General features: G+C 41.1%; 2 protein-coding genes and 2 pseudogenes across 3 annotated transcripts; 1 reads left to right on the forward strand and 3 right to left on the reverse strand.

The window, feature by feature from the left end:
* The window catches only part of LOC103721365 (transcription termination factor MTERF4, chloroplastic-like), a 1,688-nt pseudogene extending 464 nt beyond the window's left edge, over nt 1–1,224 (reverse strand).
* Nucleotides 1,225–4,697: 3,473 nt separating this feature from the next.
* PDR2 (phosphate deficiency response 2) lies at nt 4,698–33,039 on the forward strand. Of its 2 annotated transcripts, none has more exons than XM_039132725.3 (22): nt 4,698–4,927; nt 5,112–5,377; nt 5,835–5,927; nt 12,294–12,502; nt 15,684–15,756; nt 15,862–16,034; nt 16,120–16,291; nt 16,562–16,666; nt 16,792–16,902; nt 16,989–17,075; nt 17,212–17,394; nt 17,473–17,523; nt 17,600–17,725; nt 17,828–17,907; nt 18,920–19,028; nt 19,619–19,747; nt 28,159–28,224; nt 28,362–28,433; nt 29,620–29,771; nt 30,514–30,625; nt 30,709–30,825; nt 31,602–33,039. In XM_039132725.3, the coding sequence occupies exons 2-22, from the start codon at nt 5,129–5,131 to the stop codon at nt 32,670–32,672; spliced, it is 3,540 nt and encodes a 1,179-aa protein (XP_038988653.2). In that variant the 5' UTR covers nt 4,698–4,927; nt 5,112–5,128; the 3' UTR covers nt 32,673–33,039. The 2 variants fall into 2 exon arrangements, with proteins under 2 accessions (XP_038988653.2, XP_038988652.2); XM_039132724.3 differs by having other exon boundaries at nt 4,712–4,927; nt 5,041–5,377.
* Nucleotides 33,040–35,403: 2,364 nt separating this feature from the next.
* Nucleotides 35,404–37,052, reverse strand: LOC103710106 (major pollen allergen Ole e 10-like). Its single transcript, XM_008795722.4, has 4 exons — nt 36,840–37,052; nt 36,127–36,155; nt 35,769–36,003; nt 35,404–35,639 (listed from the first exon to the last, which is right to left on the reverse strand). The coding sequence occupies exons 1-4, from the start codon at nt 36,913–36,915 to the stop codon at nt 35,608–35,610; spliced, it is 372 nt and encodes a 123-aa protein (XP_008793944.3). The 5' UTR covers nt 36,916–37,052; the 3' UTR covers nt 35,404–35,607.
* Nucleotides 37,053–41,586: 4,534 nt separating this feature from the next.
* Nucleotides 41,587–46,651, reverse strand: LOC103710105 (putative disease resistance protein RGA3; annotated as a pseudogene).
* Nucleotides 46,652–72,089: the final 25,438 nt, after the last annotated feature.

Here is a 72,089-nt window from a genome sequence, read left to right on the forward strand (position 1 = left end):
GCAAGCAACTAGGGGCAGCCAACAACCATTCAGCTCACTTGCTTCTACAAAAAGCAGCAGCCTTTGAGGAAATCAACATGCTTCAACACAGTAGAGCGGCTAAGACTAGCAGCTTGAGGCATTTTCTCAATGATTTTTCCAAATTCATCACGACCCACCAAAATGCTCGATTCAAACAAGCATTGCTGCAAGAGAAGCTTAACCTTCAGTTCAATCACCAAGATGTCTGGATACTGAACTATCATAGAAGCTAATGCCTCCTTCCGAACACCAAACTCCAGCAGAGCCTCAACATTGGGTTTCATCTGGTCCCCCAACTCAAAACCAAGAATTTGAGGCCTTTTCTCAATCAGTCTCGCCACAGCCAGCCTCGGTAAGCCCAGACTCTCAAGATATTCGACGAAAGGCTCGATCACTCTCTCAACTCGCTCCCGAGTATCTCCGGATACCGAGCGAGAACCCCTCCTAGTTCTCTTCTTGCAGCACCAATTCCAATCAGATAGGCCACTGATGTGCTCATAGTCCTCTCCATTCGAAGCCGAGTAACTCCGGGCACCGCTCGAGGACACGAGGGACGTCGCCAGGCTTGATGTCCAATCCCTGCAAGTACTTCACCACGGGTGCGAGATCGACCACCACGCTCGCATGGAGGACCTGCGGGTACCACCGCAAAAACTCCGTGATGGTCGCCTTTGCAGACACCCAACTTCCCCAGATAATCGAGAACGGGGATCATGTGCTTCTTGACACCACAACCAAGTACAGGGGGGTAAATGTTGATGTCCTCTAAGGTGAGGCCAAGGGAATGGAGGAAGTCGACGCGCTCCCGCATGACATCCTCGGTGACGGGGAGCTCGAGGCCGTCGAGCTCGTCGGGGACGGTGCCGAGACCACGGAGGAACTCGTAGATGGAGGATAAAAAAAGAAAGAATTCTTACCCAGAAACCAAAAAAAAAACGATTTCATGTTTTAAAAAGTATGGAACTTCAGCTATCTCAGTAGCGACTGAGTCCAACGGATTGAAAGAGTATAAAAAAGAGAAAAAAATTTAACAAAAAGAAGGGTTTTCGTTAGTAGCATGTTTAGTACAACACCAATAATGAAATTATCTTGTAAAGAAAAGGCTAGTAAGAAATACAGAAGAATAAAATGGAAGAGGGAAGTCTTACCGATATCTTTGGCCAGAAAATAACCTTGTATACCTGGTTTGCTTGGTTCTCCCATGTTTGATCGAGTATTGACCATTTTAAAATATCCTTTAAATTGTACTGGATAGATGACTGGTTCTCGATAAGACTAGTCCAACCAGCCGGTTCAATTTAATTTTAATAATATTATCTGTTACTAAAAACACTTTCATATTTAGTTAATAAATAGATGTTACAGTTCCATAATATTTTAGAAATATAATTATCGAATAATAAATTACTTTTTATTAAAAGCTTTACCAGTAAAAGCTTCATTGCTCAAATCTCTATAGACAAAACTATACTCCAAACAAAAATATCAAATTAGGCCTAAATATTAGGCTCAAAATCATTCTAGATAGAATTTGGGTCAAGTTAGAGAAGGATATAAGGTATGATATAAAAATCAACATAAATATAAAGAATCCACATATAAAGAAATTTTTGACTTTTTCAAAAATGTATCTTTTTGAACCAAATTTAAATTTTTATCAAAAGCTTCCAATGAATCTTAATCACTATTTAGTTTATATTTCAATAGCCTCTAACCAACCCAACCCGTTTATAACCTATGTTTCCAAAGTTTAAAACTCAACTTGTTCACATGTTTTCATATATAAAATACGGACTTTTTTTACAACTTAAACTTTTGCTAAGACGGTCTTAACTAGACCTAATTTAACTGAATTTATATTTGGATCTAAAATTTTGGACAAAATTGGCTTCCTCACCTTTATAAAGTATGGATTATTTTTTACTGCAGGAATTAATAAAAGATGTTATTTAAGTTATTAAATAATATCCCTTAAATATTTAGTCGCATGGCACAAATGTGGTTCCACAAACTCACTCTCCAATTCTTAAGCAAGTGGCACTTATTATCTCATCTTTTCATCGTATATTTAATCCCACTCCATACAACCCTATTTGTTATAAATCCAAACATTAGAATCAACTACTAAAATGGCACAATAAGAGAAGTGTGCAACTAGGAGTAATATGGAGCAGATAAGGGTCAACAACATGTACTCCCATCCAAAACTCTACTCTGTATTATCCTCCTTTCTTGAAGTTGGATCGCCATATAATTTTCTTATGTTTATAAATAATTGCATCTCCATATAGCTAAAGAGTGATGGATTTTTTTCATGTATGCCATTATAAAATATTTTTTATTTCATGTCTACCTCGATATCATGATTCACTTGATGATATTAGTTTAACTAGCATGTAGCTAAAAAGACTTTTGGGATATATATCTTGTAAATATCTAAAATTATGAGTATACCCTCAAAAACTTATTATCTACATATATATTTTTATAAATCTTTTTTTTTTAAATTTTGCATGTCTTCCCACATTAAGGGTTTTTAGCTTTTAAAAGATCATTTTTTCACAGCATGAGATGTCATATTGATCGAAGGGCAGTGATAGAGCACCATCCAACAAGAAATCTAGGCATACTTCTGTTAGACGTAAATAAAAAAATAGAAAATTTATTTTATTTGAAAATTAGAGAGTTTTATTGTGGATTATAGGATTATAATTTTGTAAGACTCTAAAATTAGAATTTTATAGGGATTCCAGTGTTTTGTTTTTATGCAGACTCTTATAGAATTTTGGGGTAACTATATAAACCTATTAATATAATATAATTTGTGTTATTCAGATTTGAGAATACATGATATTGATTTGCCCTCTCCCTACCTTCTTCTCCTCCTTGTTATTCTCTTCTCTTCTCTTCTTCTTCATCTTTTTCTCTCTCTTTCTCCCTTCTATCTTGCATTAAGTAGATATACAAAAATAAATAATTTATAAAGATATATATGCAAAAAAAACCCTAAAGTAATATTAGAGGCATAAACATTGATGCTATTGCAATAGCTCCTTTCACTATTAGTGATATTTTTTATTTAACTGTACAAGCTATAACTACTTTTTGTCTTACATCTCCTGACCACTTAAGTAGCAATAGATACTTTCAATCATCATTAGGTATGGTCAATCCCATAATTTATAGCAATTGAAAATGGATTTTTTATTTTCTGGGAACTTTATTAGTATTTTTCTTTTTACTTATCGTAAATTTTTTGTTAACAAAGCCTAAACTTATCTAGTGCACCCCCATGCATCTCAAAACAAGCCAACCACAAAGGTGAGTAGGTCATAACTTGCATGTTATAGAGAGAAGAATGACAAAGAACAAGAATAGGAAAAGTGGAAGAAGAAAACTCCACAATTTTTTTTAATCAATTAAAATAAGTATCCTACAAATTAAACCCTAGGCTGTCTTATACAGACAAGCCATACAAAGTTTAAAGTTCTACTAAAAATATGAAACTCGATCTAAAATAAAAAAGAAAACATATATGCTAAAATATTCAAGTAAAAGATATGAAAATTTAGCAAAAATCTAATACTGCCTTCAACAGAAAATCTATGGGATCTTTACCAAAAACCCTCTCCTAGTTTTATGGTCAAATTAATCACAATACCTTTCAATTGTATCTTGCACTTATAGAAAATATAAAAAGGAGAAAAATATAAAAGAAAACGTCTGCAAACTTCAACAACAAGCAACTGTTGATGAAGTTGGAGATAAAATTTTGCCCTAGAAGAAACAACTGAACAATTAAAAACATAAGGAAAGCTAAAAAGGGAAACCTCTTTAAAATTTTGTTAATCCTAAGAGACCATTGATAGTCTTTTGGACTAGGCATTTGGAGGAGTAGAACTAAGGACTTCTACTGAAATACTATATAATATAGAGGAAGCATACTTCACTGCTACCAATAATTTCTTTTTTAAATAGAACAGAAAGGCAATGAAAAGCATCAGCTCCAAAACTCCCCATCCTCATGGGAAGAAGATGGTTGCATACATACTTTCATTGTCAACTCCACTTTCTCTTTCCCAAGTACTAGTTAAAAGAGAGGCAATTGGACATCCAAGATCTATGAACACAAAATTAACCAAGCTGCAGGTTGTCTTGGCAAGATCTTGATTTATGGTGCTGTTCTATTTTGTAACATTGTTGATTCAGCTATTTTTTACAAGATCGATTTTATTAAAATATGACAGAACTCAATCTTTGTTCGAAATTGTAAATGGTAGTTAAGCTTTTCAGTAGAATTCGAGGACAAGAAGAGATTGAAACAAATATCACTTTAGATTTTTATTGAACATAGCTCGACTAAATTAACTAGATGTCACTTCGTATGCTTTAAGTATATGCATACATTCTAGTTGGAAAATAAAATAAAACTATATCATAATAAAATTTTTCAATTTAATCATTAAAGTTTGGGATCAAATAATCACTTAATTTGATCACTACCAACCCAAAACTAGGATTATTTTTTGGACCAAAATTACGCAGAGACAATTTGAAGATTTATGCAAAAAATCGTATTTACCGCTGGGGTAACTTATGAGGAATACTTGGAAAATTTCACCTCAGAGGCGTGGTTGCCAGAGAATAAAGCCTATATATAAGCGGTGTGGGAAACCGGGGAAACCAGAGAGACGGAGGAAAAGAAAGCATCACCCGCCGTCTCGCATCTTCTCCAGCAGCGGTAAAAGAAACAAAAATAAAAAAGACCCTTTTCTCTGTCGCGAAGACGAGCTCTTCCTCTTAGCCATCCACTCGAAGACTCCGGCGGGACTCAGACCGGCGCCGTTCCCCCGATCCCCTCGCCCCATCGAAGAGATTTCCGCGCGATCCGGCGGCCGATCTACAGGTACTCTCTTTCCCCTCTTCCTCGATTCCTTCGTCTCAAAAACCCTATCTTTCCCTTTTTTTCGATCCGTTACATGATAGATCTCGCTTGATGTTATGGAATCTGGTTTGAAGGTTCTCGGTGGAGGAGGAAATTGGGGACGAACGGTTTCGGTTGTGAGTCTTCTTATGTGATCTTTTTATAGATTAAGGGAAACAGAAGATGGCGAGATTCGATGTGGATGGGAAGGTGGTGCAAGGGGTGGACTTGCTGAAGCGGCGGCACTGGACCTGGCGCTTGGACGTGTGGCCTTTCGCGATTCTTTATTCCATCTGGCTTTTTGTTGCCGTGCCTAGCCTTGATTTCACTGACGCGTTGATAGTTCTTGGGGCGCTCGCCGTCGCTCACATTCTGGTGCTGCTTTTCACTGCCTGGTCGGTTGATTTCAGATGCTTTGTCCAGTTCGGCAAGGTATGCGAGTTCTTGGTTTATAGTACTGTTGTCTAAAGGAGTAGAGTTAAGATATCAAAGTGTAGTTTGGAACTGATAAAAAATCACAAAGTGTAGTTTGGAATTGATTTCTTGCCTGTGACTTGTGAATTGGACTTTACTCTAGTTTTATGAGTCAGTTTGATTAATTTATTATGTGGTTAGAACTGATAAAATATTCAGGCAGCAGTCATCTCTGCGCTATGAGTTGCATGCTAGCAAAAAGAAAAAAAAAGCATATTCAATGTTTTTGTATTGTAAAATTTAACAAATTTGTAAATAGATATCTTTATTTCATAGTAGAAGCATGTGGATATCAAGTATATGTTGGTATACCTGTTTTGTTGCTTTTTTGACTTCTGACTGATTAATCTTTGATTGGTCAAAAACTATGATGTCTTTGCTGTTCCTTTATGCTTTTTTTACTATGATTTGGCAGGCAAAAGACATCTATTCTGCAGATGCATGTAAAGTAACTCCTGCTAAGTTTTCTGGTTCAAAAGAAATTGTGCCACTTCATATTCGGAGACCTGTAAGTTTATTAAATCCATGAATGCTGCTTTCGTTTATCTGACAACTTTTATATTCATGTCACTTTACTTGTGTGGCATGATGAAGCCTTACTAATGCAATGGGCAAGTTATCACCAAAATGAAAGAGGATGATTGTATTTATAGATTGTAGAGAGTTAATTTGTTGTTTTATATTTGGCAAGAAGGAAAACGTTATAGCATTCTTAGAGCACTTTCATGATCATAAATTATGAAATCATAGCCAGAGTTACAGAAACCTGTCAAAGTTGCAATGATATAACAAACCTATATGAAATCTGGACATCGTATGAAAACCATTGTCTAGACTAATATCTTACTTCAGGATAGCGTTCATATGGACCTGGTTGTGGGGGTTGCATGTTGTTGCTGTGTACACATACATAATTTTCACAGTGCATGTGTTTATCTTAAAATCATGTACGAACCCTGTTGAAGGAGTTTCATTCTGTAACATGATACTAAGACTATTTCCTCTCCTTGTTAAAGATTGTATGGTCAGTGAGATTAATATTGCCAGGGGAAAGGGAATTTTCTAGTTGTGTCTATATGGCCATTGCTGTTTTTTAAGTAGATATTTTTGTTACATCTATAAGCCATGCCTTTGATGTTGGTACTACCTAAATAGTGCTTTTGTTTTGCCTTTTCCTATAGGGCTCCCCTACATTCATGTAATCAGTTTTTATACTTGTAGCTACTACTTGGATGTTTATTGGAAATAGTGTAATACCTTAATATGAAGATTATTGTACATTGTCTTGTTTCACTTTTTTTTTGTTTGCCATCTTTATTGCTTTTGTAATTGCCAAAATATCCATACTAGATTGAGGATTTCTTTCAATCATTTTTTTTTTAATCCTGAATGGAAGGATTTTAGGTTAGAAAACATCGTTTCATAAGTTAAGAATGCAATGTAAACTGGCTTATAGGATTTCCAGGAGAGCATTATTGGTAGATATAGTTAAGAAGTTATGATTTCGTTAGTAGTTCTTAGCATGTGATTGTTGATAAGAATGATAATGGTTTTCTTATTAAATATGAGAAATATTTGTAGAAGTTGTAGACCAGGTGTTACTTTTTTCCTGTATTCACAAACAATATAATCAAATTAAAAGTAAGGAAAGCTACAACAGAGTGAGAAAATACAAATTTATTAAGGATTCAAGTATCAAGCCATTGCAATCCATGCTGGCAAGGTATAAGTAGGATACAAGGATATATGCTCTTGTATCTTGCTTATTGGTCACTGCTAGTCCTCGTTTTGGTTGAAATGGATGAACATGAACCTATTTTCATTTGTATGAATCTTGGTACTTGGCAAGATATGTGATCAGCACAACACGGCATGGCACGACCGTGTTTTTTACTATCAATTGGCATGTTTGCATCATGTTGTAACTTGATCCTTGATTTTTACTATCAAAAAGATAATAGGTTTCTTCAATGAAAATAAAAAAAGAACAACTAATTACTTAGAAATGTCAAAAATCAAAACTATGGAGAACAAGATGACACTTCTGTAGCTTCACCTAACCAATATCTGCATAAATTTGTGACATCCACCTTCAATCACAATTCCTTGTGGTTGTAGGAAAGATATTCGATTTGCATAACTTATAATTAGGGAAAATTAGCCCTAAAAGATCTGTAATTTTTTGACTTCTGTCATTGCATCATTGGTGCCATATAACATGTGGAGAAAGGCACCAATGAACCTATACACCACAGCACTAGACATGATATGCAGAAACAGAGTGAATAGTTTCATCTTCCTTTTGAAAATAAAAAATATAATCCACATCGGAAAAAATAGAAATATAATATTGAAGTCTTTTTTGAGTCTGTTATATGTAACTATTCAATGCTTTCCTGCAAAGCTTAATGGGTCCCTCCATTTCCCATGGTGTCCTATTGTCCTTGCTATTTATCATCACTTTTCCAGGTTGAAAAACAGAGATATTTTTTCTAATCATACCTTATTATTTTCTTTTTTTAAAGAATGAGACGTAAAACACATTGTTCTCTGTACAATTAATGTTCCCTATTAGTATCCAGGTTAGAGGGTAGCCAAATTATTGTAAAATCATTCAAAATGACTTAACATAGCTTACCAACCTACAACCTATGCTGATATGCACTCAACAATATATCCGTATATATCGACGAAATTGGAGATCATTCTCATTCCTCTATACCATTTCATGATTTTATAACAATATCTGTTACAAAACCTTTCTCTCCACCTTTCGGCCTAGATGGTTATACTACATAATACTTTAACATGACATCTATACTTCCTATTCTATTATTTATTGCTAATTTTTTTATGCATGTTCCTGTTCCTTAGCTGCCTTTTGCAAGAACTTATACTGGATAATGTTAAAGTATGTCAATGTCATCTCAAGATCTTGAAAGTCAAGTGTACAGCATGGAGATAATTGATTGGAGTAAGTCTTACCATAATGTTCCTACTACAAGCTTGCTTTTATGGTCATAGGTTGCTGGTCAATTTTCTCCAACAATAGACTTGACCATGTCTTCTTGTTATATTAAAACGAAATTGAAGTTCTAAGTGTATAACTTCGAGGCCTGTTTTGCTTTTAAAATATATGAGATTAACCGTTTGTTCATGTCTGGTAGCCTATTCCTTAGTGAGGTTTAAACCCTGATGATCTGTGATTAGGTGTGTAATGGCTGGGCTAACCAGCTTCTGACTAGTTTTTATATATTATTTCATAAGCAGTATAGAAGTATTACCTATCGTTGCGGAAAAGGTGATTACATTGATGTTTAGAGAGATAGTAAATCATTTTTTTCCCTTCTCAACCTTGTAGAACACCCAATTGGTTAGGTAGCTTTAGTCACTAAGCATTGATGGGATCTAACTGCTGGTTGGCATGAGATGGCATGCATGATAGGCACTAAGCTCGTGCTTTACTGGCCATTGTGGCATGGATATGGACACATGAATCAGTTTCACACATGTATATAAGTATCTAACTTGGCAAGAGGAGAAAAAGGAGATACATGGATATGTAGAAAAGGATTATTTTAATTAAACATATATTTGATTAAAAGATATTATATGTCTAGGTTTTCTGCATGTTTGTCATCCAAACTTTCTAATTAGCTTAATGATTTTTGAAAGTTGACATTTTGTAAAGTTATTTTTAAAACTTACATGCTTGACCAATCTCAAAAGAATAAAGGCTGAAATTCAAAATTTTTCCCAAGTATCCAAGCATTTGACACATATCTTATTCCAATACATATCGGACATGAGTTTTAGGTGCTGGATGCAAGTGTCCAGGTAATACAGTTACTGGCATGCTGCAGCATTTGCATGGTACCAATTTCATGCCAGTACTTGGCCTTGCTATGCTAGTGCATGTGAAATGTTCGAAGTATGAGCATGCCTTGGTGGAATATAACATGCTAGCGCATGCATTCAGCACCTGGTATTTGAACTCTTTCTTAAGACACATCTTAAAATTTCGTATTTACTCGTTTGGTATCAGAATTGGTCTTAGGAAATTGTTTTATGCCTTTTATTGTGGTATGCTTTATTGGTTTGGGCAAGCAATCATTTGATCAAAATGTAAGATTTTGCATAACTCAGCAAAATATTAGATAAATTATGCTTTATAAGATTACCGTTTGCAATGCATGAACTCTCTTAGCCAGGTTTTTAAGTCTTGGTAGGAGAGAGGGGGGGGGGTATTCCCTCTGTTATGTCTTGTTCTTGTGAGGTAACGACACCGACACAGGGGGGACTTCAAAACCCATCCACGTAGGGAAAGAAGAAGAAAGAGGAAAGAAAGAAGGGAAGCAAAGAAGAAGAAAAGGAAATAAAAGAAAGGAAGGAAAGAAGAATAAAAAGGAAAGAAAGAAAGGAAGGGAGAAGACCAAGAAAGAAAAGAGAGGAAAGAAGGAAGAAGGGAAAGAAGAAGAAAAAGGAAAGAAAGAAAGAAGGGAAGAAAGAAGGAAGAAGGGAAAGAGAAAAAAATAAAATGGAAAGAAAGAATGGGAAGAAGTAAGAAAAGAGAAAGAAATGAAGGAAAGAAAAAAAAAAGAAGAAAAAAGAAGAAAAAAGAATTAGAAAGAAAGAATGAAGAAAAAAGAAAGAAAGGAAGGAAAGAATAAAGAAAAGGAACAAACAAACAAAGAAAGAAATAAAGGAAAGAAGAAAAGGAGAGAGATAGAGAGTACCACTGGGATGCTTCACCAGGATGGGATTGGATAGCGGGGCATCCCATTTCATAGGGAAACCGGGACCCCCTATCTCTCGGGATTTAAACCTTGCTCTTAGCATCTTTCAGTGATTCTATTATTTTATCCAGGACATGGAATAGTAGTCTATTGTCATACTCTGAATCAATATAAATTTGTCACTAATTTGACAAGCAATGTGGTTAAGCTTAGTATAATATTGTAAATCATATAGGGGGTCAGATTTGTTTGGATCATGGAGAAGGTTACAAAGTGTTGATCTTTTCTGATTTATTTCGAACATTAAAAGAATGTAAAACGATATACAAAGTAAGAAGCATGATTAAATTGTGATTTGAATGAATAATCAGTAAGAAACCTTCATATGACATAATAAGCTCACTTTCCAACAATTGTGAGCTCATATGTTATCTCCAAGAAATAAACACCATGTTTTATTTTTCACCATAGATATATGCCACTATGTAAGTCCATGGGGTACTGTAATTTGACCCATGATATATGTAGATATGGGTCTGCAGAATAAAGAAATAGATACATGGAATGTATTGTCATAATAATTGTAATCATTATCAGATTTAATGTATGAAATAAAATATTTTCTTTTTGCCTTTTGATGAAAAAACAATGTTTACTTCACCATCCTGCTAGTCGAACCTTGTGCAACATCTTGACTAATTCACCTTTAGAAACAAACTTCTAATTTTTAACATACCAAGAAAGGATGTTCTTCTCCTCCAAATGTATCAGCAAAATTCTCCTTTGCGTTAAGTTATTCGAGGAAAGGCAAAATATTAGTGTCAGTCTTAGCACTTCCAATCAACTAATTAGGATCCTTAATGATCTACTAGTTATCACAAAAGTTGAAGAAAATTGTTGGATTTTAAAGAATGGATGTTCTATTTGCTTTGATACATAGTAACATGTTCCATATTTGGATTTTATGTTCTAAAGGATCATATGATCCAAAATTTGGATGCACAATCCATGTCTAGATCTTACAGTTCAAACTGATCTAGATCTGAAGGCCATGGATTTTACAATCCTAACTACATGCTGACAACTAAAATCTTGAGAAATTATTGTCCAGTGTTGTTATAGTTATCTTGTACATGATGTTGGTCTATGAACACTTCAATCTGGTTTCTGGCCTGCTTTTTCACATATGCTTAAGGTTTCCGCACACACTTAGTCACTGAAGAGCCAATCTGTTAATTATTTAAATTCCCATGTTTATATGTTTACACTGTTATGCTGAACGAGTGGTGAAGGACCTATGTACCCAATTTAGCCATAGAAGAGCCAATTTATTAATTATTTAATATTTCTATTTTTATATGTTTATACCAAGAAATGCTGAACCGGCCCGTACTGGCCGGTTCAGCTCGTACCGAACTGGTCCCGTTCGGCGTTAAAAAAGGGTACCGGCCAGTATCGGCTAGGAATCGGTGCGAATCGGTCGGTATCGTTAAAAAATGGTACCGGCTCGTACCGGCTTGAATCGACCCGTACTGGCCGGTACCGGTTAGGAACCGGTCGGTTCGTACCGTGTCCAATTTTTTTTGGGCTTTTGGATGCGTGAACTAGGCCGAACCAGCGGTATCGGTTCGGTACCGGTTCGGTTTGGTTCGAATCGGTACCAAACCAGTCCGGTGGCCGACCGGTACGCCTACCGATACCGGTTTAACGATCCTTGGTTTACACTTTTATGTGGAATGAGTGGTGAAGGACCTAGATATCCAATTTAGCCGCAAAAGAGCCAATCTGTTAATTATTTAATATTCCTATTTTCTTATGTCTACACTCTTATGTTGAATGATTGGTAAAGGACATGGATTGTATTCTCACCAAGGGTAATTTTTTTATGCCACTTCTTGATCTTAAGGAACTGGAATATAAACTCATGTGTGATCCACCGAATTCACCCATTTACAAAGTTTTTTATGCTTATGTGTGTAGCTATAACTAATCTGCAGATTGCATTTAAATAAAAGAATTTTATATCTTTTCTGCTTGAAATGTTCGAGTATTTTCCAGGACACTGATTTTATTATTTTCTAATTTCAGTTATAAAAATTCTTGACAATGCCTGATGGAATCGTTTCTGAGTTACGCAGGTGGAGGGATCATCAGCATCTTCAACTGGGAATAGTGATGAAATATATTTTGATTTCAGAAAGCAACGCTTCATCTTTTCAACTGAAAAGGAAACATTTTGCAAACTCACTTACCCTACAAAAGAATCATTTGGTTATTATCTCAGGAATACTGGCCATGGATCGGAAGCTAAAGTTGCTGCCGCCACTAACAAGTGGGGGCGAAATGTGTATGTTTCTCTATGTATCATCCTATCACCTGAATATGTGGCAAACACAAAAAGGGGAAAATATGCTTTTAGTCAACAAAATGCAACCACCTTCCATTCTTCATCCAGGGAAATGTCAATTACATAACTAGCTGATATCAAATAGGAGCAATCACTATATTTTTGATAACTATTATATTAGTTTTGTTAGAGGCTTTTCTACGGGCTGGCGTCATTTTTTACTCATAACTTACATTGTGTCTTCTGATGCAATTAACCTCCATTACTATTTTCTTAATTTTTTTGGTTGGACTTGTTGTACATGTTGAAATCCACATGCAAAAATGAATAGAACATCTAAAAAATGACCTATAACTTATCTTGCTAGCAGTTTTTTCTGTTGAGCAATGGCTTCCTTTTTTCTCTCCAAACATCTTGTCTAATCAAGAACTAAAACCACCATAGCCGGTTCTGGTCCTACTAACAGCAAGCCCTGCTAGGTGGCTAGAGTCTCGTTAGGCAAATTAAGCTTTTGACATAAGAAGTTGGTATGAATTAAGGATTGAGGGCTGATACCTTCCTAACCTACTTGTGCCTACTAATGAAACAAATGGACTTAGTTGTGATATAGCCATTTTGTTTTGTGCAATGACAGTGACGGAATAAGCAGCTTTCATCTGAGAGTTACTTTTTTCAAGAAAAAGGAGTTGATAAACCAATATTTAAGTACCCACGGAATAATGGGGCATGTCACCATCCCTAGTGTTAGGACAGGATAAGTTGAGAAATTAATTGGGAGGGGATGGAACATCCACCGTCTTGAGTGTCGGGATGCATGTTGTCACTTTACACAGGAAAACTGGGACAACTCTATCCCACGGTATTTAAAACCTTGCATGAAACTAATTCACTATTTTATCGTACCACAGCTTAGAGGAGGGAATGATTTATCACAACATAGGTTGACTTCTACCAGCTAATGCCACATTTGAATCAGGCAACAACTACAACCCACCGCATGTGCACTATTAATTTGCTATATTATATGGAAGGCTTGATTTTAAGCTTCTTGGCCACTTTTTCCAACTTTCAAGTATAACATTCTTGTATCAAACTGCTTAGATATATTAGAAGTCTTATTTTGGTGCATGTGACATGATTAGATGATTCGAATCAGCGTATGCCGAGCCGGCCTGTACCGGCCGGTACAAACCGGTCCGGCCAGCTACCGGTACGCCGGAGCCGTGGAAACCGGTACAGGCCGGTTCCGTGCCAGAGACGAAGAAGACGAGGAGAAAAAGAGAGAGCGCGTGGAAGAGAGGGAGGGAGACCACCTTCGGCCGCTATCGGAGAGCCGCGGAGGGGCGTCCGAGGCCGGTGGGAGGCGGCGGAGCCCGGCGGTTTGCCGACTTCACTTAAAAATTCCCAAATTAAAAACCGCGGCCGCGTTCCCTGTTTCTTTCGAAACAGTGGACGCGGCCTCGGTCTCCGCCGCGCCCCTGCGGGTTCCCCCACCCCCCGCCGGGCTCCGCCACCCCCCACCGGCCTCCGACGCCCCTCCGATGGCGGCCGAAGGTGGGCTCCCTCCCTCTCTTCCCCGCGCTTTCTCTGGTTCTCTTCTTCTTCCCCGGCTCCGGCGGGGAAGAGCTTCCCGGTTCGTACCGCCCGGGGCACGGTACGAACCGGCTCGTACCGGTCCGGTAGGCAACCAGTACGCCTACCGGATCCGGTACGGCGGACCTTGATTCCAATTTTTAGGCTGCTTCAACCTGCTGGTAGCTAAAGGCAGCAATAGATGGCTATCCAGAACCCTCTTGTTGGTACATGATGCTTACATGGCACTCTGCTTTGGATACCTGTGCCCCTTTTCTTTGATACGTGCTGGATCTAATAGTGTCTTAATGTTACCCAATCAAAACTTGCCACAAGCTGGTGCTGTAAAATTTTACTTCATCTAGAGTTTTAGATGAATCAAACACTGTTTTTACTGTCAGATCTTTGCAGGTGTGTTATATGAAAGATGGTAGTTCTCATCCATAATTGAAATTCAGTGAGAACTAAAATGAATTTTTGGTACATAAATAATTTAAGGGCTCATAATAGCTTTATTATCGCTTTGCACAGCATAAATTATATACCTGACATGTAATAATATCTAAGTACAAGTGAAATTCTCAATCATTTAAGAGTCGTCACACTGCTTTTGGCACAAAAATAGTTCAGGTTCAGATAACCCTGCTATGTGCAAGATCATTATGAACATATTTGGACATCGTCGATGGCTTAAATGTCTTGAAAAACTGTTTCTCAATCTATAAGCTTAACTACAATTATCCACAGCATTAATTTGTCTTTCAGTTTCTCAAAAAATCTTAAATTAAATTGATATCTGTGCCACCAATCATGACAAAAATGCTTAACTTCTACCTTCTGCCCACCACCTTTTTCAAGAAATTCTTGTAAACTGATATCCAGAGTTCTGATTATATGTTAGTCTTGAAGGCTCATGGTAATATTATCCGCATATGTAGTGACACCTGGAGATTCGAGTCAATTAATTTCTGAGACTTTGCTGGTACCAATAGTGTTGCAGAGACCTGTAGGGTGCTGAGGAACTAGGCCTTAGGAAATTCTCCTTCTTCTTTTTCTTCTTTGTTTTGTTTTTTGTTTTTTCCCCTTTTTTTGCTGTTAAGTACACTTATCCATGTAGCTCTGGTTTATTTGCATGCGAAAATTTTCTATTATCCTTTTTGTGGTAAATAAGCTCATGAAAAGTAATAGCTAATATTAGTGCCTCCGCTTCTTAAATGAAGTGCATGCTTTGAAATGATGTTCTATGGACAATCTATTTCTGGTGCTGGTAATTACCTTCGTGAAGTATCCTCACTTCTATCTGCACATACATGGAAAGTCTTTTATGTGAATCTTGCTGACTCTGTTCTTAGTGAATCTAAATAACATGCTGTTCTAATAGAAACCCAATTTACATCGGCTCTCTGCAGTTGTTTTGGTTCATTATTTTTTTCTCTACCTGCCTAGTTATGAATTATTTGGAGTTTCATCTCTGTTACTTCTGTCAAAGCACAAAGGACTTTGGGCTGAAAATATCTCTCATATTAGTTTCTCAATGTGCTCAACTATAATCATTATACAAAAAAATTCAATGGTAAGCTAATGTCTACTGTCTTCAATTAATGTGTAGGTTTGAGTATCCACAACCCACGTTTCAAAAGTTGATGAAAGAGAATTGCACGGAGCCGTTTTTTGTGTTTCAGGTTTGTAGTCCTATTAAGCATTCTATTGTCTTAATGCTGGGACTTCTATAAGCTATGAAGATCGCTATAGCCTTTGTTCTGAGTTTGTGTGCTTTTTATGTGCAGGTTTTCTGTGTGGGCCTTTGGTGTTTGGATGAATATTGGTACTACAGTTTGTTCACACTTTTTATGCTATTTCTTTTTGAGTCAACAATGGCCAAGAGTAGGTTGAAGACTCTAACGGAACTTAGGCGTGTAAGAGTTGATGGCCAGACTCTGATGGTGCATCGTTGTGGGAAGTATGTCTTTGTTTATTTTAAATATTTTTTTGGTGTACAAATTAGGCATTAGCAAGCTAGTTATATCGAATGCTTCTGGTTTCAGGTGGGTTAAGCTATCTGGTACAGACCTCCTTCCTGGAGATGTTGTCTCCGTCGGTCGCTCCTCTGGTCAGAGTGGGGAGGAGAAAGCTGTACCAGGTGATATGCTGTTATTAGCTGGAAGTGCAATTGTTAATGAAGCCATTCTCACAGGCGAGTCTACTCCTCAGTGGAAGGTGGTTCTTCCTTCTTTTGTTTTTTATCTGATTGGCCTACATTTATTTGTTAGCTGTTTCAAAGATTCACATCCAACCTGGAACTCAGTTTGCCTAGATATCTGGGAAAACCATGTATTTTTTGGCTGAGTTCCAAAGTATTCCTCATACATAATATATATTTTTTTATTATTGGAAATGAAATGGTTTTTCTTTGTCTGTGTAAGCAACATTTTGCTGTTGCTTCATTTCTTTCTGTTTATTCTTTTACATTGCAATTTGTTTCTCTAGGTTTCAATTGCGGGTGAAGGTTTTGATGATAAATTGTCTATTAAACGAGACAAAAGTCATATTCTGTTTGGTGGAACAAAGATATTGCAGCATACTCCAGATAAGGTATTTCAGATATGGCTGCAATGCATTGTTCACTTTTCTTTGATTATTAAAATGCTGTCATTTTGTTTAATTGTTTTTATGGCTATAATGTATATCTAATTACTAAATTTATATGGGACATGTAGTCATTTAATCTGAAAACACCTGATGGGGGATGCTTGGCTGTTGTACTGCGGACGGGATTTGAGACAAGTCAAGGCAAATTAATGCGAACAATTCTATTTTCCACTGAAAGGGTAACTTCTGGTCTCTAGTCAAGTACTGATCATTGGAAAGTGGAGCATACATGTTTAATAATACTTTTTGTTAATTGGTGTTTCAGGTGACTGCAAATAGCTGGGAGAGTGGCTTCTTCATTCTTTTCCTAGTTTTCTTTGCCATTATTGCTGCAGGCTATGTGCTCAAAAAGGTACAAGAGGCGTTCATTTACCCGTTAGTCTTGTATCATGGATGCAAATTTCTGGTTTCCAGTACTACTGTTGCTTGCACTAGAATTATGATACTTCATTAGCATTACCTCTAGCAAATGGAATTTCTGCTGTTAGGGATTAGAGGATCCAACAAGGAGCAAATACAAACTTTTCTTGAGTTGTTCATTAATTATCACTTCTGTGATACCCCCTGAACTACCAATGGAGCTATCCATAGCTGTCAACACATCTTTAATTGCATTAGCACGCCGTGGAATTTTCTGCACAGAGCCATTCAGAATACCCTTTGCTGGGAAGGTGAAGATTTTAGTGATCTCTTGCAGGTATTATAAGTTCTTAGTTATCAATACTTTTAACCAACTTAGCTGGTTGCAGGTTGACATATGTTGCTTTGACAAGACAGGAACTCTTACATCTGATGACATGGTATGCCTGTTAACTTGTGAGCTAATTTATTTCTTGTAATTATTCTTAACCTGGAGATATCTGGCTTGCTTTTCAGGAGTTTCAAGGTGTTGCTGGTTTGGCTGACAATACAAATTTAGAGTCAGACACGACTAAATTGCCTGCAAGCACAGTTGAAGTTCTGGCAGCCTGCCATGCCTTGGTATTTGTAGACAATAAACTGGTATGATATTGTTAGAAGCCGAAGTCTTTGTGATAATAGATGATGCTATAAACTAGCCAATCATCAATGCAGAACATTATAGAATTTATCGTTGGAATTTAGGTTGGCGATCCCCTTGAAAGGGCAGCACTTAAAGGAATAGACTGGATATACACATCTGATGAGAAGGCAATGCCCAAAAGGTAAGTTGCATCATTTTGTACAGATAGCTTTTTATATATAAGAACCAGAAAAACTTGTAACTAATTATTCTTGACAGGACAAACAATTTTGTTTGTTATCAGCTTTATCAACCCTTTCTTGGTTTTCATTGCAATGGCTAAATCCTTTGTTAGAATCATCAGTTTTCGGACTGGAGCTGATATTAAGCCACAACCATGTCTATTCTATCCCAAATTGGTTCAATCGGACACTCATGTGGTCCAACTAGATAATCATTTGAGTTTTTTAACTCTAGAAATGCTTCAAATATTCTCACGTTACAAGTTGATCTATGTGGGTCGGTGGTAGGAAATTACATCTTAATGCAATAGGTTCAAATAATAAAAAATACATTTTTTCCAGTATAACTAATTATATATTTGTATTAACTGGTGTTTTATCCAGACTAGAAGGTTTGAGCAGTTATTTTAGCCTGATGGGCATACTATTTTAGCTTGCTTGTGACTGTTCTAACTTGTCAGAATAGCTATAATATTCTTTGGTTGTGGTTATATCCGTAGTTGCAGGAACCTGCTACTTAGGGTAGTGTTTCTGCTTCGGAAACTCCCCTGAAACTCAAACAGGCACCCACTTCTTAAATGCTTCCTTACTTCAAGAACTTTTAAATTATCCTCTTCCCTGCACTTGCACCTTCTCCTTAATATTTCCTACGTTCTATAAAGTAAATTTGTTGTCCTCAGAAGTAGATTCATATATAGTCATGGTGGTGTATGTGTAGAATATTATGAGAGATGGTTTAGGCTATCATATCATCAGTTATATTACTTTATTGAAATGATATTCTACTAGGAGGTTTTGCATTTTATTGAAACCTGCCATTTCAGCTGATTTGAATATCAACCTTTGAGATTTATTCATCTCTGTAGAAGTGAAAGATGATGTCTTCATCTTCTTGTTTGAGCATCTATGATTTGTGTTATGCCTATAATTTTGTTCTTCTGTTTTTGATTTCGTGATTTCACTTGAATTCAGGTCAGGCGGTCATGCCGTGCAGATTGTAAAGAGACACCATTTTGCATCTCACTTAAAAAGAATGGCTGTTGTCGTTCGTGTTCAGGAACAATTTCTTGCATATGTGAAGGTTGGTGGTGCCAAAACATACTCCTTTTCTTTTTCTTCTTTGGCATCAGTTTGCTTATGTTGCTAGAGTTTGTACCATAGTAGAAAGTTAGCAGTTATGTCTCAACTAGAAGTTGTTATATTTCCAGTAATTTTTCATGCTGATTGCCTCAAGCACAATTATCTGCACTTTTGTCTTAGTAATGTTGTTTCTCCTGATTATTGCTATTTGATAGCCAAAGCCACTCATGCATTTATCAGTACTCATTAGAATAATTTACTAAAACGTCTATAATAATCCTAATACTTTGGTTTTGCTAAACATTGCCTGAAAGTTTTTCTTGCATGGTAATGGCAGTATTCAATTCTGGGATTTCTTTTGGCTGATTATTCAGTTACATAAATTGACAGTGCTTCTGAAATTAACTTTTATCAAGTCCTTGTTTTCTTGCTTCTTCCTAATTTGTCACTCCTCTGTATGTGATGTATTGCTTCATTCAGGGAAGGAATCATTTTTGGTTAAAAAAGTATGTAGTGATGATTTAGGTACAGTTTGTCTGTGGTTGATTTCTCATTATACTCGATATAACATGGCTTGTTTTATAATGGCAGGGGGCACCTGAAACTATTCAGGACAGGTTGATTGAAATGCCTCCAACATATGTGGAGACATACAAGAAATATACAAGGCAAGGATCTCGGGTGCTGGCACTTGCATACAAACCCCTTCCGGAGATGGCTGTAAGATAGCTTGTGGCTTTGTTAATTTAGATTCCTGTAGACATGTAAACTAGATTTTCTTCTAACTCTGAAGTTATTGAATGTTGAACTGTATATAATGCTTGTTTAGAAAGGTTCTATGCATCTGAATGAGATTGGTGCACCACGATTTATTACATTGGTTATTTCTCCTCTTCTTCCCTTTAAGGTCGGCAGGTGCCATTTCTGATTCCCTTTCTTTTTTGATAAGTTGTGTTAAGGGGAGTTTTCTCGAAACAAGGAAATTAAAGCACAAGTTGACCAAAGACTGCAATTACATAGGGCAATAAACTAAATATAGTTTCATTGGAGAACTGTCCTACAATACAAGCTTTCCCTGCATGTCACAAGAGATTGGGAATCCGCAAAATGTGAAAGCGAGAGATGTCTTACTTGAAAAATTAAACATAAATTGACCAAAGCCTGCAATTAGATAGGGGTATAAACTCAACAGAATTCATCAGAGAACTTTCCTATCATACAAGCTTTTGTTGCATGTCACAAGAGATTGGGACTATATAAAATAGGAGTTCAAGAGATGTCTTACATATAAAAACGAAAGACTAGTCTTCTTAAAATCTTTGCCATTGGTTGAAATAAGGAAATGGCTGCAAATCTTGCAACTAATAATCATCCTTGATGTTTGTTTATTTGCAAATCAAACCAATCAGTAGAGTTCATTCTTCCTTGTGGACTTGAATAGATTTTAACTCTATGTGCATGATATTATGCTACAGCAAACCACTTTTGGTATCCTCGAAAGGATATGCATTTCCAATAGAGCTAAAATTGGAATTAAATTTTCATTTTGTTTCCGGAGGCTTGGAATGCGTTTGGACCTTAAAGTCTTGATGACGGATATATATGTATATGTTAGTTGTACAATAAACTGAAGATACTTTTTTTAGGCATTAAACAATAGGGTCCATCATGCCCCAAATTCGGAACATGAGATGGCCATGCTACCATGGGATGTCGCCCACAATAACATGAATTCCATAAAACAAAATCTGTATAAAAAAAATTTATACAATAATAAAAGTGGTCAAACGTCTTTTTCATTTATTAAATAGAGTGGTGCGGGTACAGAGCGTCTAAATGCAGCATTTAAATATTCAACGCAACATAACCCATAATTTCATAGTCATAAACTAGATTTATTAGTATCCTGCTATTATGCTTTAAAGCTTATTATCTCGACCTCCACTTAGCTTATCCCTCCTAGCTCCTAGCAGCTTTATTTGTCTAAAAAAAAGAATGGAGAGAAGAGTGAGCTTCACATCTCAGTAAGCAACCAAACACTATCTTACCAGCTCAAGTATAAGTTTTACATGATTTAATTCATTATTTAGAAAATAACTTTTGCTGCAAAATAAGACATTTCATAAACATAATAACAGAATAAGCCATGACATGAAAATCTGATCATGTATGCATAAGTAAAAAAACCCCACTACTGCCCGAAATCCTGCTTTGGTGGGCCGGTTCGTCCTATTCAGATATTCACGATCGGAGAAGTAGAAAGAATTACAATTTCCATTCCACCCTTCCCCTGATATCCCTAACCCTTGGAAGGGGAGGGGGTTCGGGGGAGGGGAAACCTTCCCTCCGTCGAGATCTGGGGAAGGGAAGGTTTCCCATGCAGATTCATAAATACAGTTCCAAGTATATAACTTAAATATAGTCATAATTTAGTAAACCATTTGGCCATGTAATTAGAGCATTTCATAATAACCGCATAATAAATCATGTCATCAAACCTATCATACCATTGCATATGCACAAATCATGCAAATTGCATAAATAGCTATTGTCATAGTACAAAAATAATACTCTCAGACTAAATGCTAAAATCACCTTATACCCGTAATAGGATCGTAATTGACTGGTATCATAGTTTGGCAACTATTATACCTGCTGACAGGACTGTATACTAACTATTATACTCGCTGGCAAGGCCATATGCCAACTATTATACCTGCTGGCAAGGCCATATGCCAACTATTATACCTATTGGCGAGGGCCGTATGTTAACTATTATACCCGCTGGTTGGGTTGTACATAGCTATCTGAGAGCTTGTAATCTTGTTTCTTAAATCGTATCTTCTTAAGTCATATTTGTATTTTCTTAGATTGTACATGAATAAGATACTAAATGGCTTTATAGAGTCGTAATCCATAAATAGTCTTTAAAAACCATCTTGAAAATTATTTACAATAAATCAGCTATTTTTATAAAAGTTCATAATTTATAATTAGGCTATATATATCACCTTTGGAGTAAAATGCACTTTTCATAATTTAGAAATCATTCATGTATAAGCATCCATGAGATAATGCTATAAAAATATGAATCATTTCACAATCATATCCTTGATACTAAATTTTTAAGGAAATGTAGAACCAATTATGTCAATATACTTTATATTTTCATTTTTCATATAGATTGAAATTGATTAGTAATCAAAAATTAGTAATGTCCTTGTCGGGGTCACTTGTCTCTGTTTGCCCAAAAATTACAGGGTTCAATTGTACAAATCAGCTACACCTTGCTTCAGTGAGGTGTTGCGACCACAAATCCAGCGGAGATGGGACAGAGTGAGCTCGAAGTGGAGAGGAAGAGGCAGGGAGAAAGATAGAGGGGGAAGAAGAGGAGAAGAGAGGGAGAGGAAGGGATTTGTGGTGGTCATGGAAGCTGGGGAAGGAAAGAAATAGAGAGAGAAGATCAGAGATTTTGCGATCTCCTCTTGCCTATCTTCCAAAAATGCCGAGGAGAATCAATGCTAGTGGAGGGAATCCACCGGAAAAGGGGGCGGGGCTTCGGTGAAGTCGCGCGGTCCTGCCCTTCCTCGCAGGAAGGATCTCGGCTAGCTGGGCCAATTCCTGCCCATCAACCTGAGTCGACTTGGCGTGACCAAGTTGAGTCGACCAGGTTAAAACAGGGTATCGCAGGGTCCAGTCCAAAGAATATTTGAACTATTTCAAACTAGTGTTGAAACACATGTTTTGCACATAGAAAGGATGGATGGCTAAGATCCCATCCATGGCGTGCTGTACCGATCCATACCAGTGCATACCAGCCATGGTCTGCCGTACCGATCGGTACGGACCTGTACGTACCGGTACGGACCGGTACGTATCCGTACCGAACGGAACCGGTACGGTACAACTATATTTTTCGGTTCCGACTATTCATAATCCGTACCGGCCCATACCGGCCGGCTCATACCGATCTCAAATTTTTTTTGGCTTTTGGCCCGAACCAGCCGAACCGGTACGGTACCGGTTCGTTTCGGTATAGTACTGGTACGTACTGGTACCGGTGCCCACCGGTACATCGGTACGGTCGGTACAACGGACCTTTTACCAGGTGTATCATACTGGAAACGAACCGGTATGTTGTATGGGGGGCATACTGAATTTCAGCATATTGAATCGACCTCTTATTATGCATATTGACGATGTACCAAGATGGTACCCATACGGGTCGGCTACCGAGATTGCGAACCTTGATCCCATCTAATTTGAGTTGTCCATTCAAAAAAATATAAATATTGACAAATACACTATTATTTTTGCTTCATGTTCTTCTCTTTTTTTTTTCTTAGAGAATTGGACTGAGTGGAGTGTGTATCATAAAGAGGGGTTTGCTGTATAGAGGACTCATGCATGGGTGGCTTAAGGTCTTTTGCATTGTAATGGTAGATTTTTAGTTCATTCTACCCATAAAATCTTGTTCAGGGGAAAACTTGAATAGTCTCTAACTTAAATATGTCTGGTAGCATGGAGCCATGGCTAGCTTGATAACAATCAAATGGTATTTTTGTCATATTTGATACATATGTAGCAAACCTTTGATCGAAGAACGGGATTTAGTTTTCATAATAGTTTTAGTTTTCATAACAGTTTTTAGTGAAGATTCATTGGTGGCACTAGCTTAAGAAAAATATTATATCCTTTGCTCTCAACATGTTTTTAAAATTTGCTGCTTTTGTTAGGGGCCTGAATACTTGAATTCCGCGTTAGGAAAACCATCTTGAACTAGAAAACACAAGAAAAAATAGGCAATCCTTAGTCTCAGTCACAATACCATGCTACTTTCTTCACCGGAATATGAGTCTACAGTAGATGTATCACCATCTTTCTAAAGCCACATTGTCACCCGAAGCAATCTTAAATGCATTTATCAATGTTGATTTGATGTCCTATTGCTCATTTCTCTTCTTTTTAGATTCTTCATTGTAGAGCTGAATACAAGGATTCAAAATTTCAAATCCTAAGGGATGGAGCTTTCTTTGGATTTCCATGGAATAGGACAGCCCACGTTGCGACACTCGGGATAGTGTGCTTAGGAATAGATCTAATCGCTTGCTGTTTCTTCAAAAACCAGATCCATTTTTTTGCTTTCATATTAAATAAACTAGAAAGGTGAATTTTTTTGTAGGAAAAGAATTGGTGATATCAAGAGAAAACAAATAGGAACCATTACTAGGAAGAGAATAAGGAAAACTGAACAAGAAACGAAAGAAATAAATAAAAAAATAAAGTAAAATACAAATTATTATGAAAAGAAAAGAATGAAAGGAAAGATAAAAATATGATATTGGACTCTCTGAAACCTATGAATGACACCTAGGGATTGTTCTCATGTCAGATCCATGCCTCACACAGGGATTGAATTGCAATAGTGATTTTTGCTAGAAAACTTCTTCTTTATTCAATCATGAAAACATAAAGCCCATCACCACTTGGGACTATATATATAGAAAAACCTTAACTTGAATCTACTTCATAATTCCAAAATTATCCCCACTAAAAAACACTTAGGTTTTAAGGTTACTATAGTGCAGACAATGCATGGATGGTATCACTTCAATAATCAGCCTTATCAAGCAATCAAATAAAGATTGCAATCTTTCAATCTCAACCCTTCATTCCAAAGTAATCCACTAAAGTTAAAAACAACCGGAAAATATAGAAAATTTATGGGTAAAATTAAGTCTAATAAAAATCCTGCCCTATGATGCATCATGACATGGTTTTGGATGTTCATCAAGGGTCTTGTCACATAATCATTAATGTTGATGCTAGCATACCTTTTATTTTCCACTAGAGGTGTAAAGATGCTGAAAGGAAAGATAAAAGATGATACCGGGCTCTCTGAAACCTAGGAATCACACCTAGGGATTGTTCTCAGGCTATATCAATGCCTCACACAGGGGTTAAATTGGAAAAGTGATTTTTCACCCCAAGAAAACTTCATCTTTATTTAGTCATGAAAACATAAAACCTGTACACCACTTGTGACTATATGTGTGTTTGTGTGTGTGTATGTAAAGAAAAACCTTAACTCAACTCTACTTGATAATTCCAAAATTATCCCCCTAAAATACACTTTGTTTTTCCAGGTACTATAGTGTGAACAATGCTTTGAACAGTTTGCTACAGTAGTTAGTCTTATCAAGTTGTCAAACATAGATTGCAATCTTTTAATCTCAGCTCTTCATTCCTATGATGTATCATGGCACGGTTTTAGATCTACATCAAGGGGCTTGTCATGTAAGCATTAATGTTGATGATGGTATATCTTTTATTTTTCCACTAGAGGTGTAAAGATGGTTAGCTTGAGCTTAAGTTGAGTTAGAAAGAGTGGGTCAAGGTTGACTCGTTTTCTCGTGCTCCACTCACATTGGCTTGACATTGTTAAGTGTGGATGTTTTCCTAGTGATTACAGAGAAAAACCCAAGCCTAATATGCTTACAGAGGCAAACCAATCCCTCCATCTCCTATCTCTTATCTTTCAAGTCTCAAACCAGACCTTAGATCTGAATCTCCAGATGATGTTGAGATTAATGGAGTTAGCAGGAAGAGACTTATGATGTTTTGATTGCCCTTGGTGCCTAGATTGATGCGATGGAGAGGCAGAAGTCCAAAGGCTAAGAGAGAGATGACCAAGAGGGATGAGATGCCTTATTTCATGAAATGATGAGGATGAGGTAGGACGGGGGCAATGGAGTTGGATGTCTAAGGCAGAGGAGGGATGCAAATAGAGGAGAGAAAGATGGTGGCAGCTGCAGCTTTGGGATACCAAAAGTGCTATAGCACCTTTCAGTTTGCTCCCATCAAAATGAGGCATTAGATTTGAATCTAGTGCCGGATGTTTATAAGCAAATAACACTTTTGAGCTATTAGGTCTATGAATCTAATTGTTCCAATGTTTATATGCAAATAAAAATTGGAGCAATTGGATTCAGATCTAATATATGTGGTAGTTACTTGGATAGATTCATTAATTACTAATTATAAATATCAAACTATTTTTTTGTCTATAGGTAATCAAAAAAATAAGTGTACTTGTTTATGTATTTACATTTTGATATATTGAGAGAAATATGATTAGGCCCAGCTTATGTTCAGTTCATTTATTTCCAAGTTTAAAATCTTGTCGATTGGCTGCTGATCGGACAAACCAATAATGAATTAAATGTTGAGCCAAACATGAGCTGCTTATAAACAACTTGTTCTGTTTCACAAGTGGTGCTTCTCTAATAAAGTCTTCTTAATTGCACGTTAACACTTGTACAATCTCCTTCTGATAACCTGTGATAACATATGATAACGTATCATCATTAATCATTATATTTTCCTTCAGTGATCTGTGTTACCTGGACGTTCACACTCGACTCCTAGGATACATATATTTCTGAATTCAATATACTTTTGACATTTGGAGGCATCAAATTTTTGTGATTTAAGCTTTAAGACTGGTGGAGAGGTTGACTCTTTCAATTGAGTTCAACCCACTATAATAATGTTAAAACAGAGTTTCCCTTTCCCTTTTTAGAGATTGGTAGAGAACTTAGCTACTAAGTTAACTTTGCCAAGTAGCATCTTTTGTAAATTTTTGGGCTAATTGGTAAGTTTGAATGAGAAACATGTCTATTGGAAGATAGGAGCAAATAATATCTTTGAACATTTTCCTCTATATAATATATACGTATTTTGGTTAAAAATATTTTAATGTATCCCTGTATAACCTTTTTTCCTCTTACCTTGTCAGATTCTTGAGGATAATGTCTGAATCTAATTCTTGTGCCCGAGTCCATGCAATACCATAAAAAGTACCATAAAAGATGATGATAGACAATTAGCTACACATGAAGAGTCTGCAACACTAGATGACATCGACTCTTTCCTTGCTTCAGACTAAAGAAGACTGAAGCCCCCACTTAATCACCAACCACAACCTCTATCAACTAGACACCTAAAGTTAAACACTAAAAGTTTACATCTAAAACTGCTAACAGCTGAAAACACATCAGACAAGATCAATTAATTAATCTTTTCCTTCATGTGCTCTATATTTAATCATTCATTCTAATTGCATGAGAGGGAGCCGCATATATCAAATCGTTGCCAGCCAGTACTGTTGCACTTGGGTACAAACTAGGCGGTGATTGTAATATCTTGCAAAAGGTGAATATTCTTTGGAACATGGAGTATGTTTTGATATGGAGTTAGAGTGGTGATTTTCTTTTTAATTATTAGTAGTGTAATAGGTTGGAATTATATGGAAGACATTTTGGACCTCTTAAGAGGTGTCAGCCATGTTGCAAGAAGTGTATACATACATACATACATACATACTTACTTACCTACATATATATACATTCATATATATATGTGTGTGTGTGTGTGTGTGTGTGTGTGTGCATATATGTTGTATATACCATGAATCCACTTGAAGCTGTAGTGTCAATTTTGTAGTCTGTTGTTCTTCACTAAATAATATATGATCCTCTTTGGAGGTATGAAGTTTAGTAGCTTACAGATTGGAGTGCTTTCTGGTAGCAAGTCTTAATGAAAGGGAATACGACGAAATTTTAAGCTATTTTTAGATGAAATTATTGAAACTCTGTCCCATCTTTCTTGTTGCCCAAAGTTCAGCTTTAACCAAGGAGGAACTTTTTGAATTATGACAATGTTGGGATGATCTGATATATTTGATTCTCCCATGCTTTTATTCCTCACCAAGTTATGGGCCGGCTTTCACACTGCACAGCTGTATATTCAGTATCCATCCTTGGTGTTATACTGGGGAGAAGACATTGATCTCGAGATAACCAATGAATGCTATGATGATATATGCCATTTGGAAATATTTGGAAATTTGGGAAGCAAAATATGGAGCTATACTCATGGCAGCATTAGGCTTATTAGCTATAGTCTTATTTTTCATGTTTGGCCCCTTGTTCCATAAATATATGGGAGAATGCATCAATAGATTGAGAGTGAAATCTCTATCCATGTAAAATGTTTTTAAGATTTTTTGCTTTATTATCATTTATAGATCTCGATATATTGTTTTGACTTGAGGTTTATTTGTACTACAGGTAAGTGAAGCTAGAAGCTTGGATAGAGATTTGGTGGAGAGTGGTTTGACTTTTGCTGGTTTTGCGGTAATTGAACCCAATTAAGCTTTTGATTTGTATCTTATTTTTCTTGTGATATTTTATCATCATTCAATTGTTCTTCCAGTGATGATTGAAATAAAAGCTGCTTGAGGTTTTGGTTGACGCTTATTTTGCTTTTATAGGTTTTCAATTGTCCTATCAGACCTGACTCTGGTTCTGTCTTATGTGAATTGAAAGGATCATCACATGACTTGGTAAGTTCTTTGGGTCTATCTATGCATTGGATATAATAATAAAATTAAAGTCGGCGAACCGGTACCGGATACCATACCGGTTCTCCGGCAGCACGAGTCGGTATCGATCGTGCTGGGCCTGTACTGACGGAGGAGATGACACACAGACCACGGGAGAGAGGAAAAGAGAGAGAGAGAAGGGGGAGGGAGGCCGGCGGAGGGTGGCGGACGCCGACGGAGGCCGCGGCCGGTTCTCCTATTTCGAATGAAACATGGTTTCGACCGTGGCCTTGCCTCCCACGGCCTCCATCGGCCCTTCACCAGCGTCCGCCACCCTCCGTCGGCCTTTCGCCCGTGCTCCATCTTTCTTTCCTTCTCCTAATCCGGCTTCAGTAATAGATTTTACTTCTATTGCCGGAACCATACCGGTGAGCCGCCGGTACGGCTCGAAATGGCCGGAACCATCCGATTTGGGATGGTTCCGCTGACCTTAGATAAAATATCTTTCTTTCAAAATCTTATTCTTTTAATATATTTTTGCTAATTGATTCATGTAAAAGACAAAAATATATAGTTGGGGAAAGCTTGATGGTTATGGTTATTCACTTTAAACATAATTATGGCTTTCTAACAATAGGTTTTTGTAGCTTATGCCATTAAAACAGATAACATACACTTAAGGTATGGATACTCTCTACAATTGGTAATTTGTTGATGGAGTTAATAAGTGTCCTAAATGAAGTTGGACAAAATGGAGTTATAGATATTGTTTTTAGTTCCTTTACTTTCATATCTGGATCTACATGTTAGACATTAGAATTCTGTATTTGGTTGAACATATGATCAAAACTTAACATCAAGTAATCTTTAAAGATTGACATTTTTTTACATTGCAAAGCAATTTTAGTAAAGGTTTGACTCAACTGAGATTCAATGCTATAGCTTTGTGGTTAAAGAATTGCTTATTTTTATTTTTCCTTTTTCCCTCCACTAGCTTTGTGTTTCTGTTCTTTATATTTTCGTTTTAATGAGTTTTGTGAGTCATTTGAACAAATACATGTTTCTCATTAGCGGGCCATTGCAGATATAAGATGACATTTCCCTTTTTGGTAACCGATTTTATAGAAATCGAGAATATTAAGAACTTTCTGAAGTACTTGTTTTAACTATCCATCATGCCATGTCCTAACAGATGTCATCGTGTTAGGTAATGATTACTGGTGACCAGGCTTTAACAGCTTGCCATGTTGCCAGCCAAGTTCATATCATATCAAAGCCTGCATTGATTTTGGCCCGCAAGGAAACTGGTGAAGGTTTTGAATGGGTTTCACCTGATGAAACTGATGTAACTCCCTACAGGTAAAAGTTCTACTCTTGTTAGTAAATAGGTATTCAGTGCAAGCTGCTTATATTCAATATTACCTCAACCCTTGGCATGAATGCCTGATGTCTAGTATCCTCAAGTGCAGACATGGTAGCCTTGAAAATTCTAGGCACTGGGACATGCGTATTTGTGCAGACATATAAGCCATAGTTTTGATGCTTGCCCATAAAAGATAAACTGAAGAGGGGAAGGAGAGAGAGATACACGCTATCTAACAAACAAAATGGTAGTGAGTAATTTAAGTAAAATTTTAGGTTCATCTAAGATTACTTAATATATGTTAAAATACTTGAATTGATAGTTAACCAAGATAATTCTATACCCAAAAACATAATGACGCAAAGTGTGCAGCACTTGAAACTGTCTTCTACATGGCACTTCAAAAGTGTCAAGTGGCAGCCGTTTTGCTGACTTCAGCAGGAACTTCAAAATGAAAGAGTTCAACCACATTGTGCTGTGTCCTAAAGTGTCGACACTTCTAGAATCCTTAAAAATGTGGTGTTTCACGTATGATAGCTTATATTTTTCAAGTAGCCAATAGTTGATTTTGTGCGTGTTGTTTTATGTGTCTTCCTCTCATCTGCTTGAGTATCTTGTTTCTGTTCTTTATTTAGTTTAATCATTACCAGTTTTTCTGGAGCCAAAGCTATGACCTTTCCAAGATATGACATCGGTTATCTTTAAATTATAATACCTAGAAGTTAATTGTGTCTACAGTGAGAACGAGGTGGAAGAATTGTCAGATTCCCATGATCTTTGCATAGGTGGAGACTGCTTTGAGATGCTACAGCGGACCGAGGCTGTTCTCAAAGTCATCCCTTACATTAAGGTTAGTAGGATTTTTATATTAATATGGTAATTGCCATGCAAACTTATCAAAGTATAGATTTTTATGACTCTGAGTGCTTTCAGGTTTTTGCACGAGTTGCTCCTGAACAGAAAGAACTTATCTTGACTACTTTCAAAACAGTTGGTAGGATGACATTGATGTGTGGAGATGGAACCAATGATGTTGGGGCACTGAAGCAGGTAAAATCTCTTGTTTCCCACTACCTTAAAGTTTCAAACTTAAAATCATTCTCTGGCTCAAACTTTGGAATGACAAATTCTTATTCATATCTGTGATCATAAATTTGTATACATAGAATTACATAGGAGTTATGGGGAAGATGAATATGATCCTTAATCTTTTTTATCATTCAGTAATCATGAACTGAACAATAAATTTTTGTGGTGGCTGGGCCTTGTGAGACTGTCCATAAAGGACTTAGGTTAGAAATCATATTGCTTTGTTTCCTTTTTCAGGTCATGGTTATATATACTCGGTTTTGTTGCTATAATTTAGTTAGGCAATTTATTCTTTTTGCCAGGGGCGCTTGGGATGCTTTTAGGATTAGAACCTCAACAAATAGATTTTTTTTTATTTGGATGTGGCCACATTTTTATGTCCTTGGTTCCTGGATTGCTATTAGTGAGTCTTTTAATGCTGGCTTTACCATTTAATCTTCTGCCTTTTCTTTTTGTCACATTATGGAGCTTGATTGATGGAATAATTTTTATATCCATGGTTTTATTACTAAAGTTACAATTGCTTTCGTGGCCTGCGAGTGATATCTCTCAAGAACCTATCGGGGCCAAGCTTTCTGCTTTAAGTTGTGCTCTTCTTTGGTCGTGTTGCTCAGGATTTGCTTTGCATTTCTTGTGTTGTACTAACGGGTCATGAAAATATCACCACTGTGAATTAGCATTTAAGTTAGTTCTCATTTTTGTCTAACCTAAACCAATTTTTTTTTTCAAATGTTTAGGCTCATGTAGGCATTGCTCTATTGAATGCTGTACCACCATCTCAAACAGGAGATTCATCCTCACAGACATCCAAACTTGAAAGTAAATCAGGAAAATTGAAGAAGCCCAAGCCCATGACGGAATCATCACATTCTGCTGCGCCCCCTAACAGCTCTGTCGGGACGCCAAACAACCGCCACCTCTCTGCAGCTGACAAACAGCGTCAGAAGCTGAAAAAGATGTTAGATGAGATGAATGAAGAGGGTGACGGTCGTGCAGCACCAATTGTCAAGCTTGGTGATGCCTCTATGGCATCGCCTTTCACAGCGAAGCATGCCTCAGTTGCCCCCACCCTTGATATCATTCGTCAAGGTCGGAGTACCCTTGTGACAACACTCCAGATGTTCAAGATTCTTGGCCTGAACTGCCTTGCAACAGCTTATGTCTTGAGCGTCATGTACCTGGATGGTGTCAAGCTAGGAGATATCCAGGCTACCATCAGTGGGGTCTTTACTGCCGCTTTCTTCCTTTTCATCTCCCATGCTCGCCCTCTGCAGACACTTTCTGCTGCTAGGCCCCATCCCAACATCTTTTGTGCTTATGTCCTCCTCTCCCTGCTTGGCCAATTTGCTATACACCTCTTCTTTCTAATTTCAGCTGTTAATGAAGCCTCGAAGCACATGCCGGAGGAATGCATCGAACCAGATTCTGACTTCCACCCAAACCTTGTGAACACAGTGTCTTATATGGTGAACATGATGATCCAGGTTGCCACCTTTGCTGTGAACTACATGGGCCACCCATTTAACCAGAGTATATCAGAAAACAAGCCTTTCCGGTATGCATTATTTGCTGCAGTAGGTTTCTTCACAGTGATCACTTCGGATTTGTTTAGGGATCTGAATGACTGGCTGAAACTTGAGCCGCTGCCACATGGCATGAGGGATAAGCTGATGCTATGGGCTGCCCTCATGTTTCTGGGCTGTTATGGGTGGGAGAGGCTGTTGAGGTGGGCGTTCCCAGGCAAAATGCCAGCATGGAAGAGGAGACAAAAGCAGGCAACAGCTGCCCTTGAGAAGAAGCGTTTGTAATGATTTAATTTAGTAAAAGAGGTGATCTTGATGATGACAGCAGCATGTTCAGTCTATCAACTGTCATCAGAAGGTGCAGATCCTGCTACAACATTTGCTTTCTCCCACTTTCTGGTTAGTATGACAATTTTGTTATTAATGATGAAAGGGTGTATTAGTGCTAGATTCAGACATGCCTGAGATCACAGGGTTTTTGTCATTTCTCCATTTTACCAAGGAACTTTTGTTCCATTTATTCCAACGTGGCGATAGCTAAGTGGGGTCACATCGTCAATTAGAGGAGACTGTATATGCAACCTTGATATTGCTGATATTAACATTCCTCATATTGAATGTGGAAAACAAAGTAAAATGTTTTATTGATCTAGGTAACACTGTTGGATGTGCTATGGAGCTTGGTAAGTTGCTGATTGCTATCAGGGCCTGTGCATGATTTTGCTATTTTAAGTTTTGTAGGGGTTTTCATATAGCCTTCAGTGCCCAGCCAAGCTATATAGCAAGAGGGATGTGTGTTCTCCATATTATACGAGAATATCTGAGGATTTTGTCATTGAAGACTGTTATATACCAAGCAGTTTTCTTATCAGCTGGTCTTGTAAAATGGTGGTTTACTAGGGCTGAAACTGGATTGGATATGGATCGGATGTCGGTATATTCATATCTATATTTGATTTGTTTAACGAATGAAGAAAACTTGGATGTAAAAATTCATATGCATATTTGTTTTAAAAAAATATAGTTACAAATCTGATACGAAAAATGTGGATATAAAAATGGATATAAGTAGATAATTAAATTTTATGATCATAAATTAAAAATATTACTAAATAGATAGTATATTTTTTTAATAGTATATTAATGTGATTATATATTTTTATTAAAAATTTATGAGTGCTATATAAAATTACATAGGGTTACAAATATAATTGGATATTCGGAGTAGTTTATCCATATTTTTTTTTTCCAGATATAGGTACAAATATGGATATTAATCAGATGTTTATATTTTTATTTATATACCAATTTAGGTACGAAATGGATCCAGATGAATATTATATTTTTTATTTTCACCTCTATGGTTTACCACGGTAGTCTAGTAAATCAAAGTTGAGGGATTTCTTAATTTTTTCTGCAGACATGGATTGCTATGTAACCTTGTTTTGAGCAGGTGGGCAGCAACAAAATACTTGCAGGATTTTGAGTAGAAAAATGGGGCATCTATTGCTAACAAACTCCGTTTGTTTTTTAATGTTGCAGGGAGAAAATTGATGTGTTGCACGTTATGTAATGAATCAATGTAGTCTCTCAATTATGAGATCGCTACTGCTCCCCCACGCTCCAATAATTGTAGGATTCGGACAGTCTATTGGGAGACAAAACATTGCAACATTCCGAGATCCTCACTAGCTGTCTATGGTTGCGGACAAACAGGTTTCTTGTGAGAGTTTTCTAGGAAAGCTAAACAGGTTTCTTGTGAGAGTTTTCTAGGAAAGCTAGAGCGCCGATTAAATGTTCTGAGGAAACATAAGAACGTTTTTTTTTTTTTTAATCGGCAGCTTCCACATAACGGGTGTAGGACTTGCTCAAAAAGTCAGAAAGTAAAATAAACAGCAAGGAAGATGAAACAGAAGCCTGGTCCAGAACTTTAGAATTGAAAAGTCAGAACTGGGTCTCCTAGCAGATGAAGAATTTACTTATCTTATCAAAATCACCTTATTGTACGATCATATCTCATATTTATTTATTTATTTTTTTTCATACAGAGGATTAAATATAGGAAATATTGGAGAAAGAGAGAGTCTCCATTTATGCTTGGCTATCATTAAATCATATCATAAAAACTAAAGAAAAAATTAATAAAAATTTGTTCTTTCTTTTGATTTTCCCATAACTATTCATATTTTTAACGTATTTTCTAATATTCTTGTTTGTTTTGAAATAATGTTTTAAAACCTGTCAGAACTTTGGCATACTTTGTTGGCCTACATATGCAACCTAGGCTAAACAGACTAGAGATCCTGCTGCACATAAAACAGGAATTTAACTTACATGATTGTTCTTCATATATTTACCATAACTTCAGTAGCAAATGGACATGGCTGCTGTGATGGTGTTGAGAACTTTGGATTAATCACTGGTTAGGGTCCTTAGGGATCTCGGTCTCAATGTATGGACTCTAAAATTTCTGAAGAAAATTAGTATGGATTTTGCTAAGATTTAGTCTTGAGGTATGAACCCACCTTTATTTCCCACTTGCATGTATGTTCCCACTTTTTCCCTTCTTCGACATAATCAAATTGATCTATATACATGATTCAATTCAATTCTAATTTGCTTAGGAAAATAAAAATAATCTCACATATTTATAGAGAGATAAGCAGCACCGGTGCATGCGGGATTACGAGATTGTTTAATGTAGGACGTGATCTTCCAACAAATATTTACAGGCTTGGGTAGCACCTCATTATCTAGTACAATCTCCATTGAAGAACATATGTAGACTATTGCTTTGTATCTCAGTTTGATGTTCAGAACGGAAGCGTGTTCTCGAATTTTAGATTTAAACTTCAAAGTTTTGAATGGGGATGCCTTGTTGTCCAAAAGTATCCAATGTGAGAATCATCCATTCCACTGCTCTGAAAAACCAAAATCAAATTTGAAATTACTGCTTGCCTCTTTCCCATGACTAAAAGCCACCATTTGTGAAGTAGAAAAATGTGTAGAGATAGCATGAAAGACAAGGGCATAAATTTTTGATTAATTGCAATACTTGCAACTATCCAAGAGATATCATAATGCAGAAACCACCAAAAATTAAGGCAAGCATTTGGGAATATCCAAGAAATACTATGCTGCAGATAACAACAAGGTTTAGACAGCTAAATCAAAATCCAGCAATTTGCAGCTCAATTTAGTTGAGAATTTGCCGTCTTCGTCAATAATATGCATAATTACAGCTTCCAAAACCTACAAGGGAAACACATTCTGGAATTATTAGCAACTGAAATTGAGGGAAAGAAAAAAAAGAATCAAATCCTGAGTTAGGTGAACCAGAGTGGAGAGGTGAACTTGGAGTGCATGGAATTGGAAACTTACTTGGGTCTGTTATTGTGACGAGCCCAGAATTCTTGAAGTGGCAGTTCCAGTAGTTCCGGCCTCGGGCTTGGTAGTAGAGGTTCATAGCAACTGAAGCATGAGACATGAGGTTGTCTGGGTAAAAACAAAGATAGCCCTTTTGCAGTACCTTGCAATCCACCTGAGAGCAGGCATAGTTTAAGTTTGCAGTCAGAGTAGCTTCATCGGATGAAGGTTTGGCCACGCACCAAGTTCTCTGCAACAACAAAACAAAATCAAGTGCACATCAATGTCTTCTTTCATCTTACTAACTGAAAAACTTTTGTAGTGCTTCCTTCAGAATAACAATTTGCTAACTCGCAAGGATTTGGAGATTTACCTTTCCCTGTGATGATGCAGCAGCTCCCCCTGTGAGATCCAAAGTACTAAGTTACATTTCTTTTTGCTGATACGAGGTACCAAGTAACATTAACATGAATGAATAACATACTAAGAATTGGAACTAATTCACTATCTAATTTGAACTAGATAACGGTCGGGTAAAATAGAAAGTTTCAATATAGCATGAGCTCGTCGTTAAGGTCAGAAACAGAGAGCTCGCAAGTGGAACTTTTGGGAAAGAAACGAAATAATTTAAGACATTCCTTGTAAGCGCTATAGATATATTTCAGGACCAAAGAATCATTTCTCAATCGAGAACCTTCTTGCATATCCCAATCTGAATGTGAAAGTGATGAAATTACTACAAAATAAAATATAAAAAATGCAACTTATCCCTTTGAGCTGGAAATAAGAAAGCAGTGGAAAAAGTAAAAGAGAGAATCCTAGTATCACTTCGAGTGCTAGCATCTGTATGAACAGAAAATTAAAGAATCACCAGAAGGAAGAATGGAAGACGCTAAACTGGATTGATGCAAGAAAAAAACTCAAGTAGGAATACCATGAAATACCCTGTCATTAGGTGATATGGTCGGAAGAAAGAAGTAGGTAGCCACCCAAAAGTTTTTTTTTATCAGGCAAATGTGACATACGAATGAGAAAAGAAGGCTATAAGAATTCCAGAAAAAAAAGACTAGATATTCTAGTTCTTACCTGCGGCAAGGGAAAGCAGTAACAGAACAAAAGGGAGAGCTAAGAAAGAAGTGGATGCCTCTACTTTTCTTGCCATTGCTTTTTTCGGTTGTTAGGAAGTTGGTGGGGAGAACTACAATGTTGTTCTAGTAATCAAGCGAGAGCATAGGGGTTGGGGGTTTTTTGGGGTAACACGCAGGGGTTTAGGCTTGAGTTTGAAGGAGGAGGAACAAGCAAGCCCGTGAAACGGCTCTGGCAACGGCTATATTCCCGAAGTTTTGTCTTGGCGCGGTTTGTCTTCGCGTTGTTGGAGAGAGAGTGCCCGACGGATTCCCTTCAACCTCTCTCTCTCGGTTTTAAGAGATACAGATATCACATATCTTAAGAATCCCAGAAGGTTACTTGCTGGTTCCACCCACCAAATTCCTCAATCTTCCCCAGTCTCTTGAAACCAAGGCAATGGACTTGCTAGTTCTAAGGCCATCTGGGCTTCTCACCGTATCTCCTCCTTCAGGATTTGTTGGGTCATGGAAGAATTCCATCATACTAGAATATATTTTATAAAAAGCCAACATCTACTTATATTAGATTTTAAAAAATAATTTTAGCATATTTGGTTGACCATGAAAAAATAGTATAGAAAGTATGAGATAACTTATATTTGATTGTGCATATATTTTCTAAAATATTTTTTATTTTTAATAAATTGACTACAAGAGAAAAAAAAAAGATATAAACCATTAACTAAGGGCATTTTTCGAAAACAAAATTTTATCTTGATTCAATAAAGTTGGTTTCTCATGTCTCACATAAGTTTCTAGTTTTTATAGGTGGTAGGAAACTTATTTTCATAGAAAGATAACTTTTTTTTTTCTTTTCTTTGGAACTTCTAACCAAGTATAAGCCATTTTGTTATTTTTTGATTGACCATATTTTTTTTTCTCTTTCTGCGAACCAAGCGAGTTTTTCTAAAGTTTAAAACTAAATTATTCCAGACCCATTCTTTACAGCGGAAGCCTGATTGGAAAAGGCTGCTGCAATGACCCTATTGCCAAGAATCAAGGTCTTCCTTCCTTCCCCTGGGATTCATAATAGTGATGATTAACAAAAAAATTCTAATATTTTTTATTTTCTGGAGAAAGAAGAATCAAGAGCATGATAATGTCATTAAGGGGCACTAACTGTTATCTTAGCTCTTATATTGCAGCCATAATTAACAGTGAAACAGTAGAAGTCTTAAACAATAGAAGTCCCACATGAGGGGCTCTCTTTTGTATACCAGTATTATATAACTTTAACCACTAAAAAACAACAAAGGAAAAGGTAAAACCTTCCGGGAAAAATTCACTTGTTGTGCTTCATGTTGATTTCAAATTATTTAAAGTTAACAATTAAATTTAGCAATCAAACATGATATTGCAATAATATTACAATGCAAAACTTTTAATGTTTCTGCATTTAAAATATTCCATTCTCATATACATTTTCATATTACAATGATCCAGAATGGTTTCACATCCTAGCTTTTTGTTTCTTTTGTCTCAAGAATTTGAGGTACCTCCTTCTTTCTTTGTAGACTAGAAACTATTGGTCAGAAATATGGCGTTACAGGTTGCTCAGACCTTTTAGGTCACTCAACGTACTTTCAAGTTATCATCAAGCATAGACATTGGTTAAATAATGATCAAATAGAAGTGCATTGCTTGTGTGAGCAGTGCAAAGCTGAAGTTCCAAAATTAGCTTCTCTTACAGCGTTGTAGGCCTTAACGCATCAAGTTAAGAAAGTATTTATGTTATCTTTTATTGGTTGCTATTTGGTGTTTTGAGTTGGGTATGTCATAAAGGATCATATGACCCATGGGTTACCTTGGTATAAAAGACTAGTAGTTATGATGTTAGGATTTTTTTAATGAAAAAAAGGGATTGCTCATGCTCCTCGAAGACCTCCACTATGTTTATGAGGTTTGTTTTTTAATATTTGCATGGTTAAATATTTTCATAAATTTTGAACTCCAAAAGTATGCATTCGAGGATTTTAGGTACGGATGGTATGGCACAAAGGAAATAGAGACGATCATAGACTCCTTTGGTTTCCTCATCTCTTTTTATCTCTCTAAAAGGGAATGCTCCTAGAAGAATCAACCACCATATTGGTTGCAAGAAGATGAGGAGTGAAAGATGAGACGGAGTAAAGTGGGGGTTGTATTTTATAAAGAGAAGGATGCTGTGCGAATCAAGAATCAAGTAACAAGAGGGTAAGGGAAAGCAGGCGAGTCCAGACTTCAGATACCAAGCCTCTCTTAATGGTTTTTATATACAATCCACTGCTATATAGTTTCTCCAGCATTATAATCCTAGGTCCAAGTTAATTTGTAACCCATAAATTTAATTTCGTAACATATTTCTTGAGTGTCTTACTCATTTGAGTTTGTAATTTCTAAATATGTAACATATTTTGCATGAAGAAAAATTATTGCTGTCGCAAAAACAACTTCTTTCTCTAATGTTCTATTTCAAAGAGATGCCCTGATTAATGAATCTACAAAATCTCTCAAATTGAATCTGAGTAAATCCAAGTATACATTCCCTCATTTCCATTCTAGAGCAACTTAATTTTAAGTTTCTTGTTTATCAAAAAAATCTTATTATTGACTCACTATTCATTGAACTATACGGATCAATCTAGCAATGATGAAATGTATATCCTGGTTACTGAATCATATGAAATTTCAGCCAAATCTACATATGTAATGTATTTAGTACGTATGAATGGAAATGAGACGGAGGATTGAAGAATATTTTCGATGCAAAATCGAATTTGTGATGAGTACATATGGAAATAAATTGATAAAACATTTCTGAAAAAAAATTCTATCACTTTCACTTATGGAGCGAAGTTGTCATTGAAAAATTTAAGGCTGGATTTTGTCTTTTGAATCCATTAGTCTACCTGTCCGGATTCAGGTTTTGATTTAATACAACTGTGGCCGAGATATTGGCTGGCTTGATTTAATACCAGCTGGTCATTTTGAGTATGATTTTGAGCAACACTAGAACATGAGAAGATAGGCAAACCAGCTGGGATAATACCTAATGGCCATAGTCCTACCCTCACAAGCAATAAAATAGAAGGAAAAGAAGCTTCTACATCAATCCCCATGATAGGATCTACTCCCATTTCCCCCTCATCAGACCAATCTAATTAAACATATAGTCATTTTAATACATCCTATTATTTAACTTTATGATACATAACACATTTCTGAATAAAATTAAGTTATTGAAGTGAACTTGGTTATGATATGATAGATTATCTGAACTTAATACATATGAGGACATATAAATTTTGAGAAAAAATCAACTCCATTACATTTCAAAACAGACTCTTTACATGCTGAAAAATTGAATAAAGAAGGATGGTTCAAACCACTAATTAACAGGACTTGTAAGCGAATGAAGATTCCCCCTACATTGCCATAGATTTGGAACAAGAAATCTTCCAAGCTTCATTAAAGAGAGCCCCAAAAGCATTGCCATTTCCAAACAAAAAGGCCAGTTAAGCAAAAATTAGAAGAAAACATAGGGCGTGCATTAAAGAGAAAGAGAATGACATGAGCATGCTGAATGAGAAAGGAAGGAAATATTAGAAGAGGCCTAAGGACAAATATTTGCATTTTTGAGGTAGCAATTATGAATTACCATATCACATGTTAGCCATTAACCGTTAGTTTACTTGCCCTGGTGAAGATATAGCTACGATACCAAGCATTTGATGTGTCTTCCCTACCATCAGAAAGGCAAGCTAACATAAAACGTCTATTATTATAATAATATATCTAATTTATAATGACAAATTATTTCATAGTGATTTAATTAATATAGTAATTATTGTTATAATAATTTAATAATATTTAATATTAATATTATTATTTTATTATAATTATTACAATAGTAAGATAATTATTATAGTATAATAACAGAAAGGGAGTTCATTATTTCCAAGGAGGTAACTTTAGTAGATCATGCTCTAAGTTCTGAGCTAAGCAGGCTTACATAACATAAATAGAAATAATATAACAAATAGAAATAGTGTATAGGAATTCAGAAAATTGTTGGATTTTTATGAAAATCAAATAGAAATATTTTTGGCAACAGCTACTTCAATTGCAGCATTTTTAATTGCAACTTGTAATTGAATTACATGCAATAGAGGTGTAGGAATAAAAACAACCCCCAAAGAAAACAGAATATATAACAGTAACTCTCCGGGATAGCATATAAAAGACACAAAAAGAAGAGGAATTGTCATGCAATCTACCCTCTAGATTTTACCTCTAGGATCCTCTATCCAGTCTGTGCCCAAGATCAGAAACAGAGGTGCGAATAACTAGAAATTCATCTTCTCTTTTTCTTGAAGCTTACCAATTCACTGCCCAGAAAAAAAGCCAAAGAGTGGCAAGAAAACATCAATGCCTTCATGGCTGCCCTCTTCCAAGAAAATACTCTTTTAACTCCATTCTTTTTCCTCCTTCCAGATTAACCAGAGAAGTGCCGAAGCTTGGGAGAAAACATCACTAGTAACATTTGCTGATAAAAGCAAACAAGAAAAAAAAAAAGGCTAGTGACAGTAGTATGCTCAATCAAATAGCTTTTATACGATACTACTTAAACAGAGTTAGAGCACCCAAAGTGGATGCTGAAATAATTAATAAAGTACATCTCCATCTTTTAATTGTTTTTGGTGCATGAAGCTGAAGTACCATCCAAAGTCTTCAAACACAACATCTATATATCGAAGGACATCAAATAAAATAAGGTTAAGAGAAAACAATCAAAACAACATTAAATGCCAAATGACATCTTCTAAAAGGGAATTAAGCTTTTCTCTTCCTAGTGTCCCTTTAAATGCTTAACAACAGCAAAAGGAAATGTATCAAGAAGATTCACATGGAGACACTTGATCATTGAAGGCTTGGATATATTTAAAAATTTATCAAAGGATTTGTCGTTTCTCCTGATGCTGGATTGAATGCTGAAATGATCGACAAGAAAGCTGCTTGTACCATGAACGCTCTTAATTCATTTTGAAGCTAAATTTTCTGCTCATCTGATATAGCAAGAGAAAAATAAAATGAGAAAAAATAAATGAAAAATTCCAATGTGCATCCCTCCAGCTTCGACTCGACCTCTTATCCCTGAAAAATACTTGTGAGAATCATGAATTAGTGTATAATAGTTTATGTGAACAGTGTAGTGTCGCTGCCATCTCAGGAAGATGCCATTGCTTACCTCTAGGAGCTACTTTAGCGAGCATGGACAAACTGATCTAAAATTCGCCCCTAGATTTCCTCGGCAGGAACGAGAATGTGAGGGAACATAAATAATTGCAGTCACTAATTTCTATTTCATTTGTGTGTGTGTGAGAGAGAGAGAGATGGGATTGTACCTCGAAAGGACTGGGATGACATTAAACTGTAGATGGTCTTCTAAAGCAAGAAAAGGAAGAAAGGGATGCGCTGAAGTTGCACCTCCTCTCAGATAATATTTTGGTACTGGGGATGCGTGAGATAAGGTCCCAATATGGTCCTCCTCTCTTACACTGTCTCTCCAGGTCGGGGCACCCTACAATTTCTAGATGCTGAAGGCCAGGGAGCCGTCGTTGTAGACCTTCTGGGAGTGATGACAGCCGAGGGCAATGTTTAATAGACAGCTTCTTAAGGGCAGTGAGGCCCTGCATCCCTTCTGGCAGAGATGACAATTTGCTGCACGTGCTGATGCTCAGACATTCGAGTGCAGCAAGCTGTCCCAGCCCTTGTGGCAAAGATTCCAAGCCAGGAAGCTTGTTGATATCCATCTTCTTGAGTGCTGTTAGGTGCCCCAAATCTACCGGTAGAGAAGTCAGGCTTGGGCAATTTGAAATTTTGACACTCTCAAGAGAGGTGGCATGTCGCAGGCCTTCCGTCAAGAAATTTATTTTGGGGCAGAAGCCAACATTCAGTGATCTGAGGGAAGCAGGCAACTTGGGCAATTCCAGCAGACCATCACAATAGACAATATCCAGCTCTTCCAGGTTTGGTAGGAGTCGCAGGTCTTCCGTCAAAGAATTCAATTTGGGGCAGTGGAAGACAGTCAATGATCTGAGGGATGCAGGCAACTTGGGCAATTCCTGCAGACCGTCGCAACTTTGAATAAGCAGATGTTCCAGGTTTGGTAGGAGCTCTCCGTCCCCTGATGATGACGAGGATAATGGCAAATGTGACGGGCCAACCAACATGTTGCAAAGTGAGATTTCTATCTTCTTCACTGAGTTCAAGCCACGGAACTCCGCCTCCGGCCAGTAGACCAGATCATCACAAGAAATCATGCGCAAAGATTGGAGAGAAGTAAGGTTCTTCCAAAACGCCAAAGGTGATGATGACTGCTGTGATGGTGAGAAAAACCAATTGCAGCATTTAATCTCCAACTGATGCAGGGACGAGCTTAGCCCTCTCGTCTCCTCCTCCTCCTCCAGCAATGGTGCTAGATCCTCCGGTGCACTAATATATAAATTTTCAAGAGATCTGAAATACCTGAAAGACATTTTCTTCTGATCAGCAAGAGGAGGCGACTCTGTACCATTGCTCGTTTTACAGACTTGAATTCTAAGGGAAGAGAGTGTCGTCAGACTATAGATCAAGCCCAACTGCATATCAGTTCCTTCCATTTTTAAAGTTTTGAGAGATGGTAGCTCTGGCATGGTCATCAAATTTGGGCAATCAATGATCTTAAGCTCAGCAAGGTGAGGGAAAACCAACGTGACCTCTGTAGTTCCTTTAAACTCTGACCACTTCTCCAAGCTCTGCATCGTATGCAACACCAGTCTTTTCAGTAAGGGGAATGCTTGCACTATGCCATTACTTGCATTGTCGTAGATGGTGCTACCGCAAATGTGCTTGACGTTATGCATCTTAAACAAGTAGAGAAATTTAAGAGAAGGGAGCTGCCACAAAGGCGGGAGATGTTGGCATCTTGTGCAAACTCCCAGATGAATTTCAACAACATTTTGTAGCAATACGGTGTCCATCATTATCCACGTTGGAAAGCTGCCACCCCCATAGCGCCATACTGTCAGCAGTTTTAAGCCACCATGAGGTCTAAGGGCTTCCAACACCTCTTTTGCGTTTTCTGCTGGCAAAACATCTTCTTCGAAAGAACGATGGGTATTTCCTGTATAGCAGCCTGGGGCATCCCACTGAGTCCTATCCCAGCATAATATTAATGAGCAAAGGTTATGTTTGGAACTAAGATTAGCTTCTTTAGCATCTGCTGCATCCCTCACATTTCTCAGGTTATACAGCTCTAGAAGGCCACTGAGATTTAAGCTATTCAACTCACCTATACGCCTTCCAGCATCATTGCCTACGATGTATTTGGTCAATGTTCGCAGGCTACTCAATTGCCCGATACCTGTTGGTAGCTGCTCCAGATTAGGACATCTGTCAATGTAGAGATGCCTCAGGCTACTCATATTTCTCATGTCTTCGGGCAGCTTACGCAGATTCCAGCAGCTAGAGAGTTTCAGAGTTTGTAGATTGAAAAGTGTGCTGGTGGCATCCGGTAATGCTTCAATATGGGTACCAGAGAGGTCGAGGTATCTCAGATGTTTCAAATATCCAATTACCATAGGCAATTGTGTGATAGTAGTATTATGTAGATCCAATGCTCTCAAGGACTTCGGCTTTGACGAATCCGCAGTCACTGCAATACTAGTATGGGGTCCTTTTGGTAAGGAGGACAGGAGAGTGCGAATATTTGGATAATTATTCAAGGTCCTATGAAAGTTCGATGTAAAATAATCAGATTCACCCAAGTGACGGGTTTTCTTAGATATATCTTCCCGCCTGGCGGGTTCCAGCTTGCTAAGGCATTCGTTCCCCATAATGGATTGTGCCAGATCGTGCATGAGGTCATGCATCTTGCATATTGTGTTATAATAAGGTTCAAAGACGTATTCGCGACCACCGTGATCCTCATCTTCCTTGATATCCTGAAAGAAAGATCGCCAAGCCAACTCATTAAAAATCTCATGCCCTTTGTCCTCCAACGCCCTTCTTCCATCGGATGGAATGAATCCGTTAGCCATCCATAGTTGAATCAACAGATCCTTTTTCATCTCATAATCCTTCGGAAATATGGCACAAAAAGCAAAGCATTGTTTTAAATGGGAAGGCAAATCACTGTAGCTCAACCTTAGTGCTGGCAAGATCCCATCTTCACCGTCCTGCAGATTCCAAAGCTCGCTATCCCTCACGGACAACCATTCCCTTTCCTGGCTCTTGGAATGCATTAAGCCTCCCAGTGTCTTCACTGCCAGAGGCAACCGACCACATTTCTTGACAATCTCCTCGCCGATGTTTACGAGATTTTGAGGCTCTTCGGCTCCCCCTTCGAATGCTATCTTCCTAAACAATGCCCAAGAATCATCCTCAGTCAAAGTCGGTAGGTGATAAGGGCCGAGGGTACCCATTATCGACGATGCCCGCTCACTTCGTGTAGTCGCAACAATCCTACTCCCTTCTCCACCAGTTCCAAGTAAAGTTTTTAGCTCGTTCCACTTTGCCCGTTCCTCATTCCAAATATCATCTAATACAAGTAAGTACCTCTTCCCACTTACAACTTCTCGAAGGCTGCGTTGTAACAACTCCATGGTTGATAGCTCCCCCTTCAAATGCTCTCCTTCTAAACAATGCCCAGGAGTCATCCTCAGTCAAATACGATGGGCGATAAGGGCCGAGGGTACCCATTATCGACGATGCCAGCTCACTTCGTGTGGTCACAACAATCCTGCTCCCTTCTCCACCAGTTCCAAGTAAAGTTCTTAGCTGATCCCACTTTGCCCGTTCCTCATTCCAAATATCATCTAATACAAGTAAGTACCTCTTCCCACTTACAACTTCTCGAAGGCGGCGTTGTAACAACTCCATGGTTGATAGCTCGCACTCTTTCCCTGTGGCTGAAGCTATTACTGCTTTAGCAAGTTTCTCAACATGGAACTCATCCGACACACAGACCCATATGAGCGGCTGGAAATGTTTCTCCACCCTCTGATCTTTGTAAATCAATTGGGCCAGTGTGGTCTTACCCAAACCCCCCATCCCAACTATGGGAAGGACTGCAACATTCTGCTTAATGTCATCATGATCCAGTAACAACTTCACTATTTTTTCTTTATCTTCCTCCCTACCAATGACCTCTGACTCATCAACATAAGAGTGGGTTTGTGGCCTGTCCCTCTTTTGGGGTTGGCTTTTGACCTCGAAACCAAATTTATTTCCCTCGTCTGCTAGTTTCTCTATTTCTTCAACAATAGCATTCAACTTTCGCCCCATCTTAAAACGAAACCAGACTGGATTATGAAAAGAAAAGAAGCTGCGCACCTTTTTTGTCATATCAATCTGAATCTCTACCTTCCGCCGCATTGCTTCCACATTGAACTCATCCAGGATGTCGTCTGCTTTGTAGGCTGCATCCTTCAGATCTGCCAACCAGCTCTTCACAGCCGCATCCTTGACTTGTCGCTCCTCTGCATCTCCAAGTTTGGACTGGATTGCCAACAGCTTTCTTTCCAGCTTTTTTAGCTTCTCATGGATGCCCCACATCACTCCAAACTGTGGGAGAACATGGTCGGTTGCCTTCCCAATCACCACCGATAGCAAGGGTGAGAGAAGCACGGCAGCCATTTCTCCAGACTGCAAAGAGTCTCTCCGATTGATTTGGGAAGAAGAGTTGACGTATGGCAAAGAACATGACCCAGTGGAAATGCTCTCCCTCGAAGCTTTTCTTTTTTGTTCTTTTCCCTTCCCTGCTTGATGTGAACAGAACGGTTAATCACTAGTGGTCCCAACGTCCCATCTTACCAAACTCATTTTCTGGCACGTCAACGAGCAATCGGAGCTACCATTACGCGTATTTTATACGAGATAATCCGATAATGTTTGGCTGGGACAATTGATGGAACAGAAATAGATGACTCTTATTTTTATTATTTGACGGGAGAAAAAATTATTTTTATTTCTATTTTAAGAAGAAATAAAAATATCTTAATTTTTCAAAATGTAATCTAATTTTTTTTAATATTTAATTTAATTTCGTTCTTGATTTCGATTTCGATTTCCACGATGAACTAAACATATCAAAAATTATATTTATTTTATTTTTTTATTTTAGTTTATTTTGATTTTCATTTTAGTTTTATATTGGATTGTGAACCAAATGCAACTTTGGCGTCATCCATTGTTATGCTTCTCCCCGTCGTTTACTTGGAAGAATAACTTCTAAAAATAAAATTCGAAGAAAAAATATTGCTTCTTGGTGGTGTCTTTTCCTCCCGTCAAGTCTTCACGTTTGTTTGTATAAAAAAAAAACAAAAAGCCATCGCGTCTGTTGGGATTCTTACCGTGTTATTTAAATCATGGTGACAGGATGTGGCACCGCCACCAGAAGAAGCCTGAAAACCGCGGACGTGGCAGCCGGCCGGCAGTTGAATTTCCTTATCATCCAACAAGGAAAGGTATATTTTCTAACAGAGTTTTCAAGAAGAAAAACAAGATAAAAAATGTTAAAAAAAAAAAGCCCGACCTTAAAATTTCCGCAAACTTCCTTTGGCATTGTCACCATAGCCCGCCTCTTTAAAATTCCAACTTACGCGTCGACAAGAACCACAACAATAATTTTGTTGAAGGGACCAAACTATAAAGTTGCCAATTTTTTGATTAGTCTTGAATCTGAGCTCTTATTTAGTTCGGTCTGGTCCGATTGCCATCCCTATTCACTCATATCTGAACACCGGCTGTATCTTTGTAGGGAGCCATGCCTACGAGTTTACCTCAATTAATGTAACCTCTTCTTTGATAAATACATTCCTCATGTTTCTCTCTACCTAAATATCACTTGGGATAGAAAAATTGAAGCACCGCCCTCAAGTGAAAATAGTATAATCAATCTACGCATATGTAAAAAGAATTTAATGCAGTAATTTTAATCTTGGACATATGTAAAAAGAATTTAATACATTCTTTTAAGTCAGCAATTCTTACGGTGCCTTATGGTGGCAAACTTTCGCTGTACGCTTCTAAGTGATCCACATCACTAGTGAAGGTAATTATGCTTGGGCAGTTATCTTCACTATTGCTAGTAAATTGAGGTAGGGAGACCTGTCTAGTTTGCTAACCATGGGCTGTCATACGGTTGCTTTTTCTTTTCCCTTTTTTTTTTTTTTTACTTTTATCTGATTTTTCTTTGTTTGTCTAGGTGAAGATGAGCAACTTAAAGAGGAGAGAGATTTAATAATCAAGAAGGTTGAAAGAGTTTCACATCTATCGCTGGCAGCCGCTTAGTAAAAGTGTTTTGTATTTAGATGTTTTCCTAGTTTTCTTCTTAAATGTCCATGCTTAGAACTATGATAGCTCTTGTTTGTGAATGCATTTATGTTGAATTAACCCCCCTCTAAGAAAAATGGTTTGTTGATGGGGTTTGCAAATTTAATACGTAGTAACCATCAGGTCCCCTGATGCGATGTAAGAATGAGAGGATAGGCAGCCTGTCGGAGGCTTGAGGTCTAAAGAAAGAAGAGTATAAATATTCAAGAAACAAGAGTATAGATATTTAAGATTGAGGCCTCAATAGTTCATCAGTCATATATTGGCATCGAACGTAGGTATTGTGATGATCTCTCGAGCTTGAAAAGTGCAATTCTGCTGCTTTGTCATACTGGAAGTGTTGGGACAATATAGTCTAAGAACTTTAGGATCATACTAGGTTTAGATATCGTCAAGAAGTATGAAGTCTTACTTTAGTCGAAAAGTTTGCAATTAGTTTTCGCCTTGAGGATAGTATAGTTGGAAACAACACCAGTTCCCTCCCTAGTTGCAGCTAAGCTGTTCTCCCTCCTGCTTCCCTCCCCAATGTCCCAATTAGTAATAAACTTTCTACCACTCCTATTTAGTTTGCATTTCCTAACAATTGTGTTGGTAAATGTTTCTAATGTTTCCATTTACCTTAAGTTGCTTATCTGATGGTCTGACATGGTATGCTTTTCTATATCTCCATTGGTTTCTGCACTCATATCCATCACCGATAATGAATAAGCTAACGAGATTGCTCTACATAGGGTACATTTACATTTTACAGCATGACTTCGTTTCTTTCTTTATTTATATTTATTTGTGTTTTATCTAATTATGGTGCTGGGGAGGCCGCTAGGTAATTTTGGTTATGCAACTTTATTGTGCTTCCATATCTATATGTCACGAAACTTTGGAGGCAGTATTTGCAATATAAATATATGCAACCAGTGAGCTAGCTAGGACTATTCTAGAATGTATTACATTACATACATAATGTAGATGGCTAGAAACCATTATAAAGCTGTTATAATGTTCTGAGAGCCCTTCTTTAACAGTCATCTGGAATATCAACAGCTCAAGGGATGGGCAATTTCATACATACGGTGAAAATAAGGACACAAGCTTGTTGGCAAAAACTTCAGCTACATTAGAATTATACAATCGTGACAAAAATTATTTAATATAGGGGAAGCAAAACTTTTTTAAAGGTAAGGAAATATCATAACATTGAATTTTAAGGAACCACAAATACATTACAATGCCCATGACCAGATTAGCTGCAAGAAAGCAGCTACTCTTCAAACATTTTGATGCACTATTCTCATAGAACTTAACAATAAGATCTTTCAAATAAAACCAATTTGGAAGATGGAGAGTTCCTAGTACCCTCAAAGAGGAAAAAGAATCATGCGATAAGAGTTCTGATAAGAATTAGGGGCTCAAACAATGTGAAGACCCGCCCGGTCTCTGGCCACTTAACTAGCCTGATTGGGTTTGGCCCACGCTAGCCCTGTGTATCATTTGCACGTAACAGGCATAAGACTCTCACCGGGAGTCTTCTTTCCTTCTCCCCCGGCAACTTCGACCAGGAATTCGAAACCTAGGGCTGCTAGAGCTAAGGTAAGGCCCGGACCTTTCTTCTCTTTGTTTACCTCTTCTTTCTAATCCTTGAAACATTGCTACCAGCCGAGAAACCCACCGAATTTCCATCATGAGTGCCGACCCTATTTTTTTTCTTTTTTGACCAACTCCATCGTTGACAATCATCGCTGAAGTCTTTGTTCCTTTCTCTGCATTGGCTTATGGCCGAAGCTAGAGCCCGGCCGCCGGCGAGTGGGTTGGGACTCGAGAACCACTGAGCCAAGACCCCCCCTGTTTCGCCTTATTTTTGGGATGATTTCTGTTGCCCGGCTCCACTTTGAGCTGCTCTCCATTTTCGGCCACCACTTCCTATTGCCACCTCGACGGAGGACCACCACCCTTTCCTTTCTCCTCTTCCTCTTCTTCTTCCCCTCTTTTGTCAAAGAAGAAAAAGTAGAAAAAAAAGAGAGAAGACTGAGAAGACCCTCCCTTTCTTTCTCTCTCTTCTCCTCTCTCTTCTTTCTTTCTCTTCTCCTTTCTCTTCTTTCTTTCTCTTCTCCCTCTTTCTCTCTCCAGTAAACCTATGGATGTTAATGAAGGATCTCATGCCCCTGTCTCAAGGACCCGAGTTGACCCCCGCTAAGATGTCCTGAACCACCCTGGTGCTTGGGCACCCTCTTTCTCTCTCTAGTAAACCTATGGATGTTAATGACGGATCTCATGCCCCTGTCTCAAGGACCCGAGTTGACTCCCGCTAAGATGTCCTGAACCACCATGGTGCTTGGGCACCCTCTTTCTCTCTCTAGTAAACCTATGGATGTTAATGACGGATCTCATGCCCCTGTCAAGGACCCGAGTTGACCCCTGCTAAGATGTCCAGAACCACCCTGATGCTTGGGCAATTTGTCAGACCAATCACCCTTGGCCCTATTGAGTGTCTCTGGAACCCACTAATGATAAACCCTATCGAACAATTTTGGCCTTAATCGAGTCTAAGCCCCATGATTCATTGATTGAATCGCTTAGACTTGACCCACTCGAAACTACTGTACGCTCGGTCAAACATCCCCTTTTTTGAAATTAATTTTGTTTTTAATATTTTAAATAGGTTTAGCGGGTTTGCCTAGTGAAGTTTGTTTTTGACAGTCTAAGGCAGAAGAGATAAGTAGATCTTATACTCATTATTTCTCAAATTATCATATTTTTCATGTGTATGGTTTGCTAGTGAATATATTATATTTTTCTTAAAATTATAGATCAATATATGTATTATGAAAATCATACTTTACTATAAAAAAGTGGTTCCATGTATGCTTTTATTAAAAATAGCATACATATGAAGCACAAATTTTATCATGCCATTTAGTATTTTTTCATCTACTTATGTATATTTTTTTATAAAAAAGATATGATTATTTCAAAGGCTCTCTAATAGCTATGTGTGAACTCTAGAATTAGGCAAGGTCGACATCTGGAGCTAGCATCCGGACGAACATAGACCCTACTTGTAGGTATAAAATTGTCATACAAAATCTAATACTTTGTCGATTACGAACATGGGCCATGTCACAAGTATAAAGTGACCTTAGCACGAATATTTGTGAAAAATATTTTGAATTATGATGTAGTTAAATAGCAAAAGATTGATTTATAAATTTGCTTGCAATATCAACTTGGAGCCAAATTTGTGAAATATTGATGATTTGGACATACGTGATTTGTTTTATGACTTGTTTTATCATATTGTACTATAAAATACTTTATTTTCATAATATTTATTAATTTTTTAAATAATGCAGTGTCATAGAAAAACTTATGCTGAATCAGGTAAAATAGTATATATTTTGCTTACTGAGCTGTGTAGCTCACATATTTTTATTTTTATTTTTTTTAGATGAATAGGGTTACTAGAAATGAGGGATGGTCTAGACTTGGAGTTCGACTAGCAAGCTTGGTAATTTTGTGACAAAATTTTAGTTCTTTAATTGACTATAAATTTATGGTTAGTGACTTTTTAAATTTTGAGAAATATAAATTTTGGTATTTATATTTAGATTTAGATGCTCTGAAACAGTATTTCTTTCGTTACTTAATGGATGAGCGAATTGGACACTTTTATTATATTTTATTTATGATAGCTTTGTAGGCTAATTATAATTTTTGGCTTTGTGTTATCGTAAACTGTACCTCTTTCCACTAGATCTATCGGTGCTGTCGTAGCTTTTTTTTATTCTTTCCCCTCCCATGCTTTGATGTGAACGGAAAGGTTAATTAGTAGTGGTCCCAATGTTTGTTTAATCAACTGCTCTGCCTGTAGTAACTACAGTATTACAACCACCAGTAATTTCAGTCCTATCTTACCAAACTAAATTGTTGTCACGTCATCAAACAATTAGGGCTATGATTACATGTATTTTAGATAAAATTATCCAGAGATGTTTGGCTGGTAGGAACTGGACGTGGGATAGAAACGAAAATAAGTAACTCCCATCTTAATTATTTGGTTGAAAAAAAATTATTTCTATTCTAATTTCAATAAAAACAAACATATTTTAATTTTAAAATTTAATCTAAATTTTTTTTATTATTTGATTTAATTTTGATTGTGATTTTGATTCCACCAATAAATCAAACATATCGGAAAATATAATTATTTTAATTTTAATTTTAATTTATTTTAATTTGAATTCTTATTTTATTTAGGATTGCCAACCAATTGCATCTTCGGTGTCCTCCATGAAGACATTTCTTCCCGTCGCCGGCCAGGAACGATAACTTCTCAACAAAAAACAAATCGGAAGGAAGAATATTGTTTTTTGGCGGTGTCTTTCCTCTTGTGAAGTATTTGCTTGTATAAAAAAAGTTAGAAAGTAGTATACTAGTTATTTTAAATTCAGAAAAAGTGGGCAGCAATTGGAGTTACAAAGACTGTAATTTTTAAAATATTATAGTTTTAGTCACTATGGATTAAAAATATTATATTAAAAATTGTTGCTAACTTCTTAAAAAACACTTGGCGTGCTGTTTAACTCAAGGTGACAAGACGTATGCGGGCACCACCAGCAGAAAAAGTCTGAAAACTTCTTAAAAAACACTTGGCGTGCTGTTTAACTCAAGGTGACAAGACGTATGCGGGCACCACCAGCAGAAAAAGTCTGAAAACGGCCAAAAGGGCTCCTAGAAAGACGACCTAACCACGTCACTGAAGTTGATTTCCTTATCATCCAACGCGGAAAGAAATAGTTTTTTACTGGGCCTCAGCTAGGCTCTCAAAGGGGATGACAGAGCCACCAAGGTAGTAGCCTGATGGTAAGGGGGCGATAATTCCGTCCAAGTTGTCCGGATTCGAAACGCACGGGCGTCGATTAAATTAGAGGACCGGATGCCCCACGCTCGGCTGGCTTGTTGGCGGTTATGCTTTCCTTCCACTTGTACCAAGGTGGCACTGGGGTGACGTACCCACACGTGAGGCGGTGAACCCAGTGGGGTGAGCCCACGGGTCGGGAAAGGTACGCGAAACCTGCGACCTGTATCGAACATTTCCTAGTGGAAGGGGGGCTCAGTAATGGGGCTGCTACGCGGGTGGGCTGGTCCCTCCCCCTCCCCTCCTATTTTGTACCAAAAAAAAAAAAAAAAAAAAAAGAGGGATGACAGATGTTTAAATAAAAAAAAAGAAAAGAGAACGATGCACGACCACGAACTTTCCTCGAAACTTCCTTTCGCATTCATGATGGCTCGTCTCTTTGAAATTCCAACCTACGCATCGACAAGAATCGCTACGATAATTTTGCTTTAGGGACCAAATTGTATGGTTCCCAATTTTTTGATCGGTCTCGCACCCAATTCGGCCCTCGTTGGGTCTGATCTGATCCAAATATCCAATTGCCGCCTCTATAACTCATATCTAGAGTTGCTGTATACTTCGTGCGAAAGAATTTTTGGTTTTCAATCCATCATTTGTTTGTATAATAGTTGCTTTAAGATCTATGCAGATAGATAGATAGATATTTAGAGTACTTTGAGATTTGTTCATAGCACTATCCAATAGTCGAAATTGCGAAAAAAAAATATTCATTCTTTTGGGCGAAAGACAACCCAAACCCTCATGCATGAAAATAGGCACGAGGTGTCCTATTTGAAGTGAACCAGAAAAGCCGCTGCTAATCTATTGTAAAGACCCGTGCATGTATGTATTTAGTTCCACATTAGTTATTCGCTAAAAAGATTTTGGATACTTATGCAAAACTAAAAAACCCCAAAAGTACTTTTCGGCTAGTTATTTTAGGGATGATCCTGGATTGTTATAAAGGTATCAGAGCAGATGTGGTTCATGGCCCATGTGGATTAAAGAATACTACATCATAGGCTCATTAAGGTTGACCACGGGCCGATTGTGATACTTGCGACCAGATTTGAATAGATTTGGATTTTTAACTTGACGAGAATGTCAGAGTTTCAATGGGGAGAGTATGTGAGGATTCGTATATATAGGACTGAGAAACCTAAATAATACCTTGTGGCTAGCTTTTTTAGGTAAGGTCCTAGGTTGCTAAAAATGGTATCAGAGCAAACCCGGCCCATAGCCCATGTGGACTAGAGTACATGTAGCATGAGCTCATTGAGGTTGACCACGGGTTGATCGTGGTGCTGTTTAGATTTGAATGGATTTGAATCCTTTACCTGATGAGAATGTTAGGGCTTGAACAGAGAGAGTATGTGAGAACCTATATGGGCATATATTTAATCCCACATTGGTTATTCGCCGAGAAGATTTTGGGTACTTATAGAGCTTGTTTGGTTCGCGAGAAGCATTTTCCCTCCTAGGAATATGATTCTTGGGAAACAAATTCCTAGGAAGAGGATGCTTAGGAAAGTACTTTTGGCATGTTTGGTTGACCATGGAAAAGTGACAAATTTCTAAAGTGCTTATGTTTGGTTGGCCATCCACTTTCCTAGAAAAGTTATGTATAATTCATATTATGCCCTTAATAAAAATTAGATCTTTAATGCATCTTTAATGCTTCTTTAATGTTGAAGGGCCTTTTTGGAAAAAAGTAAAAATGGAGTGATTCGCATTTCATGGAAAAGTAACTTTCCCAAGTTTCTCATGAAAAAAACTTTCTCATGAAATGTGGGAATTATATTCCCAAAGGAATACAACTTTTCCGTCTTTCTTCTTTGAAAACTCCAACCAAACAAGAGGTATCTTATTACTTTCCCGTTGACCACACTTTCCCCCCTTCTTTTCTCGTAAACCAAACGAGCCCATACAGGACTAAGAAACCTAAAAGGTACCTTCTAGCTAGCTATTTTAGGTGAGATCCTAGGTTGTTATAAATGGTATCATAACATATCTGATCCATGGCCCATGTGGACTAGATGATACTATAGCATAGGCTCATTGAGGTTGACCACAGGCTGATTATAATGCTTGCGACCAGGTTTAAATGAATTTAGATTCTTAGCCTAACAAGGACATCAAGATTTAAACAAAAAGAGTATGTGAGGATCCGTGCGAGCATATATTTAATCCCAAATCGGTTATTCGCCGAGGAAGTCTTGAGTGCTTATATAGGACTAAAAAACCTAAAAGGTACCTTCCAGCTAGCTATTTTAGGTGAGATTCTGAATTGTTATAAATGGTATCAGAGTATATCAGGTTTATGGCCTATGTGGACTAGAGGATACTACAACATGAGCTCATTAAGGTTGACCATGGTTGATTGTAGTACTTGCGACCAGATTTGAATGAATTTAGATTCTTAGTCTGACAAGGATGTCAATACTTAAATGAGGAAAGTATGTGAGAATCCGTGTATACAGGACCGAGAAATCTAAATAATACCTTCCGACTTGACTTTTTGGATGCGGTCCTGGATTGTTACACCTATATGGGATCGAGTGCTTCTACAATAATTTTTTTTTTATTCTAGCCTTTCTTCTCATTGTCCATTCTTTTTGCTTTACAACTCTCTCTAGACTGCAATACAATATTAACCAGTTTATCTGCTGACCAACCTACCCAAACCAATATACGAATAGCATAGCATCTATTTACCCACTCTAATAGCGGCATCCAAGCCCAAGATCCATCGTTATTGCTCGTAGGGCTCAATCTATTCTGAAAATTCCTTGCATTACCCTCCAATTTTACCGCATGTCTAGCCAAAGATCTACCCATCAATCCCTATCCCTATCCCTATTTTGGTGGTAAAAATTATGATTTTGATGCATGAAAATGAGGACATATTTTTAGTCTCAAGAATTATGGGTTATTGCCAATAATGGAATTATTGTTCCACAGTATACCTCCAATCTATCCTGCCGCGGCACAACAAGAGAAATTGAATGAAAATATGAAGAAGATTAGTTAAGTTGCAAAGGCGAGGGTTTCTTGGTGTACAGCCATACATCATCAGCATCCTAGCTAGGACCCTTCACATTGTTCAATGATGCAGATTAGTCAGAAAATAGCTTTGGTCATAAGCTTGTAGTTTAAACCAGATATGATAGCTTTTTTATCTTCTGTTCGAGGTTATAAATGCCCATCATATATTTTTAACATCTATCCTAACATCAAACCCAAACTCCTGAGTTGCACTTCATCTGTTTGTCTCTCCATTGTCCACCTCCACTATCCATTATTCTGTAGATATTCTTCTCCGTAATAAATGTACCCTCTTGATTTTAGTTCTTGCTCTCTAAAAGAAGCAAGTACACCAGCCAAAAATAAGAATGTGATTATCTAGTTACATAGAAATCAAATAATAGAAATGGATGGTCATCATAACAATCCGTTGCTTCCTACCTACTCTAGTAACGGTTACTGGCACTCCTGTGGTCCAATGTGCACAGCGCAAGCTGTGTTCTCATCTAAGAAAAGCTGAGCCACCAACACAGCAGAATGTTTGTAGGTCTTCGGTTAACAATAATTTGTTATATCCGAGTTTTGGACTTCTGCTTGACAATCATTAGATCGATGATTCGATAGTTGCAATGAAAGCCAAAAAGATCTTACAGTTTCAGTGTGTATGAAGAATGTTGACATGTAGTGGTGAAATGATCAGTGCATGCTGACTTTATTTCTGTAAAATACTGAGAGCCAAATGCTCGTTAAGATGCTTGACTTCCTTTAAAACAAAAACCAAAAGAAAGAAGAGTATAAATTGTTGGGGGGGGGGGGGGGGGAGGGGGGAATAAGATTTTTTTCCAAATGACATAAATGCCCCTAAGAAGCTGTACAACTTCCGACCCCGGACGGCCGAAGTCGGCGTCCGACTTCGGAACGCCCGACCTCGAGACCTCCGACCTAAGAAAAACCCCGATGTTCGAGGTCTACTCTTGTCAGCCACCTACTACGGCCGTGCGCCTCTGAGGTCTGGCCGAGGACCATACCCTGACGCCCCTCTGGCATTTATTGCGCATGGTCGCTGCAACTCTCCGGCTTACTCCACAATAAATGCGGATCTCCGGCTTAATCCACAATAAATGCGGATCTCCGGCTTACTCCACAATAAATGCGGATCTCCGGCTTACTCCACAATAAATGCGCATGGCTCCTGTCATCTACGGACTCTCAGCTCTCCACGGCAAATCAGCCCAGCAGAGTCTAGTCAACTATGATAAGTCTCTGATCTCGGCCATACCTCCGACACCAATGCAATAATTCGCCTGATAGCGTGCTAGTTCGGGCTGTACGACGCCCTCACCGCCGACATCAGTGCAATGATTCGCCTGACCGTGCGCCGACCCGAATGACATGCCGAGCCGTACTACGGCTTCGCCCTGTTACATCGCAGGTAAACCGACCCCCGCCTATAAAAGGGAGCCTTGGCCTCTCAGGAGGGGGTTGGAAGATTGAAGCACTCTACAGACACTGTTCATCTCCTTTCTACACTACTTGCCCCCTCCCTGACTTGAGCGTCGGAGGGCCGGCGCCGGAAAACCCGGCCACCGGCTCGTGTGCAGGCACCCAGACGGAGGACGCCGCCAGCTGACGGATCGCCGCCTCGCCGCGTGGGTCAGCCGTCCCTTCTCTCCGACCGCCCCAGACGGAGGACGCCGCTCGCCGACGGACCGCCGCCCCGCCGTGAGAACTCGCCGCTCCCTTTCCTCGACCGAAGATTGCCCTCGGGTCCAATTTCCAGCAACAGTTGGCGCTAGAGGAAGGGCCCGAGTAGCAGTCATGAAGTTGAGAAGTAAGGGAGCCTCTAACATCTCCCGGCGTCCCCCGCAAAGCCCTGGACACTCTGTCCAGAATTCTCCAACTCCGGCTGACCCAGTTCCTCAGGTCCAGCCGGAACAGTTCGACGCCTTGGTACAGCAAGTCCAGGCCCTGGCCGCCGCCGTTCAGAGTCTGCGGCGCGAGGAAGCCTTACCTACGCTCCCCCCACGGGCTCAGGCCCTGCCGGAGTGTCTCCCCAACGGCCCGGTTTTCCCAAGCCAAAACTTGCATGGCTCTTCTAGAGCCAACAACGGAGAACGAGCTTCTCCCCGGAGGGAGTTACCGGGAGAAGGTTTCGATCGGAGACCCCAACTTTCTGAGGCAGAGTCAGCCCCAGATCACCGTGAGCCGGCGCAAACCACAGCGACAATTCCACGGGTGGGGGAGCTCGACCGGAAAGTTGAGCATCTGGAGCGTCAGATTGCGGCGCTCCACAGCAAGAAGGCAAGACAAGAGGGAGACTTTGAGTTCACCACCAAGTCCCCCTTCTCCCGCCAGATCGAGGATGAGCCGGTTTCCGCGAGGTTCAAAATGCCTCAGGTGGAACCCTACAACGGGACGACCGACCCTCTCGACCACCTGGAGAGCTATCGGGCCCTCATGGCCCTACAAGGGTCCTCGGAGGCCATACTCTGCAAGGCCTTCCCAGCGACCCTCCGAGGGACCGCTCGGCTTTGGTTTTCTGGACTGAAGCCGAATACGGTGTCCTCTTTTGAGCAGCTCGGCAGACAGTTCGCCACCAACTTCGCTGCCAGCCGGCGCCAGCGACGGACGTCAGACTCCCTCCTCGACATCAAACAGAAAGAGGGGGAGCCCCTCAAGGAGTACCTGGACCGCTTCACCGCCGCCTCATGGGAGGTTCGCGAGCTAGACCAGTCGATGGCTATGTCGGCTCTGAAGACTGGGGTTTGCTCCTACCGATTCCTCTTCTCCATCGAGAAGAGCTTCCCGGCCGACTTCACTGAAATGTTGGCCCGAGCCCGGAAGTATGCCAAGGCCGAGGAGGCAGTTGCATCCAGGCGGGGGGCAATTGAGCCCGCCTCGAAGAAGCAAAAGAAACGCCGCGAGGAGCGCGGCCGACAAAGGAGCCGATCCCCCCGCCGAGAGAAGAACCTTCCCAGACTGAGAAGTCCGCCCCGACAGCAGAGGCGATCTCAGCAAAGGACCCCTCCTCGGCCGAGGTCCCCACCACGGCCTCGGACGTACCCGGGAAAGTATGAGAACTACACACCCGTCAACGCTCCCCGGGCCGAAATCCTAATGGAAATCGAGGGTCGGGACTTCTTCCGACCCCCGCCTCCTATGCGAGACACGGGATTCCTCCGGAATCCCAGGAAGTATTGCCGCTTCCACCGAGATCGTGGGCACGACACGGAGGACTGCTACCAACTCCGGGATGAGATAGAAGCGCTCATCCGACGGGGAGTACTCAACCGGTTCGTGAGGAACCGACCTGAGGAAAGGAGGCCGGCGGAGAATGTCGCACCAACCGAAAATCCGGACGACAACAGGCCCATCGCCGGCACCATCAACATGATCGGGCGGGCCTCGGCAGGAACGGCCGCCCAGGGAGCACCCCTGAAGCGCCCACGTACTGGTGAAGTCATCTCGTTCTCGCACGAGGACTTAGAAGGGGTCGAAACCCCCCATGATGACGCTGTGGTCATCTCTATGATTGTAAATAGGTTTGATGTAAAGCGTGTCCTAGTTGACAATGGAAGCTCAGCCAACATTTTGTTTTATCATGCCTACCAAAAAATGGGATTGACAGAAGGGCATCTCCGGAGAGTCAATGCCCCGTTGGTTCGGTTTACCGGAGATGCAGTCCCGGTTGAAGGTGAGGCTAGCTTCCTTGTCACAGTCGGCTCCGCCCCCCGGGAGAGCACTGTGAGGATGGACCTCCTGGTGGTCCGTCTGCCCTCGGTCTACAACGCCATCCTTGGGCGCCCAGGGCTAAATGCCCTTCGAGCCGTGGTTTCAACTCGCCATTTGCTCATGCGGTTCCCCACCGACCAAGGAGTAGGCGAGGTCCGCGGAGACCAGCTGGTCGCCAAGCAATGCTACATGGCGGCCCACACAGTAAAGCAACCAGCCGAGGCGCCGGACCATCCGATGGGCCCTTCGCTGCCCATAGAAACCCTCGATGCGAGGGACACCTTCTGGAAGAAGCAAGTAGAGCCCGGTGAGCTCCTTATTCAAATCCCACTACAAGAAAATTTTTCCGAGCTAACTGTGCAGGTCGGCTCCGGCCTCGGCGCCCGCGAGAGGGATTGCCTTGTCAGCTTCCTGCGGGACAACGCTGACGTCTTCGCCTGGTCGCCTGCGGACGTGCCGGGAATTGACCCTGGAGTCATGGTCCACCGACTCCAGGTAAGGCCGACCAGCAGGCCTGTGAAGCAGAAGAAAAGAGGCTCTGCTCCGGAACGACAACGGGCTGCAGCTGAAGAGGTGGACAAGCTCCTCGGAGCCGGTTTCATCCGGGAGGTCTCCTATCCGGACTGGCTCGCCAACATAGTCCTCGTAAAGAAGGCCAACGGAAAATGGCGTATGTGCGTGGACTACACCGACTTGAACAAGGCCTGCCCAAAAGACAGCTTCCCCCTCCCGAGCATCGACCAGCTCGTCGACTCCACTTCAGGACACCAACTGCTAACTTTTATGGACGCCTTTTCAGGATACAATCAAATCCGAATGGCGCCAGAAGACGAGGAGAAGACGGTCTTCATCACCGACAAGGGCACCTACTGCTACAAGGTGATGCCCTTCGGCCTGAAAAACGCTGGGGCCACCTATCAGAGACTGGTCAGCCAAATTTTTAAAGACCAGATCGGCCGGAACATGGAAGTCTATGTGGACGACATGCTGGTAAAGAGCCGAGCGGCGGAACACCACATAGCCGATCTCAACGAGACGTTCGCCAAGCTCAGAAGGTACCAAATGAAACTCAATCCGGCGAAGTGCGCGTTCGGGGTCACCTCGGGCAAGTTCCTGGGTTTCATAGTGACCCAGCGCGGAATTGAAGCCAACCCGGAGAAAATCCGGGCACTGCAAGAGATGTCGCCTCCAAAGACAGTTAAGGAGGTGCAACGGCTCGCGGGGCGGGTTGTCGCCCTGGGAAGGTTCGTCTCTCGGTCAGCCGAGCGATGCCTCCCCTTCTTCAAGAGCCTCAAACGGCCGAAAGACTTCCGGTGGACAGAAGAATGCCAGCAGGCCTTTGAAGAGCTTCGGAGCCTTCTGGCCTCTCCCCCGCTGCTTACCAAGCCCCAGAAAGGCGAGATCCTTTACTTATATCTGGCCGTCTCCCCAGCTGCAGTGAGCTCAGTTCTCGTCCGGAAAGAGGACAAGCTCCAAAAGCCGGTCTATTACACCAGCCGGGTTCTCAGGGATGCTGAGACCCGATATTCTAAACTTGAGAAGACCATCTTCGCTCTCATCATCTCGGCTCGGAGACTCAGGCCTTACTTCCAAGCCCACACGATAGCCATATTGACCGATCAGCCTATGAAGCAAATACTGCAGAGGTCGGATCGTGCGGGGAGGATCGCCAAATGGGCGGTCGAGCTCGGGAAATTCGAGCTCGAATATCGGCCCAGGCCGGCTATCAAAGCTCAGATACTCGCCGACTTCATCGTGGAGTGCACCCTTCCGGACGACCCCGAGAGGCCACCCGAATCCGTAGAGGAGGCCCCGAGGCAGCCATGGGTCCTACACTCGGACGGGTCTTCGACCTCGGGGGGTAGCGGGGCCGGACTCATCCTCACCAGTCCAGACGGAGTGGTGGCAGAGCAAGCTTTGCGCCTCGAATTCCCGACCTCGAACAATGAGGCCGAGTATGAGGCTCTCATCGCCGGGCTCAAGCTGGCGAAAGAACTAAAAGTGGAAGACCTGACGGCCTTCAGCGACTCCCAGCTGGTAGTGAACCGGATCCAAGGAGACTTCGAAGCTAAAGAGCCATCCATGCAAAAGTATCTCCAAAAGGTGCGGGAACTCATATCTACCCTGAATTCCTTCAATATTCAGTACATTCCCAGAGCGGAGAACCTCAGGGCAGACCAGCTATCCAAATTGGCAACCTCCCGCATGAGCGAGCTTCCCAAGGGAACAGCGCTCGAATATCTTCAGATCCCCAGCACGGAGGAACCCGAGCCCACCATGTGCATCGACTCCGAGCCAAGCTGGATCGATGGGCTCGTCTGCTACCTTCAGGACGGAACCCTACCTCACGACGAGATGGAGGCTCGCCGAATCAAGCGCCAGGCTCCCCGGTATGTCTTGTACGAGAATAAACTCTATCGACGATCATTTACTTCTCCCCTTCTCAGATGCCTCCGCCCCTCCGAGGCGGACTATGCCCTCCGAGAGGTCCATGAAGGGATCTGCGGAAATCACCTGGGGGGTCGGGCACTAGCCCATAAAGTCCTGCGACAAGGATATTATTGGCCCACACTCCAGAAGGATGCAACGGATTTCGTCCGGAAGTGCGATCGGTGCCAACGAAACGCCAATATCCAGCGCCGACCTTCAGCTCTGCTGACCCCCATCATCGCCCCCTGGCCGTTTGCCCAATGGGGGATCGACATCCTGGGGCCCTTTCCCCTGGCCACCGGACAGAGAAAGTTTCTGGTCGTCTCCATCGACTACTTCACCAAATGGGTCGAGGCCGAACCCGTCGCCCGGATCACCGAGCAAAAGATGCGAGACTTCGTGTGGAAGTCCATAATCTGCAGATTCGGACTACCCCGTATCCTTATATCTGACAATGGTCGACAATTTGACAATGTTCATTTCAGGGAATTTTGCTCTGAGCTCGGCATTGATCACCGTTTCACCTCAGTCGCTTACCCCCAGACAAACGGGGAAACTGAGGTAACTAACCGCACTATTTTGCAGGGGCTCAAGGCTAGGCTTGATCGGTCCAAAGGACAGTGGGTCGAGGACTTGTACAATGTCCTTTGGGCGTACCGGACCACGTTCCGACTGCCCACGGGAGAGACCCCCTTCAACCTAGCATACGGCACTGAGGCCGTCATCCCGTTGGAGATCGGCCTGCCTTCTCCAAGGGTGGAGCATTACGACCCCGACACCAATTCTTCCCAGCTCAGGAGCAACTTGGACCTCGTCGAAGAGACAAGAGAGGTTGCCCGGGTCCGCATGGCGAGATACCAACAGCGAACGGCCCAATACTACAACTCTAGAGTCAAGCCCAAGCTCTTCAAAGTGGGAGACCTCGTCCTCAGGAGAGCCGAGGCTTCTCAACCGACTGAGCAAGGAAAGCTCGCCCCAAATTGGGAAGGGCCGTATCTGATCGCCCGGGTACAACGATCAGGGGCGTATAAATTAAAGTCCCTAGAGGGGACCCTGATCTCGCGAAGCTGGAACTCCGAGAATCTACGAATGTACTACCAGTAAAACCCCTAGGGGTTCAAGACAATCAGGACAATGGACTCAGCTTCCTTTTCGCAAACAATTCTCTTATCTTGATGGCTGTAATTCTCTTCTAATATTGGGTCGTCTGTGATCCTCAGATTCTCCGGCCAAAATCGGGATGCCTCGAGGCTCGACCGTAGAGTCCCAAACTCCCTCGACCCCGGGAAGAATTGCAGGACGACGAAACATCGACTTGGCGCGAAATTCCCTCGACTAAGGTCAGGATGCCCCGGTTCGTCGGGATGCCCCGAGACGTCGGGATGCCCCGGCTATAGGGATGTTCGAGACGTCAAGATATGAGTACGGTCCTCTCTGACCAGACGAGCTCGGCTCGTTCTCCATCAACTTCCATCTATGAGCACGGTCCTCTCTAACCAGACGAGCTCGGCTCGTTCTCCATCAACTTTCATCTATGAGCACGGTCCTCTCTGACCAGACGAGCTCGGCTCGTTCTCCATCAACTTCCACCTATGAGCACGGTCCTCTCTGACCAGACGAGCTTGGCTCGTTCTCCTACCTCGACTAAGGTCGGGATGCCCCGAGGGTCGACCGTAGAGAACCAGACTCCCTCGACCTTGGGAAGGCGCCGTGAGGGGTGGAAAGGGTGGCTCCACCCGGGGCGCCACAAAGTGGACCCCTGGGAGTGGTCGACGATCCCCGATCCCCGAAGCGAGCGATCCCTCGACTAAGGTCGGGATGCCTCGAGGGTCGACCGTAGAGAACCAGACTCCCTCAACCTCGGGAAGCGTCGCAGGTCGGTAGAGCGTGCCCAGACCCGCCGACTTGACGAACGATCCCTCGACTAAGGTCGGGATGCCCCGAGGGTCGACCGTAGAGAACCAGACTTCCTCGACCTCGGGAAGAAGCCGTAAGGGGTGGAAAGGGTGGCTCCACCCGGGGCGCCACGAAGTGGACCCCCGGGAGCGGTCGACGATCCCCGATCCCCGAAGCGAGCTATCCCCCGACTAAGGTCGGGATGCCCCGAGGGTCGACCGTAGAGAACCAGACTCTCTCGACCTCGGGAAGCGTCGCAGGTCGGTAGAGCGTGCCCAGACCCGCCGACCTGACGAACGATCCCTCGACTAAGGTCGGGATGCCCCGAGGGTCGACCGTAGAGTCCCAAACTCCCTCGACCTTGGGAGGCACCACAGGTCTGCAAAGCGTCCACGGACTCGCCGACCTGACGCAAGATCCCTCGACCAAGGTTGAGGCGCCCGAGGTCCTACCATGGGGTCTGAAACTCCCTCGACCTCGCAGAGAGCTACAATTCAATAAAGCCTCGCCAAATCCTCTCAACCTCGGTGGGCGCTGTTGGGTCCGTGAGAAACCCAAGCCCCCCTTTAAGTCAAAATGACTCCGGAGGTCGACGAGGAAAGGAGGCAACCTACTCCACCATGCGAAGCATAACTCCGAGAATGCAAGAGGTACGTCTAACTAGACGCCCTCCTTGTCAAATTTTATCTACATACTGCTGAGCGGAATCTCAATGTTGGAGTCTTATCACGCCCCAAAGCCGAGCTTCTCCAACAGGTCGGCTTAAGACCGACCCCCTAACTACGCTATGTATGCTCCGTTCGTCAAGTCTCCGCAATTTGTACAAAGGCTTCATAAATTAGGGCCCAACTCGGCTCTTCTACGTAAACTCCGACGTCCGGCTGAGAAAGTGGTCCCGGCCACGAGTGTACCAGCCAAACACGGGTACCAAGGCAATCTCTGGAAATCCCGGCCTTGCTCACCGAAATCTCGGCAGAATCCGAGAACGATAACTACGAAAACCTTCGGCAATAACTTGTTTATTAGCCCGCGCTCCCTACGAGGGGTTCGGAGTCGAGTTCGGAAATCCGGCTAAACTCCCCGAATAGCAGCACGCACAGACCTAGTCCGGTCTTACTTAAAGGGCCAAGGCCCGACCTCGAGCCCTTGAGATTTTCCTGAAGGCTAAACGTGATGACTTTCACGACACTCAGATCCGAGATATAGGACTTAGAGAAATTTTCTAAAAAATCTAAGACTCGGAGCTCCTTTTGGTCGGAATGACTGGAACCCGAGAAGGCTAAGACATAGCCCGGGAAAAGAGGGCAACTTCGTTAAGCAGCCCGAAAATTAAAATACAAAGTTAGAGGTCGTCGAGGCGGTTAGCTAAAGCTCTAGCCTCATTCACAAAAACAGAGGGAAAGATGAACACGGAATGACAAAAATATCTTTTCATTAACAAAGGGCCGGAAGGCCAATTACAAAATTGGAAGTCGGCCACTCAAGGGCCGACCCCGGATACAACGAAAAAGAAAAGAAAAATATGCTAAGTCCTAAGCGGCGGGAGCAACATCCGGGGGGTCGTCCGGCACATTGATGACCTCATGATCTTCATCCGGAACAGGCTCGGGGTCGGGGGCAGGAGCTTCGGGCACCGGCTCCGGGACGGCGTCCACCTCGGCCGCTGGAGCCGCCTCCACGACACCGTCCGCCTCGGCCACCCCCGTCGAAGGCTCGGCGGGGTCTTGTTCATATATTCCCGCCTCGGATGTCAGGATGGCGGGAAGGGCTTCCACGTCGGACCCCCAGCCCAGGTCCTCCCTCGGACGGACCGTCGAAAGGTCGTACTGAGGGCAGTACCGGCGCATCTGCACCCGGAAGTTCTCGAAGCCCTGGAGGAAACCGTCCACCGTCTCCTCCTCCAACATGTCGCGGAACTCTTGCGACTCTTTGAAGAGTTCCACGGCATGTTCGGCTCGTTCGAGTGCCCTCCTCTCCCGGGCCTCAAGTTGCTCGATTCGGAGGCGGGAGACCCCGTCCTCATACTTGAGGGCCGCGACCTCGGCCTGGACCTCCCCCAAGCGCGCCTCCGTACCGCGCATGGCCGACCTGGTCAGGGCGTGAGCCGCCCTCTCCTCCTCAAGCGCCCCCGCCATAGCGAGGCGCTCGGCCTCGGTGGCCGTCCTCCGAGCCTCGGCATCGGCCAATGCCGCCTCCAGCTCGGCGACTTTCTTCTTGGCCAGCTCCAACTGTTGGCCGAGCCGCCAGGCCTCCTCTTGACAGCCTTGGGCGATAAACACCAAGGCGTCGAGCTCGTGGACATGCTGAAAAGAAAGGAACGAAGATATCGTGAGTTGAAAAGCATATGAACTCGCCAATGACTCAAGGCAATCAAGGAAAGAAACTTACTCGGGCAGTGTTGCAGTAGGCGCCGTTGACGACCTCCTCCAGCGGAATGTTCCGGAACTCGGCCCGGTCCGCTGGGAGCATCGCACGCCGCAACACGGAGCGTGCGACCTCAGCATTACGAAAGGCCGAACTCCCCTCGGGAATAGGGGAGTCCGGCTCGACTGACTCTTCTCGGAAAGCCCGGGAAGAGCTCGTTACGATCGAGCCCGAGGTCCCGGAGCCGCTCGCTTCGGGGCCTCGGGCAGGCCCAGGTTCTGGCTGCTGCGGCCGGGCCATGGACGACTCCCCCCGCTGGGCAAGGGGGCAGGGCAAGGAAGGGCCGATGGGCCCGCATCGCTAGCGACCCGCGCCCGCCTCGGCTCGGCTGCAGAGGCCCCCGCCTCGGGGCCACTCCTCCCGGCCGACGTAGAAGCGCCGTCCGTCCTCGCCCTCTTCCGAGGCTGGGGCGCGGCTCCCCCGGCCTCGGCTTCTCGCCTTCTCAGGCGAGAAAAAAGTGATGTGTTGCTGGTCGGCAGGCGGGAAATATCTGAAATCAAAATTTCGTTAAGTGTCAGACCAGTGACAGTAAAAGCAAAGAACGAAGAAAAAATAAAATAATGTAACCACCCTTATCCTCGGGGCGCGCCGAGCTCAGACCTACGCTCGCCAGGGCGTCCTCCCGCAGGAGCTCGGTCAGGTCGTTGCCTCTCCCGAGGGCTCGCACGGAGTTCAGGGTCCTCAGCTCCCTCCTCGAGGGCTCGGAGAGCTTATTGAGGGTCTTCAACCGAGGGTCCCCCCACCTCGGGTCGAACCCCCAAGGCGCCTCGGACGTCAGGAAGAAAAATTTCCCCTTCCACTCGTGAATCGAGGAAGGGGCACCCTGGAAGAGTGACATACCGCCCCAGAAGGCGAAGTATAGCCACCCTGCGTCCGCCGGGTTCTTCTTTAACAGAAAACACCGGCGGAAAAGGCCTACCGAGATCGGGATCCCATGCCCGAGGCACAGGGACAAGAACCCGATTATGGTCCTCCACGAGTTCGGAACCAACTGCGCTGGAACGAGCTGGTACTCGGCCAGCAGGTTGCTCACAAACTCGTGGGCGGGAAAGCGCAAGCCAGCCCACAGTGTCTCGCGGTAGACCGCGATCCGACCTGGGGGCGGCTGCGTCACCCTGTCTTCCGGCCCCGCGGTCTCAAGGCGAAACCCGGGCTGGAAGAAAAAACGGGAGCGGATCAACTCCAACTCCTCCCCCGACAAGCTCGACCCAACTTCTTCGGGGCCCAAACCCATTCCCACAGAAGAACGAAATAAAAGTTAAAAGCAGAAAATGGAAGCTGGGGAGGAGAAAAAAAGAGGAAACCCTAGTGAAAACAGGGTGAAAACCTACTGGACATTGCCGGAAATCGCTCCGGGCACCGACGGCAAGGTTCGGTTGAGGAAGGAAGTAAGGGAGAAAGATAACGAAAATGAGAAGCAGCCAAACAAGACCTTTAGGGCAACCTCGAGGGGTTTATATAGACCCCCCTGACGGCCCAGATCGACGGGGTCGGTTTCCATCCCCCGATCGGGTTGCGCCACGTGTCGACCTCGGAAGCCGAGGCACCGTATTCACTCCGGATTAATAAATCGGGTACGAAATCGAAGCGTTGTCCCGTCGTATATGGATGGGATGTAGGGCCCATTTACTACAATGGACCACATCTCATAGTCTTGGGCTTGGATGAATATTCTCATCCTAGCCTTCCAGTATGAGTAGTCACATCCATTGAAGAAAGGGGGTCTTTGGGTGGACTGACCCTCAATGTGAGAAGATCCAAATGGGGTTGTCATTTTGATCTTTTAACTCTTGAGTGGAAGAGTTTTTGGCTCTGATACCACTTGTTGCCCAGATAGACAACCCAAGAGGGGGGGGGGGGGGGTGAATTGGGTTTTTAAATTAACTTGAATATTTAAAACTTTGTGGATGATTAATTTAAAGCTATAGCAAGTTGTTTAATTAAAGCTAAGTGCTGTGAGTAGTGTCCGGGGAAGAAGATGAGAGACAATGCACTACAAACACAAAGTTTTATAGTGGTTCGGAGCTAACCCTTGCTCCTACGTCCACTCCCCAAGTCTCACTTGGGAATTTCACTATAACCCCCTTGGATTACAGCCGGTTGTTTTGCAAGCTCACAACCAAACTTGTTGTTTTACAAGCTCACAACGAACTCGGTCGGTTTTCCCAGGCTCACCGACTAGAACCAAACCCCGATTGTTTTCCCGGGCTCACAATCAAACCCTTACACACGTTGGTTTTAACTTGGCTCACCAACCAACCTTAAACCCCTTGATTCAATCCTCCGATTGAATCAAGTAAATACAAGAGATAGAAGAAAACAGAAAATAGCTTCTCAAAAAGCAGATTTAAAACAATATAATCGTAAAGGAGTTAGAAGCCCTCAAACGCTTTTAAGCTGGTGAAGAGGTATGGCTTCTGGAACTCCGGTCTCCTCTTGAAAGAGTGGTCGACTTGAATGCAGGAGGAGGAAGCTTTGATTGTTGGGAAGAAGTTGTTGGAGCAGTAAATGCAGATCTCCCCTTTTTCGTTTAAGAGCACTTGGAGAGCTTGAAAACTTGAATGCTTGGAGTGGAATGTCTATCCTCTGCCTTGCTACAGTCCTCTGTGGCTATTTAAGCCAACCCCCACGGAAACTAGCCGTTACTCTGCTTTTTCTGGCCGTTCTGCACACTCTGCGCAGCCTGACAATATGACCGTTGGTGGGTTGGAGTCGACTCGCGCGATCAGGAGTCGACTCGGCTGTAGCAGGAGTCGACTCACGCTTTTCCGGAGTCGACTCGGCAACTGTTCCAAATTTGAATTAAAGTTGCAGTCTTGACTGGGAGTCGACTCGTCTTGACCTGGAGTCGACTCGCCAACTTCTGGAACTGACGTGGCAATTTTGGAGTCGGCTCATCCACTGAAGTCCGTGGATCCAAATTTGAATTTTGTCCACTCGAGTCGACTCGACTGTCCTGGGAGTCGACTCGAATCTCAGAGCCCGAACTCCCGATTCTCTGTCTTTTGGCTCATCCATTCTTGGAGTCGACTCGAACTTCCTTGGAGTCGACTCGGCTCTCAGTTTCCGAAAGTTGGTCTTCTGCCTTTTGACGTGAAGCTTGTCTCGGAGTCGACTCGAGCTGTCTGTGAGTCGACTCGAATCTCAGAGGCAGTAACATGGTCTTCTGTCTGTTGATGGTCGCTCAGTCTCGGAGTCGACTCGCGTACTGCGGGAGTCGACTCGAATCTCAGAGTCCGAAAATCGTTCTCTGACTTTTTCTTTGTGTTCCTCTGAGAGTCGACTCTTACCTTCTTTGGAGTCGATCTGCCAACCATCGGAGTCGACTCGCGTTCCACTGGAGTCGACTCGAATCTCAGACCCGAAAACTGCTCTCTGACTTTTCTTTGTGTTTCTCTTGGAGTCGACTCTTACTACCCTGGAGTCGACTCGTTGAACATTGGAGTCGACTCACGCACTTCGGGAGTCGATTCGTTGACAGTTTCTGAGTTGAAGCTTTCTGTCCTTCTGTCTGTTCTCAGTCGGAGTCGACTCGTACTGATCTGGAGTCGACTCGAGCTCGTGCCAGTGAACTTGATACGCTTGGAGTCGACTCGTGATACTCGGGAGTCGACTCGAGTCTCAGACATTGGTTCATGCAGACTTCTTAACTTATCCAAAATACTATGAACCAAGTCTAGGAACACTTGGACAGGATTTTCACTGAAACACTCAATTGAATTCATTAGTAATCACAAGATATACTCAAATGCTTTGAGCTCATCAAAATCAAATGGGGTTTTAATCAATCACTCCACAATCTCCCCCTTTTTGATGATGACAAAACTTTGAGTATATGTAAAGTGAATTGCTCATAAAACAATGAAGTAAAATCCATAAATGAATTCAAATGTCTGATAATTTAATTTATCCAAGTTTGAAAGGAGTGAAACATTAAATTTCGGAGTTAAAGCTCCCCCTTTCATTTGGAATTATATAAGCCTTCATATTATGCAATCACTTGTTCGGCTTATATGTCATTAATGATTTAGCTTGATTAAAATTCAGATTCTCCCCCTCAACATATGCATTCAACTATGTTTTGATTCTCTGAATTTCCTTTTAATGCTTTGAAGTTTTTGAACTGAATTTTATCTTTTTAAAGGGAAAATCTGTCAATTTGTTCTTGAGTAGGATTCAGCTAATCTCCGAATATCCCTTGAATAGATTCTAGAGATTACTCCATTAGGAGCCCCAAAAGAGAGATAATGAGCCTCGAGGTACCGAATCCACTTAGAACAAATTTGTGTGTGTTATTAAGAGTTTATCTTTTTATTTATTTCCATTGATTTCTTTTACACATTTTTTCATATTTCTCCCCTTTTTACATATTTTATACATATTTCTCCCCCTTTTTGTCATCATACCAAAAAGGAGGTAATCACACACAATCAATGGCACAACCAATCATCAAATGGCACATAATTGAAGATAAAATGTCTACTCATTGTATTGATATGAATGTGAATACATGTGAGAATACAATAAGTAAAGCAAAGCAAGACAAAACACAACTCAAACACATCTATGTCCTCCTCGAGGATGAAGCTCCCCCTCTCGAGGATGCATCTCCTCCTCTGGAGGGTGTGGCTCCTCCTCTCGAGGATGTGGCACCTCCTCTGGAGGATGGTGCTCCTCCTCTCAATCGGCTCTGCTCCATGAGGAGGGTGACTGCATCTGTCACATGTCCGAGCTGCGTGATAATAGACGTGGTGGCTCTGCTATGTGTAGTGGAGAGCTCTGTCACCGACGCCTGAAGTCCAGTCACCGATGTCTGTAGTGCGTCCAGCTTGTCGATGAGTACATTCGACAAGCGCTCGGCCCCCTCGGTGGTGGTGTGCATGTCACGACCTATCTCCTCTCGCATCTGTCGAGTGGAGCTCGTGACCTCACTCATGCTATGGAACTGGGCCTGGACCAAACTCCGGATATTGTAGATCTCTTCCCGTACATGAGCCGTCATGTCAGTCACGGCTGTCAAGGAAGGGACCAGGGCAGAGGAAGTGGGCGCAGAAGAGGGAGCAGGCACCGAGCCGCGGATCACCCGAAGCAGCTCGTCCTTCAGATCTCGGACGATCTCCTGCCGCAGCTCCCGGAGCTGCTCTGTATCAATACGAACCTCCATAGATGGTGGAACTGAGGAGGAAGGTCCGGCAGAGGTGGTAGGAGCAGGAGGAGTGGATGGGAGGTCTGGATGGTCTGGAAGGTCTGGGTAGTCTGAATCTGCCTCAGGACTGGGTGATGGTCTGGTGGTCTGAGCAGTGAGAGTGGACTTCCTAACCCAGATCCCTTCTCTCTTCCGAAACCCCATTCTGTGCATAGTCCCCGTACATAAGCGATCAGTCCATCGCAAGGCACGAGAGGGTTCCCTCTCAGGAATGGAAATCTCGTATTGCCTAAAAAGAAGAGTGAATAACA

The sequence above is a fragment of the Phoenix dactylifera genome, chromosome 17 (genome assembly GCF_051530095.1).
Source record: "Phoenix dactylifera cultivar Ajwa chromosome 17, Ajwa_hap1_PhDact_Kaust_v1.1, whole genome shotgun sequence".
NCBI lineage: Eukaryota > Viridiplantae > Streptophyta > Magnoliopsida > Arecales > Arecaceae > Phoenix > Phoenix dactylifera.

Bases quoted from the DNA above. Each gene is read 5' to 3' on its own strand.
- PDR2 (XM_039132725.3), top strand. From the start codon at position 5,129: ATGGCGAGATTCGATGTGGATGGGAAGGTGGTGCAAGGGGTGGACTTG. The intron at 12,503-15,683 runs GTATGTTTCTCT...ATTAATGTGTAG, and splicing joins AACAAGTGGGGGCGAAATGT to GTTTGAGTATCCACAACCCA. The intron at 28,434-29,619 runs GTAAGTTCTTTG...TCATCGTGTTAG, and splicing joins AAGGATCATCACATGACTTG to GTAATGATTACTGGTGACCA.
- LOC103710106 (XM_008795722.4), bottom strand. From the start codon at position 36,915: ATGGCAAGAAAAGTAGAGGCATCCACTTCTTTCTTAGCTCTCCCTTTT. The intron at 36,156-36,839 runs GTAAGAACTAGA...TGGATCTCACAG, and splicing joins ACTGCTTTCCCTTGCCGCAG to GGGGAGCTGCTGCATCATCA. The intron at 36,004-36,126 runs GTAAATCTCCAA...TTGTTGTTGCAG, and splicing joins CTGCATCATCACAGGGAAAG to AGAACTTGGTGCGTGGCCAA.